At 35.6% G+C, this 72089-nt stretch overlaps 1 long non-coding RNA gene across 1 annotated transcript; it reads left to right on the top strand.

Moving 5' to 3' along the window:
• Positions 1 to 63074: 63074 nt before the first annotated feature.
• LOC129019055 (uncharacterized) lies at positions 63075 to 69447 on the top strand. The gene is made up of 4 exons (XR_008495493.2): positions 63075 to 63219; positions 66788 to 66821; positions 67164 to 67302; positions 69233 to 69447. It is a non-coding gene; the product is annotated as an uncharacterized LOC129019055 (long non-coding RNA).
• The last annotated feature ends 2642 nt before the right edge of the window (positions 69448 to 72089 follow it).

Here is a 72089-nt window from a genome sequence, read left to right as displayed (position 1 = left end):
TGGCCAGGCATGGAGGCTTACACCTGTAATCCCAGCACTTTGGGAGGCCAAGGTGGGCTGATCATCTGAGGTCAGGAGTTTGAGACCAGTCTGGCCAACATACCTAAACCCCATCTCTACTAAAAATACAAAAATTAGCCGGTTGTGGTGGTAGGTACCTGTAATCTCAGCTACTCAGGAGGCTGAGGCAGGGAGAATTACTTGAACCTGGGAGGCAGAGGTTGCAGTGAGCCAAGATTGCACCATAACACTCCAGCCTGGGCGACAGAGCAAGATTCTGTCTCAAAAAAAAAAAAAAAAAAAAAAAAAAAAAGATAAACTTACATCAACACATTATTATCACCAAAATCCATGGTTTCTTATATTGGGGTTTACACTTGGTACTGTACATTTTATGGGTTTGGGCAAAGGTATTACCATTCGAGTATTATTCAGAGTATTTACACAGCCCTAAAAATTTTCTGAGCTTACTTTATTGATACTGGTATTTGGGGCCTTGTTCTATGCTTTCCATTAGTTCTTTATACATGGTTTTCTTGAGCTCTTTGAACATATTTAAACTGCTAGTTTAAAATTTTTGTCTTTTAAGTCTAATGTTAAGGTTTGCTCTTGGACAATTTCTATTGATTTTTCCCCTTGGCTATAGGCCATATAATTTTTGTTTCTTTGCATTTCTTAATTTTTGTTGAAAACTTCACATTAAAATAACATTATATGACAATGCTGCAAATTCCCATGCTCAGGCAAAGCAGGTTTACTAATTACCAATCTCAAGAGATGAATCTTACTGTTTGGAGAATGGCAAAGGTCATTATTATGCCAACAAGCAGGAACAAGAATCCATGCACTTATGCCCAGTGTATTCTGGATTACTGTTTAGGTCCACCTTGCACTGCTTACCTATTTGTCTGAGTCCTGTGAGACAGAACACACACATAAAATGAAGCATGTTATGCAAAGCAAGTTTGATACTTACAGATAGGCAGCCAGGGACAGAAGAGGTCTCAGATCCATCATTGGCAGGTCCCTCGAGGCTTAGGCAAGCTGCCCAGGGTAGATGGAGTCTTGACTGCGCATGGCCCATTTTGCTCCATATCTGAGAGACTCCAACAAGGCATCCCATCCTGGGTTACGTATGTCAGGGGCCATGTGTCCCATTGAGCAAAGCTGTGAAGGACATTTGGCTTCTAGAGGAGAGAAGAACAAAGCAGTTCTTAACTCAAGATGTCACATTCCTTAGCAAAGAGAGGAACAAGCCCTGGGCTGTTTCAGGCAATTCTTCCCTATCTCAAGATGTTATATTATCAGCACATTCTATGGTTATACTTTAACTACAAGCAAGAAAGGAGAACTTGGCCTGTCTAAGGTCACCAAGTTAACTGTCCTGTAGCCTCTGCTTCTTTATTGTTGTTTCTGCTTGTCACAGTAGGTGCTGCTTGTTTGTTTAGTGGCTATTTATGACTAATTCTATATAATCTATATTCATTGTCATGTGTGTCCACTGAAGTCTCTGCTCAGTTAACTTCCTGGTCAGATAATAATTGAACAAAGTTTTCCTTAAACAAAGTCTTTCAGTGTTTGCTGAGGGGCTCTCTGTGTGTCTAGGGACACACCTTTGACACTGAGACACTGACACTGAGACAGGCAGGTTACAGCTCTGCTTCAGGCTTCATTTCAAAACCAGCTGGATGAGAATGTTTAGCACCTTTTCAGATTTTTCTTGAGGGTGTCTCCCATGGAGAAAAGTATCTCTATTTAATATTTTAAGGGTCTTTATGTGTATTTCATTGGAAACCCTTCTTCTGAAACTCTTTGATTAAGCTACTGTTTGCTCCAACATTTATTCATTGCTTCAGGCTGCAACCACATTAAACATGTGTCTGTACATGTTTTTGGCAAATACTCCCTAGGAAGAGAATTTTAGCACTGGCAGATCTCTGAGTCAGGTCAAATAAAGGCAAGCATTCAAGTGGGTCATCTAGCAAACCACCAAACAGATTAAATATTAACAATTTTTAAATAAATGAATCTTTGAAAGAGCAGCAGCTCCATTTTGCACTCTAGGTACCAGAAATGTGGGATGTTATTTTTCAAAACTGCAGCTGAACTGGGGATGGAAAGATTGGGCTAAGACAAATTAAAATGTGACAAAGTTCACTGCCCTTAAGAAGATCCAGCTCTTTTCTTGAATAAGTGCTTCTAGGTTAGTCAATACATAACTGCATAGCTTTAATTAATTTCCGGAGTTCTGAAAAGTTGACTCTGACAATCTTTGTCATTTTCTGTTTTATCTTTGAAGGGATAATTTTCAGAGTTTCTTACTCTGCCACATTCACTGACATCACCCAGTTTGCTTTTTTAAAGGTATTGAAGTAATATTTTAGTACCTCCTCTAATATTTTATTTTCACCATAAATTTTCAGTAAGACAGAATGTATTCCTATGTCTTTCTGCCATTGGTATTCTACACAGTGGTGTACAGTTAGCAAGTTACCATCCAATTTTGCTTATTAGCAAACGATTTTGGAGAGGGGAAATGTCATTGTCCATTTATTAAAGAGGTCATAGGTACATTAGAAAGACATGCAAATGTTGATCGTGTATCAATAGGCCTAACCACAGTTTCCACGAAATAAACTCTGGAAGACGATAGTAATTTTTTTATGTAAAGGAAAATCTGGAATTCTGTGAAAAAGAGCCAAATTAATGTGGTGTGTTGGGTTAAAAATTAAGGCATAGTTACTCTATTACTTTCCTTGTTACATTTATGTGTAATAATTGATGTATTTCTCAGTATTTGGACCACAGGGTAAACAATGGTATCTGGAATTTTGAAGAAAACTGGAGTATTTCACCAGAGAATATGCCTCTGTGATATAAATATTTCTGAGGCAAGTGTAGTTAAAAAGCAGTAGATACCAAAGGATCCATCTGAGCTACCCTTTCTCACATAGGGCAGGCCACAAAAATTCCTGTGGCAAGGAAGCAAGAAAACTGTCTGCTTCCCATCTGTGTGCCTGATTCACAAAAACAGGAAGTCCTCCTGCCCGCCTCCCCCACTTTTGGCCTACAGACAGAGATGTCAATCCTGCTTCCTTTTCATCTCAAAGGTGGCCCAGTGGGGCCAGGGGAACCTGGGAGCAGATTTTACCTCCTTCCCACAGTATCCCATGTCTGGGAACCTGAGACTGCCAACTCCTTTGTCTCCTCACCGTGGTGAGATTTATTGTTCTTTGCTAAAATACTATTTAAGCACAGCTCTTAAGCCACTGAGTTGAGAGAGTTACTTTTTTCCCCCATCATGGGCATAGCACATATTACTAAACCTGCATATTTTTCTCTTGATAGTCTGTCCTTTATTTCAGGAGAGGGTCTCCACTACAAGCTTAAGAGGGTTGAGGAAAGATTATATGTTTTCTCCCCTGCAATCGATTAGACAAATTCTAACTATAAAATGTTTTGTACTAATGCTAATGGAAGTGAAGAGATTCCATAATTTCAAAGCATGATATATTTATCGTGTTAAGAGAAAAGCAACTCTTCCCTTTAAATTTGTGCTTGTTTCCTTTTTTTATAATTATGGTTTTATTTAAAAATTTATATTTAAGTTATGCATCTTATAATAAACAATGTGTTTTGATTATTAAAAAAGTATATCTATATAACTTTGTAGCCTCAAATGATTGTTTTTAAAAAACACAGTAAGTAGCTCACATATATTATTTTCCTCTGGTCAGCATTCCCCTTTGGAAATACTTTAAAAGTTATACCAATAAATTATTAACGTATGTCAAGAAATAGATAAGTTCTATTTGCAAAGATGTGCTCTGCACAGAGTGGCATATCAGCTCACAATCAATAAACAAAGGAAACCTGAGTAAGTATCCTTAACATCTATAGATGGAGGATATTGATAGATACAGGGGATAAATTGCATAGGAAAATCTTGTGGAAATGGTGTCAGAAAAGAAAGTTCTCAGATTCCTTATTGAGTCATTTTGCAGATAGTTTACTTACTGGTGTGGCTTGATTCCAAATCATAATAAAATGGAATAGGATAAACAACTTTTTAAAAATCTCTCCTAGAGATTTACAGAGAACATGTTGTTCTTCTATAGAAAAGCTAAGGTACTTATTGGAAGTCCAGATCAACATTTAAATCTTTAATTTGACTAATGAGATGAGTGGAACATCTTTCTTTGCAGATGTTCCTGATATTTAAAAAGTATAAAATTAAATTAGACTTCAACACAAGACTGAATTTTGTCCATTTTGTATTTCAGTACTAAGTATTTGTTCACCAAAATAATGCAGCCTTTTAAAAATCTCCTTGAGTGTTTTCACCTTCAACCTGTCCTTATATCTTCCTCAAGAGCTCCCTATAATTCAGCCTGGTTTTTTAAAATTTTTTTTATTATACTTTAAGTTTTTGGGTACATGCAGGTTTGTTACATATGTATACATGTGCCATGTTGGTGTGCTGCACCCACTAACTCGTCATTTACATTAGGTATGTCTCCTAATGCTTTTCCTCCCCGCTCCCTCCACCCCACAACAGGCCCCGGTGTGTGATGTTCCCCTTCCTGTGTCCATGTGTTCTCATTGTTCAATTCCCACCTATGAATGAGAACATGCGGTGTTTGGTTTTTTGTCCTTGCGATAGTTTGCTGAGAATGATGGTTTCCAGCTTCATCCATGTCCCTACAAAGGACATGAACTCATCACTAATTCAGCCTGTTTTCTAAAGATGCAACATTCTGCCCTGGGCCATTCACTGCTTAAATTTTGTTGTTCCTCCGTCCTAAAATCAAATCCATTCTTCTATTAACACGTTATTCTTATCCGCTTCAGAAACTACTTTATTTCTCCTATCAGGCATTGTTCTTCTACTTATTTGAACTTCTACGCCTGCACATTATTTCCTAAGAGTCAGTAGAAATCTCCAGGTTCACACTGACGGACACAATACTGTATCCGTCGCCTCAAACATCAACTCCTCCCTTGCACTCCCACCTTTGCTGGGTTGTGAAATCTTTTACTTATCAAGACAATAGAGTCACTCATATAAGACATTTGATTATGTTAGTGACCTTGATTTCTTTTTTATTATTCAACTTTCATTTTAGATTCAGGGAGTTCATGTGCAGGTTTATTAACAAAGGTATATTGTGTGCTGTTGAGGTCTGGAGTACAGTCAAGTCTGTTATTCAGGTAATAAGCATAGCACCTGATAGGTACTTTTCCAACACCTTACCCACCTCTCCCGGGCTCCTCCACTAGTCTCTAGTGTCTATTGTTCTCATCTTTATGTCCACATGTACTCAGTTTAGCTCCCAGTTATACATGAGAACATGCAATATTTGGTTTTCTGTTTCTGCCTCCTTTGGAATCCATGTTGCAGCAGAGAACATGATTTCATTTTTTATGGCTGCATAGTATTCCATGGTATATATCTACCTGATTTTCTTTATCCAATCCACTGTTGATGGGCACATGGGTTGATTCCATGTCTTTGCTATTTTAATAGTGCTGTAATGAACATATGAGTACATGTCTTTTTGGTAGAACAATTTATTTCCTTTTAGGTATATACCCAGTAATGGCATTGCCAGGTTGAATGGTGTTTCCATTTTTAGTTCTTTGAGAAATTTCCAAATTGCTTTCCACGGTGGCTGAACTAATTTATATTCCCACCAACAGTGAATAAGCATCCCTTTTCTCTGCAGCCCAATCAACATCTCTTTTGAGGTTTTAAAAATAGCCATTCTGACTGGTGTGACATGGTATCTCATTGTGGTTTAAATGTACATTTCTCTGATAATTAGTAATGTTGAGCATTTTTTATATGTTTGTTGGCCATTTGTATGTCTTCTTTCAAGGAGTATCTCCATTTATTTTGTTTTTTTATTTTTTAGAGACAGAGTCTTGCTGTGTCACCCAGGCTGGAGTTCAGTGGCATGATCTTGGCTCACTGCAAGCTCCGCCTCCTGGGTTCACACCATTCTCCTGCCTCAGCCTCCCAAGTAGCTGGGACTACAGGCCCCTGCCACCATGCCCGGCTAATTTTTGTATTTTTAGTAGAGACGGGGTTTCACTGTGTTAGCCAGGATGGTCTGGATCTCCTGACCTTGTGATCCGCCTGCTTCGGCCTCCCAAAGTGCTGGGATTACAGGCGTGAGCCACCACGCCCGGCCAGGAGTAGCTCCATTTCTAACATAACTCTGTTATGTGAGGCCTTCTTTATTGGCCTCAGATGAGGTAATTCCATGCAGTACCAAATGAACCCACAATCTGGAATTTTAATACCCGGCCACTTACACAAAGTTTAGTTCAGCCTACCAACGCATTAAAGTTTTCAGGACTCCAAACAAACTCTCCTTAGACCCATCCTCCCATTATAAGAAATCTATTTCTCTTTTCTCTTTCATGCCCAAACCTCTTTAAAGTTTTATCTGTACTTACCAACTTCTGTTTGTATAAGTTTTTATCTGAGTCCAATATAATTCTCCCCCAGTCACACCCAAGACACTATTATAAGTCACAATCAACATTCTCATATCTATACCCAATTAATATAGCAAATCAAAATGTATTTACTTAGCAGTTAGTCAGTTATAGATTCAATGGTGAACAAATGAGAAATCCTCTCCTTATTACAACTTAAAGTTTAATAATGGAAGCAAATGTTAAGAATAACACGTGTATACGAGATTTAATTGTTTTTTTTTTTTTTTTTTTTTAGAAACAAGGTCTCACTCTGTCAGCCAGGCTGCGGTGCAGTAGCACAATCATAGCCCGCTACAGCCTCGAACTCCTGAGCTCAATTGATCCTTCTACCTCTGATTCGCAAGTAGCTGGGACTACAGACACGTGCTACCACACCTAGCTAAAATATGTAGGGTACTTTAAAATGAATTAACTGAGGATAATTGTATGGGGATATCCTAGCTTACTTCTCCATCTTAGTCTCTGGGCTCACAAAGATTATACTTGCATTAGCTACATTTTATCTTTCTACAATATATACACATAGATAAAAATATAACATTGTCCTCCATAAATTACACAGTTTTTATTTGTCAATTAAAAATAAAAAATAAACAACAGTGTTTTTTTTATTATTTTTATTTTTTTTGACGGAGTTTCACTCTTGTCACCCAGGCTGGAATGCAGTGGCATGATCTCAGCTCACTGCAACCTCCACTTCCTGGGTTCAAGCAATTCTCCTGTCTCGGCCTCCTGACAAGCTGGAATTACAGATGCCTGCCAGCTAATTTTTGTATTTTTAGTAGACACAGGGTTTCACAATGTTGGCCAGGCTGGTCTTGAACTCCTGACCTCAGGTGATCCACCTGCCTCGGCCTCCTGAAGTGCTGGAATTACAGGCGTGAGCCACCACACCTGGCCACAATTTTTTAAAAGAAGCTTATTTTTCCTGTCTGACTGAAATTTTATAGCCTTTTATCAACATCTCCCTTTACCCCATCAAACCCCTTCCTCCAGCCTCTGGTAACTACCATTGTACTCTCCACTCCTCTCCAAACCTCATGTGGAAATGTAATCCCAGTGTGGAAGGCGGGGCCTGGTGTGGGGTGTCTGGATCATGGTGGTGGATCCCTCATGAATGGCTTAGCGCCATCCTCTTGTTGATGAGTGAGTTCTTCCTCTGAGTTCCCAGGAGATCTGGTTTTTTAAATGTGTGTGACACCTTCCCTTCTTTCTCACTGCTGCTCTAACCAGGTGATACATCAGCTTCCACTTTGCCTTCCACCACTTTGTAAGCTTCCTGAAGTCCTCACCAGAAAGAATGTTGCCGCCATGCTTCCTACACAGCCTGTAGGACCATGAACCAATTAAACCTCTTTTCTTTATAAATTACCCAGTTTGGGTTATTTCTTTGTTACAGTGCAAACAAACACATCAACTTTTTAAGATTCCACATAGAAATGATATTATGAAGCATTTGTCATCCTGATCTGACTTGTTTCACTTAGCATAATGTCCTTCAGTTTATGTTGTCACATTGCTCAGAATGGTGACTATACTAAATGGTAACGCAGTGTAATATATTTAAATTGCTAAAAGACTAGATTTTACATTTTTTAAACAAAAAAATAATAAATTTGGAGGGAATGGATTTGTTAATTAGTCTGATTTAATAGTTTCACACTGTAAACACATATCACAATATCATACTGTATCCCATAGATATGTACAATTATTATTTGTCAGTCAAAAATAAAAAAAGAAGGCATACAAAAGGCCCAACAGATAAATGAGGAGATGTTCAACATGGCTAGTCGTTGGAATAATGCCACTGGAACCAGAGTGGGATGTCACCTCATGCCTGTTATAATGGTTGTTATCAAAAAGATAAAAGATAAAAAGTATTGACAAGAATTGGGGCTGGGTGCCTGTAATCCCTTGATTTTGGGAGGCCAAGATGGCAGGATCGCTTGAGGCCAGGAGTTTGATACCAGCTTGGTCAACATACTGATACCCTATCTCTCTCTCTCTCTGTCTCTCTCTCTGAATATATATATATGTATACACACACACACACATATATATATATACATATATACATATATACACATATATGCATATGTCTGTATATATGTATATATAAAAGATATATGCATATATGGATATATGCATATATGTATATATGATATATGTATGCGTATGTACAGATATATACATATATCTGTATATATGTATGTATATACACATATAACATATATACATATATAAGATATATGCATATATGCATATATATGATATACATTATATACATTTTATCTTTTTGATAACAACCATTATAACAGGCATGAGGTGACATCCCACTCTGGTTCCAGTGGCATTATTCCAATGACTAGCCGTATTCAACATCTCCTCATATATCTGTTTGTCCTTTTGTGTGACTTCTTTTTTTAATATAATACATATATATGTGTATATATATATATACGTATAAAGTATTGACAAGAATTTGAAAGGCAGTATGCCTTTGTACACTACTTGTGAGAATGTAGATTTGTATAACCGTTTTTAGTATAAAGGTTACAAAAAAAAAACGAAAAATAAAAACTAGAATTACTGTATGTTCCAGCAATACCACTTCTTGGTATATACCCAAAGTCATTGAAATAAGCATGTTGAAGAGCTGTCTGCATTCCTATGTTCATTGCAACATTGTTCACGATAGCTAAGATATGGAAATAATCTAAGTGTCCATCCATAGATGAATAGATTTCTTTAAAAGTGGTATATATACAAAATTAAATACTATTCAACCTTTAAAAAATACAAAATTCTGTACTCTCTGACAACAAGAATAAATCTAGAGGACATTATGCTAAGTGAAATAATCCAGGCCTAGAAGGATAAATATCATTTGTTGTTACTAATGCGAAATCTAAAAAAGTAGTCCCAGCTACTCCGGAGGCTGAGGCAGGAGAATGGCGTGAACCCAGGAGGCAGAGCTTGCAGTGAGCTGAGATCGCGCCACTGCACTCCAGCCTGGGTGATAGAGTGAGACTCCGTCTCAAAAAAAAAAAAAAAAAAAAGTGAACTTACATAAGCAGAGAGTAGCATGGTGGTTACCAGAGGCTGGGTAGGGGGAGGGTATGTGGAAAATGGAGAAATATTGGTCAAAGTGTACAAAGTTTCAGTTAGGCAGGGGGAAGAAGGGATAGTGCACAACAAGGTGGCTATACATAATAATCATGTATCGTATATTTCAAAACTGCTAAGAGTAGGTTTTAAATGTTCTCACAATGAAATAAGTTTTTAAGGTGATTAACTTGTTAATCTGATTTACTCATTCCATAATGTATACAGTACTAGTATAGAAGCATTATCTTGTACCACACAAATATATACAATTATTATTCATTAATTAGAAAATAATTTTTTAAAAAATGAAAAATACAGAAACAATTATTGTTTATTAATAATAGTTTAAAAGAACTTTTAACTTCACAATAGTATGAATGTCTTCCTACTCATGTCAAATTTATCTCTACTTTCAGAACATAGCATTCAAATGGTGCATGATATAATCCAAATTTACTTAACATAGGAAGAATCAAGAAAATATGACTGATATGTTTTGGCTCTTTATCCCCACCAAAATCTCACATTGAGTTTTAATTCCTGATGTTGGAGGAGGGACCTGGTGGGAGGTGATTGGATCATGGCTGTGTATTTCCCCCTTGCTGTTCTTGAGATAGTAAGTGAGTTCTCATGAGAGCTGGTTGTTTAAAGATGTGTGACACTTCTCTCTTCACTTTCTCTCTCTCCTGGAACCATGTGAATACATGCCTGCTTCCCCTTCACCTTCTGCCATGATTGTAAGTTTCCTGAGGTCTCCCAGCCATGCCTCCTGCACAGCTGTTGAACTGTGAGTCAATTAAACCCCTTTTCTTTATAAATTACTCAGCCTCAGGTAGTTCTTTATGGCAGTGTGAAAATGGGCTAATACAATGTCCCTTTCTGAAGAGAAGAAGAACAAATAAACATGAAAACCAGAAAGAAGTACAGAAGACAAAAGTTCTCATTTGTTTTCTACATTCAACATATGGAGATTTCAGTCCGCAGATTGGTTTGAGAACATTGCCCCAAATCCTAATATTTAAATTTAGAAACATGTGTGATCTAATCAATTTTCTTTGTAGTATTATTTACATTCAGGAATATAATATACAATGATTTGGTGGAAATAGTGATTTTCCTATGTTTTTTAATTGTTTACTTATTTGTTAATTGCTTTGAATTTGCATGTTTGCAAACAGCATTATACATACAACAAAGTTTGCTAGAAAAATGTCCTTTTTTGCACTATTTATTTATGTACTATGATAACTAGACTTATTTTACTTTTGGTTTATTATTAATTCAGATACCAAGCAAAATTTTTAAAACCTTAGGGCTTTATACCCACCCCCCACCCAGAAAAAAACAATTTCATCTCTTTCCTGCCATATTTGCTGTTAAATGTTAACCAAAAGGAAAATACACATTCATTTCACACATTTTCTACAGATCCTTTCCGGTTTTACACGTCTAAAGATTTTTGCTTGGTTTTGAATTTCAAAGTTCTCCCAAATTTCTTGTTGACGACTCAGAGAAATTGTTTGATGTTACTGCTTCAAAATGATTTCCATGACTGTCTTTAGTTTCTTTGAAAATAGTTGCAACCTCCGAAATATTTGAACACATATGCTTACATTTATTTATAATAAAAATATTAAGCACAAAGGCTGTAAACACTAAATGCCTTCAATAGCATCATAAGTAACATATTAAATTCATCTAAAAATGAGTTGCTAGCATTTGAAAACTTTATTATGTATTTTTAACCTCCTTTTTCTCATCTACATTGTAATCATGAGAATTTTGATTTTAAGATGTATTACTTTGGAAGAAGTACAAAATGAGAAATGCTAATTTATTTATTGAATAACCATTCATTCAGTGTCAGTAAAGTTATTCTAAAAGTACTTTTTTCTATCAACAAATACGGTAATGCTTTAAATATAATATTCTTAGGAAGATAATCTATAAACATCAGTAATTCAGACTATCCCTGGAAGACCCAGCATCATCTGTCTTCAAGGAACAAGATAGAATACTTCATTTAAAAAATGTATAGTCAGGCCAGGCACAGGCATGGTAGCTCATGCCTTTAGTCCCAACACTTTGGGAGGCTGAGGCAGGTGAGTCCAGAGGTTCGCGGCTGCAGTGAGCTATGATTGCACCATGGCACTCTAGCCAGGTGACAGACCAAGACCCTGTCTCTAAAGAAAACCCTATAATATAATAAAAATTAGAAAAATGTATAGACAAGAAACATTATTTGTCAAGCAAAAGAAGTGACCTTTCAGAGTCTAAAACTTGAAGGATTAAAAAAGTACACCTTCTATAACCAGTAACACAGGCTTTTGTAAGCTGAGAGAGGGATTTAGATATCTCACATCTTTCTCCACTCCTGCAAAAATATTTTGAAGTCCAATCTATATGAAAAAGTATTTTGCAAGCACAGCCCGGGGAAGTATTACTTCACGGTCACTATCATGATGATTATCATCATTAAATAATTATGAGATACTTATCGGGGTCCAGTAGCCTCCGGAACACTTTATATTTGTTAATTTACTTAATAATTTCAACAAAATTTGTAGGGGTTACTATATTATTATTTCAATCTTACTGAACACATAGGTGGATAAAATAATTTCCCGAAGTCACATGGTTAGAAAGTAGCAAATTCTGAAACTTGTAGAAGTTGTTGAACTTCTTGTTGAAGTTGTTGAACTTCTTGTTGAAGTTGTTGAACTTGTAGAAGCAGAGAGTAGAATGGTGGTTGCCCAGGGTTGGAGGCTGGGGAAAATGGGGACGTGTTGGTTAAAGGTCATAAATGTTCAGTTATAAGGTGAGTAAGTTCTAAGGATCTAATATAGGATGGTGACTGTAGTTAGTAATACTGTATTGTTTATTTGAAATTTGCTGAGACAGAATCGTGTCATCACCACACACACATGCACAAAATGATAACTATGTGTGGTAATACACGTGGTAATATTTTCTCATTGTGTACATATATCAAATTACCACGTTGTACCCCTTGAATATATACTTTTTTTGGTCAATTTTACTTCAATGAAGCTGACATAAATAAAATACATGCTTGCCAGGTGTTGAGCTCCTCCCTGAATCCAAAAGTATGTTGAAATCTTAACCGCGGAACCTGAGAATGTGAAATTATTTGGAAATAGGGTCACTGCAGATGTTTCTAGTTAAGGTGAGGTCATCCTGCAGGAGAGTAGGCCCTTAATCCAACAGGACTGTGTCCTTAAAGAAGAAGAGCTGAAACATAGGAAGACGTGCAGGGAGAACCCATTGGTGAGAAAGGCAGTGTTTAAAGGAAAGTGTCTACAAGCCAAAGTATTCCAAGGATTGCTGGCAACACAAGAAACTATGGGAAAGGTTTGGAAGGATTCTCCTCTAGAGGATTTGGAGGGAGCATGCCCCAGCTGACAAACTGATTTTATACATTTAGCCTCCAGAATTGTGAGAGAATAAATGTCTTTTGTTTCAGGCTAACTGGTTTGTAGGCCTTTATTACAGCAGCCGTAGGAAACTGATACAATGTTTTTAAGTGGCTTATTTGAATTAAAAATTAATAATGAATAATAGCCATTTTAAAATAAAGGCTAAAATAGCAGGTTCATTCTCAAATACCAGCCTTTAAAAATGATTACAATAATGCATACGTCCATTTATGCTGCTATAATAAAATGGATGAAACTGGGTAGTTTATAAATAATAGAAAATTATTTCTCACAGTTGTGGAGGCTGGAAAGTCCAAGGTCTGATGTCTGGTGTGGGCTGCTCCCTGCTTCGAAGATGGTGCCCTGTTGTTGCATCCTGCATAGTGGATAAATATTGTGTCCTTGCCTAGGAGAAAGGATGGAAGGGGAAAAGGAGAGGAACATTGTGTCCTTACGTGGTGGAAGAGCAAAGGAGAACAAATGCACTCCTTTAAAACTTTTTATTGGGGTTCTAATCCCATCCATGAGTGCCCAGCCCTTGTGACTTAATCACCTCCTAAAGGCCCTACTTCTTAAGGTGTTACATTGACCCCTTACATTTTAACTATAAATTTTAGAAAACACATTCAGCCCATAGCATTCCATTCCTGGCCTCAAAAATTCATGTCCTTCTCACATGGAAAATATATTTATTCCACCCCAATAGCCCCACAAATCTTAACTTGCTCCAGCATCTAAACACCTAAGAGTCTCATCTAAATTAGATCGGAATGAGACTAAAATTTCTCTCCAGCTGTGAGCCTCTGAAGTCACACGAGTTATGTGCTTCCAAAATATAATGAGGGAACAGGTGTAGCATAGATATCTTCATTCCAAAATGGGAGAAATAGGCAAGAAGAAAGAAGCAACAGGTCCCTAGCAATTCCAAAACCCAGCAAAGCAAACAGCATTAAATCTTGATGCTTGAGAATAATTTAATTTGACTCCTATCTTCGTGAAACAGTATCCTATCTTCTGGAAACACTGGGGTGGAGATTTTGACACACAGGCTCCAGGCAATCCTGCTCCTATGGCTTTGCCGGGTGTACCCACACTGCGGTCTTCACGGGGTGGGGTCCAGTTTCTGTGGCTTTCAGGCTGGAGTTGCACATCGGTGGCTCTACAGTTCTGGGGTCTCGGGAGTGACTCAGCGCTCATGACGCTGCCAGACATTGCACCACTGAAGACTCTCTGTGGTTAACCTGACCCCATTACTATACTAGGTATTGCCCCAGCGGGGGTTCTCTGTGGTATCTCCAACCCTCTGGCGGTTCTCTGCCTGGGCTTCGAGGCACTCTGAAGTATCCTTTATCGTGGAGGTGGAGGTAGCCATGTCTTTGCAGCTCCTGCACTCTGTTCCTCGAGTTAGCACCACTGGGAGCTGCCAAGGTTTACCACTCGTGCCCTCTAGAGCAGTGGCTCAAGCCACACCTGGGCCCACTTGAGCCACAACTGATATGGTCAAGGATTAGTGAATTAAAATGCAGGAAGCAGAGACTTGAGGTAGTCATGGGCGGTGAGACCCGAGGTCCAACAAGCACCTTGGGAGCCTCCCTTGAAACTCCCCTATACTCATGGCCCTGGCACCCTGGAACTCTGATGGGAGTGGGAGCCTCAGAGATCTCTGAAATGCTTTGGGGCTCATTTTTCCTTTGTCTTGATGAATAATATTTGGCTTCTTTATCTCCATACTAAGGTTATTTTCAAATCCAGATGTTAGCTTGGCCACACCCTTGGTATTCTCTTCGATACACACTTTTAGTTCTTCACAATGGTAAAGAATTATTCAAATCTTGAGTATTGCTTCTTTTTTATTATAAATTGCATCTTTAATTTGTTTCTCCTCTCACACTTTATTATAAGCAGTCAAGAGAAACTATGAAACACCCTAAATATTTTGCTTAGAGATTTCTTCCACCAAATATCCTGGTTTACCACTCTTAAATTCTGCCTTCCACAACGTACAGTCTCCAACTTAAGAAGGTTTGACTTACATGATTTTTTTGACTTTATAATGATAGAAAAGTGATATTCCTTCCATGGAAACTGAATTTCAAGTGCCCATAAAGGTTTCTGTTTTTCACTTTTAGTATATTATTCAATACATTACATTAGCTACTCAACACTTTATTATAAAACAGGATTTGTGTTAGATGATTTTGCCCAACTATTGGCAAATGTAAGTGTACTGATCATGTTTAAAGTAGGCGAGGCTAAGCTATGATGTTTGTTACTTTAGGTGTATTAAATGCATTTTTAACTTAATGATATATTTAACTTATAATTGGATATTTGAGACATAACCCCATTGCAAGTCAGGGAGTATCTGTACTCGGACATGGAAACAATTCAGCCAAGTTTTTTGGCACTTTGTAATGAGGATGGTCTTTCCTCTAGTTTCCAATATGATATTCCTCATTTTAGTCTGAGGTCACATCAGAATTACCTGTACCATCCATATTTCTGCCAGCATTCTGATCATGAGCATGTTAGATAATCTCTAGGAAGTCTGAGGCTCTCTCTATAGCTCTCCTATTCTGAGCCCTCACCACAGTCTCCCTTAATGATCCATTATGGCAATCTAGACTCTTCAAAATTGTTCCTGCCTCTACCCATTACCACATTCCAAAGCTGCTTACACATTTTTAGGTATCTGTTATAGCAACACCTGACTTCTTGGTACCAATGTTCTGTATTAGTCCATTTGTCCTGTTACAAAAACATACCTGAGACTGTGGAGTTTATAAGTAATAGAAAATTATTTTTCACAGGAAGTCCAAAATCAAGGTGCTGGCAGGTTCGGTGTCTGGAAGGGCGGCTCTCTGCTTCCAAGACGGTGCTATGTTTCAGCAGCCCCGGTGGAAGACACATGCTATGTCCTCACATGGTGAAAAAAATGGAAGGGCAAGGGTGAGGAATGCTGTGTCCTCACGTGACAGAAGAGCAGAAGACTTTATAAGGGTCCTAATCCCATTCATGCAGGTTTCACCCTCAGGACACTTAAAGACAGATCCCACCTCTTGATACTGTTAGACTGGCCCTAAGGCTTCACACCTGAATTTGGGGAGATGCCCTCAGTCCATAACAACGTGTAATTTGAATGCATGTATAAAATTCCTTTAATATCTAATGATAGTTTAACTTTGGCAGCAAATAATCACCACATAGTTTTTACAATTGCGCAACTACAGTGACAGACACCCAAGTAACACCCAGTGTTCCTAATATTTAATCTATGTCATGTATTATAACAAAAGTTTTGTATAGTTACACTAAAACAATAAAGGATTCCTAATGAAATTGTTATACAAATGAATCCTATTCACTAATTTTATTATGCATCATCTAAATTGTGGAGATAATTTTATTGCCCCAAAGCTTGACTACAATATTCTAAAATGTTTTGCTTTTTGAAATTACAGGGTTTAATAAAAGTTGATTAGCAAAATTAATAAACTAATTGACTTAATGTTTTGTATTCCTCAGAATAAATTTAAAACTAACAGCTTATTTAACAATGGAAATAATTTGAAACAACATCCTCTATGTATAGTAAATAGAGAAAAGGAAATGCACAGCTGTATGCAAATGCAACAAAAAATAGACTTCTTTGAATAAGCGGTTCAGTCAGTCAAAGTAAGGATAAATATTATACCAGGCCAAGGCAGTACACATGTATATTGTCACATTTATAGATAACAGTGAATACTGATGTGATGAAAGATATAACATAAATATAGAATACATTGCATTGTTTTTGTGATTATTATAGCAGGCACCATTATTTACTATTCTATTCCAAGCTTGACTTTGTATCATTTCTGCTGTTATTATTTCCCATCTTTCAGAAATAGTGTAACATACCAGTTAAGCCAATCTTGTTACTATTAAAATAACTTCAAAACTAATGGAAATGTAAAGGTGATTTGCATGTGATTACCACCTTTCACTTAGCCTATTGAATCCAATGTGTTTTAGAAGGTCTCTAAAAAGGTGATCATTTCTCTTTAACACTGTACTTAGAACAATAAATAATGCATAATGTGCTTTAAAAATAAAAATTGCTTAAACAAGAGAAAATAAATTGTTCTTTTCTCATTCATTTAGCAAACTGTGAATGAGTCCCTTACTCTTATTAAGCAATGCGAGTTTAAAAATATACATCTTTATCACTGGCAATTCAATTAGATTCAACTCAATACAAGTAAGTTCAGTCAAGTCAGCATTTATTAAGCAAGCAACCACATTTATCTATTTACTGTTAGAGAACAAATTATTCGTTGTTCTCTCAATTATTCCGTGCTTTATGTTGATGGTAAGCTGGACATACAAAAAACACTAGGGACACAAAATGAAGGGATGTATGTGATAGATTCTGTTTATAAATGTTACAAGATTGTAGTGGAGGAAAAATTATTGACATTGAACCAAGAAAAATCTAGGTAGAAATTTGAATTTTGAACTATAACTTTAAGAAACTGTATGGATTGAATTGAAATAAATATCTGTCATCTTGAGACAGATTATAATATATACTTTTAGGTTACCTAACAGTTTAGCCATTAATATGTCTATCTCTAATTCATCTATAGGCAATATAGCCATTTAAATGGGTAGACATGAGATATCACATAGTAAAACCAGGTATTAATTTCCTGATTAAAACTAGATAGATAATAGATAAATAGATAGGACGATAGATAGCTTACAGATAAAGCTAAAAGGAAAAAATCCTTTGACTCTTTAAGTTTATTAGAGTTTATTTGAGAAATTAAAAATGAAGCAAAAGCCAAAGAAAACAAAGCAGAAACAAAACAAAACTGATGTGCAAATCGGGCAGCTCTTAGAACCAAAACAAGTTCAGAGGACTTCAGCTAACAATGTAATCTGACCTCATTTATTGAAAACAGAAGCGAGGTATTAAGACAACTTAGTTGGTTACAGCTTAACTGGTTAACTGGTTACAGAGACTCCTACATTAACTAAACCCCAGCCACAGTGATTAAACTCTGTATTGATTTGGTCTGTTGGGCCCATGCAGGAGCCCAGTCCAAAATAATGGACTCCTAAAAATTGTATTTACTAGATAGATAGATGATAGATGATAGATAGATAGATAGATAGATAGATAGATGTAGAACCAATTTCCTCATTTTCCATTTAAAGCTTATGTGTAATATGAAAGTGATTTTAATGTGAGTATATTATTTTAAAAGTATGTAAATTCAGAAAGTGTTCTGAAGAGCTGTTGAAAAATTACTATGTAAAAAGTACCATGCTGGATCAAATGAGTCTAAATATGGTTCGTGCAAACATGCTCTACAAGAAAAGAAGTTTTCTGCTTTTTGTAATTTGACTATTTGCAGACCTGGTTTAACCCTTCCCCTGAAATCAATGCTGGCTAAAATGCCTTAAGTCTTCTTGAATATGTTCATAATCTGACAAAGAAAAAAAGAATACTCTGCCAAAAACAAAGTGACAAGAAATTGCAGAGAAATAAGTCAAGTGTTGAAACATGCCTTTCCTAGAGGGTGTTTCCAACACAGTGGAAATTGTAGCTTTGGATTTTAAGACATGGAGGGCCCTGAAATGAGGAGACAAACCTAGACCCATTCTAAGTGAGAAGCTTAATAGAGTCTCCTAAGTGTGAAAGTTCCGTGTAATAGTAGAAGAGAAGTAAATGCACCTACCCAGAGAGGTGGAGGAGGAGGAAGAAGGGAAAAAAGGAGAAGGACAAGGAGGAAGAGAAGGAAGGAAGAGGGAGGAGGAGGAAGGAGGGAGGAGGAGGAAGAGGAGGGAGGAGGAGGAAGAGGAGGGAGGGGGGAGAAGAAGAAGGAGGAGGAGGAGGAGGAGTAGGAGGAGATTCAGTGCAGTTGAGACACTTGAATCATATCTGAAAGCAATCCGACTCTCTTATGTGATTGACGAATGAATTAAGTGAATTTTAAACAGATCATTAATTTAAAATAAATCTGACTTTATAGTGAGCCAAGGACCCTGAAAAAATGAATTATATATCCTCTCTTTTAACTTAATAACTCCATTTAACTAACAAAATAATAGTTAAACTTCATTTTAACTAAATAATACTCACACTTCCAAGAAATGTCAGAGACTCATGGTTAAAAAACTTACAAAATATATAAAAAGGAAGCCACCATATGTAATTACCAATAAAAACAACAGAAAACAAAATCATATTTACTAAGCTTTTGTAGATGACAATCATCACAAGAGAAAATATTTTCCTACCACAGATTTATATGAGCTATATTATAATTGATTTGATAAAATAATAGTTTAAATGCTTATATAAATTATGCTCTCGAAAAATAAAATTAACTTAGATGTTTTCCAAGTTTATGTGACTTTAGTAATCTTTCATAAATAGACATAATAAGTGGTTTAATTAAAATAGAAAAGGCAGACATGTAACTTTTATGTTTGTTAGGTTTTTAAGATCATAAAAGTATGAGTTTGATCAAGGAACAATACAGTGTTTATTGCTTCATGTGTATCAGACACAACGGTAAAACAAAATACCCATGTATTTAACTTATTTGCCTAGTATACTGTGTTATAAAAATGGTTAAACAGGAAAGTAAACTTCTAAAAGCCATTCCTAAATTATTTCTCACCTCTACTGACTGGTCACTTAGCCAAACTTGCAGACAAAGAAAAGAAGAATTTGTGATTTCCAGGCCAACTTATAAGTTTGGTTTCTCTTGACATAGCAGCCAAGATAGTGTGGGGTGGGGGTGGGAGGGTTCTGGACTGATAGCGTTTTGATTACAGTAACTAAAATCAAGCATTTGCCGGTTTATGAGGATTAACTTCATCTAATCTCTCATGAAATCTTCCCAACATAATTGTTAAAAGTGAGTAAATTAAATGAGATAAAATGGGATAAAATCTATAAGTAAGTTTTTTAATAATAATGTTTTATAATATGTTTACTTAAAATTATTTCCAAATATCTTTGGTAATTACTTCATTAGAGTTTTGCTAAACCAAATTAAATAATGGATAGTCACTGCATATGTAGTTCATTTCCAAATAAAATATAATGCTAAATTTTAATTACTAACTTTAAACGTATGCCTTTTGGATTATTATTACAGAAAAGCAAAAAAAAAATTGAATTTGTTAGTAAATATGTCCTGTTCAACATTTTAAAAGATCTGTAGAAATCTATGTTTTTAGAAATTACAAAATATGTATTCATAAAATGTTTTGATACATAATTATAATGGATTATTTCCTAGCTTTTTTATGGGAAATTAGAATTACTAACAGTTAAACATATAATTAACCTATGTAATTAAAACTGCTAAAAATAAGGGACACAATTCTATATGCAATATGTACAAAAAAAGGTTGTATCTTGGTAAGGAAGGTTATATTTGGTTGGTGCAAAAGTATTGTGATTTTTGCCATTAAAAGCAATTGTAGTTTTTTGCACCAAGCTAATAATGGGAATATAAGAATGTGTTTTATTCTATTGAAAAAATAATTTTGTCCTATTCCAAGTGCAGTGCCTGTTGAAACATGGTTGTGTGAGCTCAAGGAATGTTTTGAAACAGCTTTTACAACAATACCATCCACAACATAGTGTCAGGCCCATTCCCAGGCTGGCAACTAAGATTACCAATCTCAAATCTGTAAACATTTTTCCCTAGATTATTTTCTATAAATTATGTAGTTAGGCATTTCATATTCATGTCTGTGATCCACTTTGAGTTAATTTTTGTGAGAATACTGATGCCGGTGTCTAGAACTTTGTGTGTGTGTGTGTGTGTGTGTGTGTGTGTGTGTGTATGTACTTTCTTCATTTAATATCTTTGCTTCTTAGGCAAAAAAATAAAAATAAAAAATAAAAAAAATTTAAAAAAACCTGTTCGCTGTATTTTTATGTCTGTTTTTTGGCTCTATATTCTGCTTTGTTAATCTATTTGCCTATTTTTTCACCAATACCATCCTGTCCTGATTATTGTAGCTTTATGGTGATTCTTGAAATTGGGCAGCATCAGCTTTCTGAATTTGTTCTTCTTCAGTACGTTACTGGCTACTCTGGATCTTACATATTTCCTTATAAGTTACAGTCTCAGTCCATTGATATTCAGAATGTAACTTGCTGTTTTTTGTTTGTTTGTTTTGAAACGGAGTCTTGATGTATTGCCCAGGCTGGAGTGCAGTGACACAATCTCAGCTCACTGCAGCCTCTGACTCCCAGGTTGAAACAATTACCCCTGCTTCAGCCTCCTGAGTAGCTGGGATTACAGGCACCTGCCACCACGCCCAGCTAAGTTTTGTATTTTTTAGTAGAGATAGGGTTTTGCTATGTTGGCCAGGTTGGTGTTGAACTCCTGACCTCAGGTGATCTGCCTGCCTCGGTCTCCCAAAGTGCTGGGATTACAGGTGCAAGCCACCATGCCCGGCCAACCTACTGAATTTTTAATTGGCAGAGTTGACTCTATAGACAAAGTTGGAAAGAATGAACATCTTAAAAATGTTGCTTCTTTATACAGAAAACCAATTGAAAAATACAGATGTAAGTTCTTTCCTATCAGTAATTGATTTAAATGAGAATGGATTAAACTTCTCAATAATTTAAATAGATTTGCAAAATGAGTATTACAACAAAGCAAACCAGGAACCAACTGTATGCTATTTATAAGTGAATTACTCTAGATATGAGGACACATATAAGTTGAAAGTGAAAGGATGGGAAAAGATATTTCATGCAAGTAGTAATAAAAAGAGAATGCACATTTAAATTGTATTTTTACAATTTAAATTTAAATTTTAAAGTGTGTAAAAATACACTTTAAATACATTTTTAAAGTGTGTTTATATTTTATTTATAATATGAATGAACCTCCTAGTAAGTTCATGATGCAAATAGTGACAGAATTTAAGGGATAATAGCTCTAAACTAATATCTGAAGACTTCAAAAACCCTACTTTCCATTAAGAATAAAGCAATCAGACATAAGATTAATAAATACATAGAAAATTTGCACAAAAACATATATCAATTGGACTTCAGACATATACAGAACCCTCAATGTATGGAGACACAACAGAAATCTTAATCAATTCTTAAGAAGTTTAAATTATACAAAGTATTGTTTCCAATCACAGTGGAATGAAATGGGTGCTACCATGGTGACTGGCTGGTTTTCCTGAGTAGTGCCATATTAGAATCTCAGTGTTCCTTCGTGCTTGTAGTGCATGGGGCACTCAGTAATGACTGATGCCTGGTCACCTCTGGTGAGTTAACATCCACGTTGTTGAACCCATGCACAACTTCTAACCGTGCCACATGGCCATATTTTTCATAAGGCAAGAATGGGCTGGTTAGGGAAGTAGGCTTAATAACATCCCCCAAACTAATCTACAATGTAATTATTAACTACAACTGAAATTACTACTGAATGAGCATTTTCACAAGTCATAGACCTATATTTACTCTATATTCATTCAGAGGTTAATACACAACACTCCTTCACCAGACCTTCTTATCACTAATTTTTCAATTGTATTTTTTCCAAATCTCTGACAACCCAGCAAAACAATTTTTCATTGGCCAAAATCAATATAGATCTATTTTCTATACATCTTGTTTTGCAGGAAAAAAAAAAAAAAAAAAAAAACAGGTCCACTGCTAGACGTGATGACCATTGAGATGATTTCCCTTCAGCACCATCATTCAGGGCTACTGTTACCTGAATTATAATGTTGAAGATGTCCACTTTGGGGTATATGATAATGGATAAATATTTCAAATCCAGATCTAAATATTTTCGTCTTTAATGAGCTGTTGATTGAAAACTTTCTTTGAGGCAAGATGTACGTGTGTATTATTAAAAAAAAGGACAATATGATTGAGATGCAACATCTTGTGATTTTGAACTACTTTTATGTGCAAATTACTTGTACCTTTAGAAACTGCTTTAGTCCAATATTGTATATACCATTTTACTTTAGCATAAAGAGCTATTCTGCACATCCAATTTTATGACTCAGTAGATCAGATTACATCAAATTCATGATATAAAACTCAGCTTAAATGACAACTTGAATACCATGCTCAATTAGCCAGTGTTAAAGATTTATGCATGTCAGCTCATTCTGATTATTGACTTGGGACTCATTCCCATTATGGTTACTACGACCACAATGTCTTTGGCAGATCAGATATATCCTGCCACTTGACCTCTACTACACATCCCAATATCCACATTAAACTCCAAAAGCTCTGTTTTTATGGCAGCATTTTAGTGTTACCTCTAGCCTTACAGTGAATTATCTGCATAGATCACTTTAAGGACATCAGCATTGTCTTCCTCAACATATCCCCCAAAGCCTTGATGAAAAGAATCTCTCCTGGACATTTCCAAAGTAGGTGGTGGGTGAGTGAGCAGATCTTATGTAATAAATTTACTTCTATATTCAATAACCTTAAAGTTTTCAATATCTTCCTCTACCAGTGAAGAATACTTATCATCTCAACTTCCTGCTAAGTAGAACACCTTAGAGTACATATTTATGTAAACCAGTTGAGGACAATGGTAAAGCAGCTTCCATCCTCTCAAGCTAAGACATTAAATCCTAACTCAATTGATACATATATGTGATCCAATATTATATCACTTCCATCCTTATATAACATCTGTAAGATCCAATTCCCTACATATTTCCAGGTCTCAATGAATACACATTGGCAAATTTTAATTGTTTTGCTGTGCTTTCTCCCTTCTCATCAGTTATATTTTGTACCAAGAAGTTGCAGAGAGTAATAGCTTGGTAAATGAGAGTTCATCGTGATATTGTGGAGAATCAGCAGCCACCTGCAAAATAAACACCTCAAGAGAAATCATTGCAGGTTTGTCAAGAAACAAGGGCAGTATATTTAACAGGGGAAGAAAGGCTATTGTTGAGGGCAAAGAGGTGTGTTAGATTGTTCAGGGTCTTAGCTTCATTGAAGTCTGCTCAGATGACCTGATCCCAGTTTTCAGATCGGTGTCATAACTTCACGTAAGAAATTATGTGCATTAAATACCCAATACTGTGCATTAAATTGGAATGTAATTCAGCAACCCACAGAATTAGACTGGGTTTTGTTTTTCAGAATGATTCTGTGACAACAGGATGTAATATTTATTTTGGAGCTATTTAAAAAGTTTCATAGTATCTTACCCAGACGTTCCTTTCAAATTTAAATTCCTGAGTTCATTATTTCCTTTTTACCAAGTTCTACATTACTCTTTGAAGCAACCAACAATCCAGAGAATTTTTATACTTTTTATTTCTACTAAAATGTACTGTGACAGCTAGGAAGTCACCCAAACCTTGCATTCTGTAAGCATGTGAGTGATTATTAAGGCCTACATTCAGAACTGGTTCAGCATTCATTTCTTCTGCATAGTATCAGTTAAATGAGTTACAGGACAACCACAATTGAGGTTGGGAAGAAACACACTCCAACTGTTGATAGAAGGAGCTGAAAAGTTACCTGGCAAAGAAGCTTGGCTATCAGGAGGGGATAAATAATGTCTTATTTTTTTTCAAATAACCTAACACAATAAGAAAATTAATTGACCTAACAGCGAATAGTTGTATTTGTCCCATTTATCATTCTATTGACTCTACTCACTGTAACTAGATATTAACATTCCTCAGGGTACATAATAGATCATATTTGTTTTTAGACACCTGACCTCTAGCATAGTTCTTAGGAGATGGCCATTAACAATTTCTTCAATGAGTAATTTATTGAATAATGATTTTTTTTTTCTATTCTTATTAGGAAAACTAAGTCTAACATGGAAAAAAAATCAGATATTTAGTCAAAGACACTCATAGCCCTTTTAAAATGACTAAATCAGATTTTTACTGTGTGCAACAAGTTATCTTATGTTAGAAAATAATTATTTAGTCCTGTTTTTAAAAAGCTGTGTCTGATAGTGACAGCTAGAAAGGCACAAACTTTGTCAAACAGTTCCTGCTTCAGTCTACCTACAGGTACAAAGCATGACCCCAGCTTTGAATACACACCTAAAATATAAAACATCTGCTTGTCTATTTTCATGATTTAAGAGCCCAACATTTTGAAAATCAGCTTATTCGATGCTTGGAGAGCCACAAATAAATATAGGCTTACTTAGTATAGAAAAGAATGTTCTTTCCTAAATTCTTCCACATGAAACATTCTATTCTAAAATAAGATCCTCAAGAAATTAAAAGTAGCAACTAAAACTTGAGGTTAATATTTTAATGATTAATTTTAAATAATTCCGAGGGAGGAGGCCAGCAGGACTTGTTTTCTGGTTATGTCTGCATGATTGAAGCAGGATCTGGCGGACATGGGATGCAGTGAAGAAGCCAAACCAGTAGGTGGTGACAAAAGCAACCTCAATTTGCCCTCACTGCTTGTTAGCATAAAGATACAGTGCCATGGCCACTTGCCTTATACTGCACACAAGTTATCTTGTATGGTTATGGAATTTTCTGCCCCTTTTCCAGAAAGTTCTGAATAACCCGCCTCTCAATGAGCATATAATTAAAAGCGGATATAAATACAGCTGCCAAAACCCATAGACTGCTGACTCTGGCCACACTGCCTGTGGGTTAGCCAGGCTCCTCAAGGAGCAGTACTGATTCAGTAGAAGTTGCTTTCTGTCACATCAGCTGGCCCTTGAATTCTTTCCTGGGTGAAGACAAGGACCTTCCTACCTGCATCAGTTCCAAGTTCTCACCTAAAACAGCAGCAAATAAACTGCTTAAGATGAAATTGGCCAGGCGCAGTGGCTCACACCTGTAATCCCAGAACTTTGGGAGGCCGAGGCGGGCAGATCACGAGGTCAGGAGATCGAGACCATCCTGGCTAACACAGTGAAACCCCAACTCTACTAAAAATACAAAAAATTAGCCAGGCGTGGTGGCGGGTGCCTGTAGTCTCAGCTACTTGGGAGGCTGAGGCAGGAGAATGGCGTGAACCCGGGAGGCAGAGCTTGCAGTGAGCCGAGATCGCGCTACTGCACTCCAGCCTGGGGGACAGAGTCAGACTCCTTCTCAAATAAAATAAAATAAAATAAAATAAGATGAAATTATTGTTACAATTACATATATGCACAAAAGCAAGTACATTGTGTATGTGTGTGTATGTGTGTTATCCATATTCATATAGGATATTTCATGAAAGAAAAAAATAAGCAATTTTTCTGAAACCAGATCTGAATGAGTTGGCACTTTATAATCTAGACTTCCAGCATTTTGAGTATTTAGTCCAAGTTACTTTTTACTTAGCAAACTGTAAATGCCAGTCTGTAAAGCTAAAACACAAAATACAAGTGGTTCCAACCTGAGAAAAGTATAATTTTAGAAATGTAGGTATATAATTTCAAGTCTAACTGAGTTCTTTGAAAAGCTGAGCTAATGCTGTCACCATGCCTCCTGTACAGGCTATAGAACCATGAGCTAATTAAACCTCTTTTCTTTATAAATTACGCAGTCTCAGGTATTTCTTTATAGCAATGCAAAGACGGACTAACAATTGTATACACTTTTATTTGAAAACTAAAAGGCAAAGATTAGTTGTTTAAAACCAATGGGAATGATAAAACACTATAAATAAACTTATTTTAACAAACGCCATATATAAGGGCCATTCAATTTTTTTATTGAAAAAATAAGTTTTACTTGGGAGGCTGAGGTGGGTGAATCACCTGAGGTCAGGAGTTTGAGACCAGCTTGGCCAACATGGCCAAACCTCGTTTCTACTAAAAATACAAAAATTGGCCAGGCATAGTGGTGCGTGCCTTTAGCCCCAGTTTTCAGGAAGCTGAGGCAGGAGAATCTCTTGAACCTAGTGGGGCAGAGGTTGCAGTGAGCTGACATCGCGCCAATGCACTGCAGCCTCGGGAACAAAGTGAGACTGTGTCCAAAAAAAAAAAAAAAAGAAGAAAAAAAAAGAAAAATCAGTAAACAGAAAACTTTGCTAAAGGACCTTCTCTGATACTGAATTCTCTATGAAGGTAATAGCGTTTATAATGTGAACTAAGTCTTCTGCAGTCACCTGTGACATCAACAATGATCCATGGAGACTTTGAGCAGATTCTCTACTATGTAAGCAGCTGGGAAAATGACAGAGGATAAGTTTCAAATGTAATATTTTACCTTTGTTTGCATTGAGAAAAATTCATTGAAACCCACCTGTATAGCATCTTCATGAATTCCTATATTTAAAATAAAACTGGAAGCAAAGGTAACATCAAGAAGCTTATTTTATTACTGGAATGTTGATGTTTATTACAATAATTGGCTTAGTCTTCTTAAAACCAGTTAACAATAGGCACAATGTTTCTGTTATATGAATATACATTTAATGTTTTGGCTTCATTTATTTTTCTAAATTTTCCATATTTATTATAAGCACAATATCTCTACTATACTCATGTATAAAATGGCAAATAATTAAAAACAGATTCTTAAATATAGTTATATAAAATGTTTTATATTTAAGACAGTCATTCCTAATTTAATTTCTATGTGTGAACTATTGGAAGGTAACTGAGAAATTAATAAGCATTAACAAAATTGAGTCAAATGTTTCCTGTTAATAGTAACTTGATTTAAAACAAACATGTTTAGTTTTCATATTTTTGAAATATTCAAATATTAGTACCATAGTGGGTGATAACAAAATTGCTCCTCTGAAGATGTGAAGGAATCATAAATATTATGATTTGTGTAAATGCTAGAATGGAGATGTCAGAGAAAATTGCCAGTAACTCAATATTGAGATGAATACATGAAGTCCGAATAAGTTATCAATAGCCATATACAGGGAGAAATATCATGTGTTTAACAGATTATATTTGAAAGCTAGATTGAGCCCAGTATACTCAGTTAAGTCTCTTAAACTGCTTTATCTTCAAACAGGATAATATCTACTCTGCAGGACTGGGTAGATTTAAAAAATACTGAGCGAAGTCACTAAGTGCTACGATGTGGGCTTCCATCCAATGATTTTGGTATTTGTGTAGTATGTGTTCCGTGGAATGTGTCTGCATTAACGCTTGTCATCCTTTGTAATTCTTACAGTTCTTCCCCCAAATTACAAGGAATGGAGGCTGGGAAACTACATTTCTGAGACTCCTTCATCATCAGGATGCCAGATAATATTTTAAGTAAGGAAAATAAAATTAACTTTTCTGGGGTGAGAAGACAGACAAATGTGCAAAGGCTTTCCTGTTTTCAAGAAGCAGTTTCTTACACTATGCTTTTTATTCACGTTAAATGAAATTATATTAGAATAAGAATTGTATCATGAGTTTTTAAACAAAATATTTAATGATTTTTCACATCTCTCCATCTGACTGTTAGAGGGTCAGAATAGAGAATATCGTTCTGCTTGTGTAAGAAAGGACTGGACGCATTTCTATCACATGTTAAGTTCTCAGTAAATGTTAATTGGCTTACAATAAGTTACAACAGCATTGTGGAAACTAAATAAAATCATATCGCCTTTTCTTGAAGTAAATTCTGTCTATGAAATGTAAGTGCTCCATATGCACAAATCTTGGATTAAAATACTTTAAGAATATGCAATTCTTCTTTAAGTTCTGCATTGCTATAAAATCTGCCTAGAAATTACAGTAAGAATGGCTTTCATTACCACAATGACATTGAAGGGTTAAATCTTTATTTCTCTCTGTGCATGATTAAAATATAATATTGATTTAATAAGGAAATAAACTTATTTGATTAAAGTATAAAAATGGATTATGAATAATCTTATTTTAATTACATATGATGAACAAAATCCCTCAGAAAAATATTTCCCTAAATATTACCCTGGGTATTATTGCTTAATTTAATTAATTCTTTTATATAGTATGGCGATAATTTTATTATCACATACATTTATTATGATTTATATTAAATTTATATGCTCTCTTTAGTAAGGGATGTTATGAAATTCCAGATATATTTCCCATTAAACACTGATTGTAATATTTGGTTTAAGAATGCCACAGAGATTAATATCAAGTATTGTTTCTCTTCTTCTTGGAAGGGGTCTTTCATTGTAATTATAACACAAGTCTCCTTAAATGAATTGATTTAGCTTCGGCATACACAAGAAAAACTTTATTTTGATTTTGTTTTTGAAATACAGATATTTCTAATTTGAGGGTTTTGTTGTTGCTGTTACTTAAACTACCGCTGTTTGGCAGTGCCTTAAAGATGATAATCTACTGTCTTTCAGGTTGAATTGTTTCAAATAGAAAATGCTCTCTTTCTTATTTTTGTATATAATGTTTTCTCTCTGGACACTTTAATCTTGCTCTATCATAGTTTTCATGCAATTTGATTATGATATGTGTTTTGGAGTAGTTTTACTCATATTGTGGGTATGTTTCATTGAGCTGTTTTGTTCTGAGAGTTCATATTACCCATTGAATTTGAAAAATTTTCAGCTATTTTTTTCGGTATTTTCTTTACTGTATTCCCTTCTTTCTGCTCTTGTATGGGCTCTAATTTCACATATATTTGGCCACTTAAAATTGTCTCATTCTGTAATCATGCTCTGTTACTCTTCTGTTGTGATTGTTATCGTAATCTTTCTGTCTTTGTTTCTTGTTGGTTTTTTTCATCTTTTTAAAATATTTATTTATATTACTCTCTCTTCAAGGTCACTACTTTCTTCTGCAGTGCTGGATTTGCTGATAATCTCGTATGGTGCATTTTTTGTCTCAGCCTTTGTAGTGTTTGTCTCTAGAAGTTATATTTTGTCTTCTTCATATATTTTATCTGTCTTTTTAAACAATGAGTGATGAATTTATAATAGTTTCTGCATCTGGTTTACTAATTGTATCATCCGTGTCATTTAAGTTGTGTCTCTGTTTACTATTTGTGTCCTTACTGTGGATTGTATTCTCCTGCTTCTTAAAATGTCTGGTAATCCATAATATCCTTCTTAGTATTCTTGGTACTCATAATCCTGTGTATTACATTTTCTAGTCTTGTTATGGTGATACAAGCTATCCCTGGCCCTTTGCATACTTTAGGGATTGTTACTGCTCATCCTTTTCAGTAGTTATTTTCTGACCCTTCACATGCACAGGCATTGATTTTTTTTCAGCTGAAGACTCAAAAGCTGGCACACGTGTTCTCTCCTCCCTCACCATCCTCCTCTCTTTGTGCACAGTTCTCTCCTATTTGGTACTCTTTTCTGCAAACTGTAGCCATCATGGCTTCCCTAGACCAACAGCTTCGTCTCCTCGGCTAGGAGAGACCAGACTTCTTCCCTAGGTAATGCCCTGGAAACTGCTCAGGGCAGTTAGTAGGGCAATGGTAGAAGTCACCATTTTTGAAACTGTTTCTCAGGAATTGCTCTCCTACACTGCTTGACATCCAAAGTCTGGACCACATTTTTTAATATATATATACTTTTGTTAGTTATTATTATTATTTTAGTAGTTTAAGTAGAAGGGTAACTCTGCTATATGTTAATGGATCCTGTCAGAAATCAAACATTTTATTCTTTTTGTATTTGTCTTTTAAAATAATTTGGGGGAACATTGCAGAGTATCAATTAATAGGATGAGAAAATTTTGACAGAAAAACAAATATGAGGTTACATATAAGAGTAATAACTAGAGAGAACACGCTGTACATGCTGGAATCATTTTGCCTTATTGAGACGGTAGAACAAAGAATTTAATGATATCATTGGTTCTCCCCTTTCGCTTGCCTTATTCTTTTTATTCTCTCTGGTTTACCTTAAATTTAACTCTTTAATAAGATAATCAGACATAGACCTTTGTCGCAGGTTTTATTTCTGGGAAACTAAAACTAAGATATTTAGTGACACATTGTTGCTTACTGTATTAGTCAGGGTTCTCTCAAGAAACAGAACTAATAGGATAGATGCATATGAAAGGGAGTTTATTAAGGAGTATTCACTCGCACGATCACAAGTCCCACGATAGGCTGTCTGCAAGGTGAGGAGCAAGAAGCCAATCTGAATCTCAAAATCTCAAAAGCAGAGAAGCAAAGGGTGCAGGCTTCAGTCTGTGGCTGAAGGCCCGAGAGCACCTGGAAAATTACTAGTTTAAGTCCAAGAGTCTAAAAGCTAAAGAACTTGGAGTCTGATGTTCCAGGGCAGGACGCATCCAGCACAGGAGGAAGGTGAAGGCCAGAAGACTCAGCCAGTCTAGTACTTCCAACTTCTTCTGCAAGCTTAATTCTAGCTGCGCTGGCAGGTGATTAGTTGGTGCCCACCCACATTAAAGGTGGGTCTGCCTCTCCCAGTCCACTGACTCAACTGTTACTATTCTTTGGCAACACCCTCACAGACACACCTAACAATGATAATTTGCATTCTTCAATCAAATCGAGTTGATATTCAATATTAACAATCACAAGTCCACCCCTTGTCAACTTGAACCCATACACATCTCCTGAGATCATACATAATCTTCAAATAAAGACAAAAGTAAGGTAATAATTGTACCCAATATAATACAGCTATCATTTGTACAACCAGAAAAGCACCAATCCCCAACCCAAATGCTATTACATAAAGTTAACAATACTTAAATGCTGACATGAAGTCAATAAATCTATGTCATATGATAAAGGAAAACGGAAATAAAATGAAGATATTTTCTTAGTACAAGGGTATACATGCACAAACATGTTTTTAAAAAAAGAAGGAGGAAATATTCATGACAATTACAGTCCCATTTCTGCAACTAGGCACATGGTTGTAGCTGGTATTGATGACTACCTTCTTCTACTACCCACTCTGTATTGCCTTTGGCTTCAGCAAGCACCTCAGCAGGTCGTGCTTTTTTTTTTCCCCCTGGTGGATTAACCCAAACCTTCATTCTTGAAAGGTCTGGACCATTTTTAGTCCTTCCTGGATTGGGTTGTTGTCGTTTCCCATTGACCTTAATCACAGGGCATGGTAATAATAAGAGATGCCCTAAGAGATCTCCTGTATTCCATATGCACTCTCCCTTATCTCTGTTGCGGAGTAGTAAACTGACTTCATCTTGATAGTCCAGGTCAATCGCCCCAGCCAGCACTGTAACGCCCTTCTTAGCCTGTTGACTTAGAGGTACGAGGAGCCCAAAGTGGCCAGGTGGTTTAATGGAATCTTTGTTGTGTCTCATGGTGGCAGCATTCTTCCCTCTGGAACTAAGGCCTCTAGGCCAGCAGAAGGTAATGCTGCAGGAACAGGAAGCAAAAATTTTGCTAGTGGATCATTGGGGTGATGGTGAGGGGTGCCACTTCCACTTCCACCCCTTGATTCCTGGACCCATGAGTCCTGGCTGTCAGAGAAACAGTACCTGAAAATTTGAGACAAGTCTAAGTTAATTTAGAAATTTTATTTGGCCAAGGTTGAGGATGCACCCATGACACAGTCTCAGGAAGTCCTGAGGACATGTGCCCGAGGTGGGTGGGGCACAACTTAGTTTTATACGCTTTTGGGAGACATGAGACATCAATCAATGTAAGTAAGAAGTACATTGGTTCTGTCTGGAAAGGCAGGACAACTTGAAGCAAAAGCAGGAAGGCTCAGGGAGGGAGCTTCCAGGTCACGTTTAGGTGATACATAAATGGTTACATTTTTTTTTTTTTAGTTTCTGATTAGCCTTTCCAAGGGAGGCAAATCAGATATGCACCCATCTCAGTGAGCAGAGGGGTGACTGAGAATGGGAGGCAGTGTTGGCCTAAACAGTTTCAGCTTGAGTTTTCCTTAGTGACATTGGGGGCCCAAGATAATTTCCTTTCACATATTGAATGTTGATTCAGAGCATACACAGCCTCCTGGAGAACTGTGCCCTAGCCCTGAAAAAGCAGTGCTGTCTGGAATACCGTGGCGGTGGATAAGGCATGCTGTGAGTGATAAGGCATCCCTTATGTGATGACATTAGTCTTGGAAGAAGCATTGAGTGCAGGATAGGGAAACCCACATCCGGAGGAAGTGTCTGCTCCAGTGAGGACAAACCATTGCCCTTTCCATGATGGAAGAGGCCCAATATAATCAACCCGCCACCAAGTAGCTGGCTTGTCACCCTGAGGAATGGTGTCAAATGACGGCTCATTGTTGATCTCTGCTACTGGCAACTCGAGCATGCAGTGGTGGCGATAGCCAGGTCATCCTTGGTGCATGGAAGTCCATGCTGCTAAGACCATGTGTAATCTCCATCCTGACACCATGGCCACTTTGTTCATGGGCCTATTGGGTGATGACAAGAGTGACTGGGAAACAAAGCTGAGTGGTGTCCACAGAAAGAGTAATCTTATCTACTTTATTGTTAAAATCCTCTTCTGCTGAAGTCACCCTTTGGTGAGCATTCACATGAAATACAAATATCTTCAGTTTTTGACCACTCAGAGAGGTCTCTCCACATACCTTTTCTCCAAATTTCTTTGTCACCAATTTTCCAATCATGCTCCTTCCAAGACCCTGACCATCCAGCCATACCATTGGCTACAGCCAATGAATCGGTATATAATCGCACATCTGACCATTTCTCCTTCAATGCAAAGTGCATGACCGGGTGCACTGCTCAATGTTCTGCTCACTGAGAAGATTTCCCTTCACTCTTGTCCTTCAGGGATGTCCTAGAAAGGGGCTGTAGTGGTGCAGTTGTCCATTTTCGAGTGGTGCCTGCATATCGTGTGGAACCATCTGTGAACCAGACCCTTGTCTTCCCTTCCTCTGTCAACTAATCATAGGGAACTCCCCATGAAGCCCTCAGTGCAGGCTGGGGGAGAGAAGGCAGGGTGGCAGGAGTGGAGACCACGGGCATTTGAGTCACTTCCTCATGTAACTCACTTATACCTTCAAGACCTGCTTGAGCCCGATCATGTATATACCACTTCTATTTGACCATGAAATGCTGCTGTGCATGCTCAACTTTATAGCTAGGTGGGTCAGAAAGCACCTGGTTCATGATAGGCAGTTCAGGTTGCATGGTGACTTGATGACTCATAGTCAAACGTTCAGTTTCTACAAAAGCCCAGTAACGAACCAAGAGCTGTCTCTCAAAAGTAGAGTAGTTATCTGCAGAAGATGACAGCGTCTTGCTCCAAAATCCTAGAGGCCTCAGCTGTGATTCACCTATGGGCAGCTGCCAAAGGCTCCAAACAGTATCCCTATCTGCTGCTAACATCTCAAGCACCATTGGATCTGCTAGGTCATATGGCCCAAGTGGCAGAGCAGCTTGCACAGCAGTCTGGACCTATTGCAGAGCTTTCTCCTGTTCTGGACCCTACTCAAAACTGGCAGCCTTTCCGGTCACTCAGTACATGGGCTGGAGCATCCTCCCTTATTTTTTTTTTTTTTCACGATGGCTTTATTGGCAGAGTAAAAAATAATTAATTCTGTATTTCTATTTTCTAAATCTTCAGTCAGTTGCAGCAACCTATGGGGAAGGGATAGTGAGACAGCAAAAACCATAATAAAATAAAGCCATAAAAGTATGTCAAATAAAACTATGGAGGAATAACATATGAAAGTAACAATAATGAATATCCAAGTATAGTAAACAGCACTTAGTTCATTTATTAAAAGTAGAGGTGATATGGTTTGGCTGTGTCCCCACCCAAATCTCATCTTGAATTTTAGCTCCCATAATGCCCATCTGTTGTGGGAGGGACCCAGTATGAGACAACTGAATCAGGGGGATATTTCCCCAATAATCTTCTCATGGTAAAGAATACATCTTATGAGATCAGATCATTTTGTAAGGGAAAACCTCCTTCACTTGGTTCTCATTCTTTCTTTGCCAGCTGCCATGTAAAATGTGCCTTTGCTCTTCCTTCATCTCCTGCCATGATTGTGAGGCCTCCCCAGCCAAATGAAACTGTGAGTCTATTAAAAATATTTCCTTTATAAATTACCCAGTCTCAGGTATGTTTATCAGCAATGTGAAAATGAACTAATACAAGACGGCTACAGGAAAGAGAAGTAATTATGCCTCAGTCATTCCATTGAAGATTAGCTCAGCATTTGTAAAAGCATAAGTTTTTTTAAAAAATAGTATTAAAATTTGATTTGAAATTGTAAAATATTTATATGTAAATATTGAATCAAGTCTTTGAAAATTACTCAGTTACCCTAAATTAAATTAATATAGTTCTTCATTTCTTTTTCAATTTACAAAGTAACATACCATATTGAAATACGCAATGTCAGAGTAAATATTTATTTTATTCAACGAAGTTATAATAGAAATAAAGAAGTTAACCAGTATAGATTTTGAATAGAAAAAGAGGGAATCCTCCCTAACTCATTTTATGAGGCCAGCATCATCCTGAAACCAAAGCCTGACAGAGACACAACAAAAAAAGAGAATTTTAGACCAATATGCTTGAAGAACATTGATGCAAAAATCCTCAATAAAATACTGGCAAACCGAATCCAGCAACACATCAAAAAGCTTATCCACCATGATCAAGTGGGCTTCATATCTGGGATGCAAGGCTGGTTCAACATATGAAAATCAATAAACGTAATCCAGCATATAAAGAGAACCAAAGACAAAAACCACATGATTATCTCAATAGATGCAGAAAAGGCCTTTGACAAAATTCAACAACCCTTCATGCTAAAAACTCTCAATAAATTAGGTATTGATGGGACGTATCTCAAAATAATAAGAGCTATCTATGACAAACCCACAGCCAATATCATACTGAATGGACAAAAACTGGAAGCATTCCCTTTGAAAACTGGCATAAGACAGGGATGCCCTCTCTCACCACTCCTATTCAACGTAGTGTTGGAAGTTCTGGCCAGGGCAATCAGACAGGAGAAGGGAATAAAGGGCATTCAATTAGGAAAAGAGGAAGTCAAATTGTCCCTGTTTGCAGATGACACGATTGTATATCTAGAAAACCCCATCATTTCAGCCCAAAATCTCCTTAAGCTGATAAGCAACTTCAGCAAAGTCTCAGGATACAAAATCAATGTGCAAAAATCACAAGCATTATTTTTGTTTTGTTTTGTTTTTGTTATTTTTTTGAGACAGAGTCTCGCTCTGTCTCTCAGGCTGGAGTGCAGTGGTGCAATCCTGGCTCACTGCAAGCTCCGCCTCCTGGGTTCACGCCATTCTCCTGCCTCAGCCTCCTGAGTAGCCAGGACTACAGGTGCCCACCACCATGCCCAGCTAATTTTTTGTATTTTTAGTAGAGACGGGGTTTCACTGTGTTAGCCAGGATGGTTTCGATCTCCTGACCTCATGATCCACCCCTCTCGGCCTCCCAAAGTGCTGGGATTACAGGTGTGAGCCACCACGCCCAGCCACAAGCATTCTTATACACCGATAACAGACAAACAGAGAGCCAAATTATGAGTGAACTCCCATTCACAATTGCTTTAAAGAGAATAAAATACCTAGGAATCCAACTTACAAGAGATGTGAAGGACCTCTTCAAGGAGAACTACAAACCACTGCTCAATGAAATAAAAGAGGATACAAACAAATGGAAGAACATTCCATGCTCATGAGTAGGAAGAATCAATATCATGAAAATGGCCTTACTACCTAAGGTAATTTATAGATTCAATGCCATCCCCATCAAGCTACCAATGACTTTCTTCACAGAATTGGAAAAAACTACTTTAAAGTTCATATGGTACCAAAAAAGAGCCTGCATTGCCGAGTCAATCCTAAGCCAAAAGAACAAAGCTGGAGGCATCATGCTACCTGACTTCAAACTATAGTACAAGGCTACAGTAACCAAAACAGCATGGTACTGGTACCAAAACAGAGATATAGATCAATGGAACAGAACAGAGCCCTCAGAAATAATGCCGCGTATCTACAACTATCTGATCTTTGACAAACTGACAAAAACAAGAAATGGGGAAAGGATTCCCTATCTAATAAATCGTGCTGGGAAAACTGGCTAGCCATGTAGAAAGCTGAAACTGGATCCCTTCCTTACACCTTATACAAAAATTAATTCAAGATGGATTAAAGATTTACATGTTAGACCTAAAACCATAAAAACCCTAGAAGAAAACCTAGGCATTACCATTCAGGACATAGGCATGGGCAAGGACTTCATGTCTAAAACACCAAAAGCAATGGCAACAAAAGCCAAAATTGACAAATGGGATCTAATTAAACTAAAGAGCTTCTGCACAGCAAAAGAAACTACCATCAGAGTGAACAGGCAACCTACAGAATGGGAGAAAATTTTTGCAACCTACTCATCTGACAAAGGGCTAACATCCAGAATCTACAATGAACTCAAACAAATTTACAAGAAAAAAACAAACAACCCCATCAAAAAGTGGGCAAAGGATATGAACAGACACTTCCAAAAGAAGACATTTATGCAGCCAAAAGACACATGAAAAAAATGCTCATCATCACTGGCCATCAGAGAAATGCAAATCAAAACCACAATGAGATACCATCTCACACCAGTTAGAATGGCGATCATTAAAAAGTCAGGAAACAACAGGTGCTGGAGAGGATGTGGAGAAATAGGAACACTTTTTCACTGTTGGTGGGACTCTGAGCTAGGTCAACCATTGTGAAAGTCAGTGTGGCGATTCCTCAGGGATCTAGAACTAGAAATACCATTTGACCCAGCCATCCCATTGCTGGGTATATACCCAAAGGATTATAAATCATGCTGCTATAAAGACACGTGCACACACATGTTTATTGTGGCACTATTCACAATAGCAAAGATTTGGAACCAAGCCAAATGTCTAACAATGATAGACTGGATTAAGAAAATGTGGCACATATACACCATGGAATACTATGCAGCCATAAAAAATGATGAGTTCATGTCCTTTGTAGGGACATGGATGAAGCTGGAAACCATCATTCTTAGCAAACTATCTCAAGGACGAAAAACCAAACACCACATGTTCTCACTCATAGGTGGGAATTGAACAATGAGAACACATGGACACAGGAAGGGGAACATCACACACCGGGGCCTGTTGTGGGGTGGAGGGAGTGGGGAGGGATAGCATTAGGAGATATACCTAATGCTAAATGACGAGTTAATCAGTGCAGCACACCAACATGGCACATGTATACATATGTAACAAATCTGCACGTTGTGCACATGTACCCTAAAACTTAAAGTATAATAATAATAAAAAAAGAATTTTAATCTGTTTTGAAAATGCTATCTATATGTTTTACCAGTTTGCTCTTTTCAAAATGACATTGTGAACCTAAGTAAGAAAACATAATAATTTCTGGATAGGTGATAACTAATTTTAGGAATCCAATAAAACTGGTGTGAGAAGAAAGACCTAGGGCTGAGTAATAAGAGATCAAACAAGTTTGGTGAAAGAAATGTTACAGATAAGACTCAACCGAAATTTATTTCACAGGACATCATTCTTCTGAAAGAATTTCAAAGAAAACTGAGTTTGAGAAATCAGGTACACTGTTTTTGGATATTCATATTTAACATTTTATACATGTTTATAGCAGCACAATTCACAATTGCAAAAATGTGGACCCAACACAAATGCCCATCAATCAACCAGTGGATAAACAAATTGTGGTATATGTATACAATGGAATACTACTCAGCCATAGAAAGGAATGAATTAATGGCATTTGCGGCAACCTGGATGATATTGGAGGCTATTATTCTAAGTGAAGTAACTCAGGAATGGAAAACCAAACACTGTATGTCCTTACTCATAAGTGGAAGCTAAGCTATGGGATGTAAAGGCATAAGAATGACACAATGGACTATGGGGACTCAGGAGGAAAGGGTGGGAAGGGGGCAAGGGATAAAAGACTGCGAATTGAGTGCAGTGTATACTGCTCAGGTGATGGGTGCACCATAAGCTCACAAGTCACCACTAAAGAATTTACTAAGGTAACCAAACACCACCTGTTCCCCAATAACCTATGGAAATAAAAAAAATAAAAAAAAAAACAGAATAAACCGTCAGACTTTTGAGGAGAAAGACAACTGTATATGTTTGTTTAAACCAATGTTGTCTAAACAATGGCAACTGTTTATGGCTAAAGAATATGTACTACAAAATTGTGGCATTTGGATTCCAGTCAAAGAGAATCCTGTAACATGTCATGTGTCATTCTCTCTTCTTGGTCTTGAGCCAGTAAACATAGTCTATTAATTTTTTCTAGATATTGTTCCATAGAGCTTGGGTTCTGACTGTTTGGCTTTAACTGATTCACCAGCATTTAGTATAGTACCTCATATATCATAGGTGCTTGGTAAAGATCTGCTACATAGTATTTTCAAATGTTAACATTCGCTAGTTTCTGTTTTCCTGTTTGTTCTTACGTTCTCCTGCATACAAAGATAGGAGATTAAATGATCGAAAAACAATAGCAAAAGTACCAACTTATTCCAATGTATTTTTGGTTGACTTTTTTTTTCTCCCAAAAAGTATACAGTTTAGCCTTTAATAACACAGGTTGGAACTGTGTGGACACAATTATAGGATTTTTTTCAATAAATGAATTGGAATATTTTGTGGGGATTTGGAATAATTTGAAAAACTTACAGATAAACTATGTAGCCAAGAAATATTGAGAAAATTATGAAAAATTTAGATATGTCGTGAATGCATAAAATATATGTAAAGTCTATTATTGAATTTATTGCCAAAAACTATAAACAAATCTATTGTAAATAGTTAAAATTTATCAAAATTTATGCACACACAGGCTGTACATAGTACCTTTAACAGTCAAGAGAAAGGTAAATAAATGTAAAGACACAGCATTAATTATAACTGCATGAAATTAACTGTAGTAAACACAGTACTACTAAAATAATTTTGTAGCCATCTCCTGCTGCGATTGTGGTGAGCTCAAGTGTTGTATCTGCTTAAAACGCCTTTCATGCTAATCATCTCCGTGTGAGCACTTGTCTCTCCAGTAAATTGCACATCACAGTAAAAAGTGCTCTCTTGAGGTTCTTGTGTATTTTTCACCATGTTTAGTGCAATACTATAAACCTTGAATAACACCTTGGGACCCAAACAAAGCACTGTTCGTGCTGAAAGTGCTCCCATGAAGCAGAGAAAAGTCATGACATTACAAAAAAAGTCGAATTGCTTAATATGTACTATAGATTGAGATCTGTAGCTGTAATTGCTTACCATTTCAGACAGATGAATCTTCTTGTAAACAGAGGATATAAATTTACAGTATCAATGAATGCAGTACAGTAAATGTATTTTTTCTTCCTTTTGGTTTTGTTAATAACATTTTATTTTCTGTAGCTTAATTTATTGTAAGAATACACTATATAACATATTTTTCAATGAATATAATACTGGAGTAGGAATGTGGTTTTAAAATCTAGGTCAATAAATGTCTGGGTAGGAATTTTTAGGTAAGTTACATAAATAATGAATTTCAACTTTGCCTTATATTAAATGGAAACATAATACCTGTGCTAACATTTCAAAGACAGTTTTAAAAGTTTTTTTTATTAGAAATGCTTTAAAAATATCAAATGTTACATGAAAAATATGCTAAGCACCTTGAAAGCTGCTAATTTGTAGGCTTAAGTATATTCAGGTATTAGGTAAAAGCATCAAGAAAATTATGATGTCTACTTAATTACAAAATAGGAATACTAGCTTAAGTTATCTGGTTAATTATGAAAATCGTTGTTTCTTGAGCTCTTGGCTGTTTTACCTAAATGGAGGTAAAAATAAGAAAGCAATAGGTAAATTGCAATTATCTCTATAAAATAATGATTTATTATCAGCATGAGCTTTAGAAATCAGATTCATTAGCATGTCCTATCTGGAACTGAGCTGATTTCTATTTCAGTTACCATAAGCCCCACTACGAAAACTGGATTTACTTCCACTCATTACTCTTCCGACTTCACATAATATCAACTCTGCCTAAAGCACTCATGAATACTGCAGCTGCTGTTTCTTGTCTTCTGGATTCAGGAAAATCATGAAAGAATAACTCAGAGAAATTAATTTTTCTTAGCCCTACTTTTTTGGAACTGATAAACTAAAGAACACATAGTTATAGAAAACAATAACCATTTTATATTTAGAGAGCAGGAACCCTCTAGCAGGCTTCTCCATCCCTTTGGTAATTGGAGTGGCATAATGTACTGTCTATTTAAATTTACCTCTTGTGTATTATACTTTTTTTTAAGGACTGAGTTTATTTGCTGAGAGGGACATGAGATGTGAACAAGTGTGTTGCTTTACGCTCTTTAGTGCGGCAAACCCAAATTGTCTTCACTTATAATATCAATGTATTTTTTACTGTCAGAAATACAATGTTGAAAATAAAAGAAACATTTGTTGACCATCTACTATGTTTCCAACAGTGTTTATTTTTCTACGTAAAATCTCATTTAGTGCTCTCACTGACCGCCCTTATGAGTTAAAAAAATATGATTTTATTATTCGTATGAGAAATTAAGAGATTCAGAAAGGCTATATAATTTGTTTCAGATCACAGAAAGTAAATTTATTCAAAAGAGTATGCATTGTCAATTGGGAATTTAAATCTAATTGTTTAAAATTATGAAACTCATGCTATTTCTGATAAAGCATTCCTGCATTTGATTACCTTTATTAGGTAAAATTAAAATGGTACTATTATTTTAAATTTTCATAAAAGTGATCAAAATAATAGGCTTATGATTTAATTCATCTCAATCATTTGGTTTTAAAAAGCTAAAATCAGAATGTTGAGCACTCATTTTTCAGATATTTGCACTTAATAGAAAAAGAAGCATTTTAAATTTTAAATTATTTAAATTCAGATAATTAAAATATTTAAGATGTTTTAGTGTCTAATTGCGGAATAAAGCAGTCAGCTTCCGTAAATAGGGAAACAATATAAAGAGGGTATGTCACAAAATAAATCAAGAAAATTTCAAGTCTGGAGGTGATGGCTCATGCCTGTAATCCAACCACTTCGGGATGCCAAGGTTGAAGGATCGCTTGAGTCCAGGAGTTCAAGACCAGCATGGGCAACATAGTGAAACCCCATCTCTACAAAAAAAATATTTTTTAAAAAATAGCCAGGTATATTGACTTGTGCTTATAGTCCCAGCTAATCAGGAGGCTGAGGTGTGAGAATCACTTGAGCCCAGGACTTTGAGGCTGCAGTGAGCTATGATTATGCACTGCACTACAGCCTGGGCAACAGAGTGAGAACCTGTCTTTAAAAATAAGAAAGACAGAAAATTTCAATTATGGCCCAAAGATTTTTTTCTTAAAAGTACTTTGCCTCTAGAGGACAAAATAACTGAATGAACTCACATCTTAAGGAGCTTGGGCTAAAATACTGGGGTAAAAAGGGGTTAAAACCACAGTTTACTAAAACGTTCTACCTAAAGTGAGACAGCCTAAAGATAGAGGCCTGCATTTTTCAGAGACAGTGGAGATAAATGGATATGTCTACTTTTTCGTATTGGAACCTGAGACCATATTTTGGACTTAAGAATTTTAATTTTAAGAATTTATATTGAGTTAACACTTAGTAGACAGGTGGATGAGTATGTTCAATGCAACACTGAAATGAAATGTTAATCTTAATCCCAGGTCCCCACTACAATTCACAGTATCTGGTACCAAGTTTGTACTTTTTAATTCCATGAGTTCAATTGCTTTGATTTTTAGATCCCACAAATAAGTGAGGACATGCAATGCTTGTCTTTCTGTGCCTGGCTTATTTCACTTAACATAGTGACATCTAGTTCCATCCATGTTGCTGAAAATGACTGGATCCATTCTTTTATATGGCTGAATGGTACTCCATTGTGTGTATGTACCACATTTTCTTTATCCAATCATCTGTCCATGGACCCTTATGTAGTTTCCAACTTCTAGCTATTGTAAACACTGCTGCAACAAACACAGGAGTCAGATAGCTCTTTGATATACTGATTTCCTTTCTTTTGGGTGTATATCCAGGAATGGGATTGCTGGATCATATAGTAGCTCAATTCTTAGTTTTTGAGGACACTCCAAACTGTTCTCCATAGTGGTTGTGCTAATTTACATTCCCACCAACAGTATACGAGGGTTCCCTTTTCTTCACATCCTCACCAGCATTTGTTATTGCCCATATTTTGAATATAAGCCATTTTAACTGGGTTGAGATAATATCTCACTGTAGTTTTTACATTTCTCTGATGATCAGTGATGTTGAGCACCATTTTATATGCCTGTTTGCCATTTGTATATCTTCTTTTGAGAAATGTCTATTCAAACCTGTTGCCCATTTTAAAAATCAGATTATTGACTTTTTCCTATAGAGTTGTTTGAGCTCCTTATTTATCCTGATTATTAATCCCTTGTCAGGTGAGTAGTTTGCAAATATTTGCTCCCATTCTGTAGGTTGTATCTTCACTTTGTTGATTGCATCCTTTGCTGTGCAGAAGCTTTTTGACTTGATATTATCCCGTTTGTTCATTTTTGCTTTGGTTGCCTGTGCTTGTGGCATATTCCTCAAGAAATCTCTGCCCAGACCAATGTCCTGAATATTTTCCCCAATGATTTGTTGTAGCAGTTTCATAGTTTTAAGTCATAGATTTAAGTCTTTAATCCATTTTTATTTTATTTTTGTATATGGTGATAGATTGGGGTTACTTTCATTTTTCTGCATATGAATATCCAGTTAATTTATAAGTACCACTAATTAAATAGACTTCTTTTCTTCTTTAGTGTATGTTCTTAGCATCTGTCAAAAATTAGTTCACTGTAGGTGTATGTATTTGCTTCTATGTTTTCTATTCTGTTCCATTAGTCTATGTGCCTTTTTTTATGCCAGTGCCATGCTGTTCGGTTACTATACATCTAAAGTATAATTTGAAGTCACGCAATATAATTCCTCCAGTTTTGGTCTTTTTGCCTAGGATAATATTGGCAATTCTGGGTCTTTTGTCGTTTCATAAAAATTTTAGGATTTTTTTCTCTATTTTTGTGAAGAACGTCATTAGCATCTTGATAGGAATTGCATGGAATGTGTAGATTGCTTTGTGTAGTATGAGCATTTTAACAATATTGATTTTCCCAATCCATGAACATGGAATATTTTTGCATGTTTGTTGTCCTTTCAATTATTTTCATCAGTGTTTTATGGTTTTCATTATAGAAATCTGTCACTTCTTTGGTTAAGTTAATTTCTCGGTACTTAGTTTTGTGTGGCTATTGTCAACGGGATTACTTTTTTATTTCTTTTTCACAGCATTCATGTTGACATATAGAAATACTACTGATTTTTGTATTTCGATTTTGTATTCTGCAACTTTACTTAATTTCCTTATCAGTCCTAATCGTTTTCCATTGGTCTTTAGGTTTTTCCAAATATAAAATTATATCATCTGCAAACAAGGATAATTTAACTTTTCCATTTCCAATTTGGATGCCCTTTATATGTTTCTCTTTTCTAAGTGCTCTAGCTAGGACTTCCAGTTTTATGTTGAAGAACAGTGATGGCAGTGGGCATTCTTGTCGTATTCCACATCTAAGAGAAAAGGCTTTCTGTTTTCACCCTTTCTATATGATACTAACTGTAGTTCTGTCATACATGGCTTTTATAATGTTGAGTTATGTTTCATCTTTTCCGCGTTTTTTGAAGATTTTTATGATAAAGAGATGTTGAATTTTATTAGATGCTTTTCAGCATCAATTCAAATGATCATATTGGTTTTATCCTTCATTTTATTGATATGATGTATCAAATTGATTGATTTGCGTATGTTGAACTTTCCTTGCATCACAGGGATAAATTATACTTGGTCATGATGAATGATCTTTCTAATGTATTGTTGAAATTGGTTTGTTAGTAGTTTGTTGAGGATTTTTGCATAAATATTCATCAGAGATACTGGCCTATAATTTTCTTTTCTTGTTTTTTTTTATGTTTCTTTGTCTGGTTTTGGTATCAGAGTAATAATAGCCTTATAGAATGACTTTGAAGGTATTTCTTCCTCTTCTATTTTTTGGAATAGTTTCAGTAGGATTGGTATTAACTCTTCTTTAACTGTTTGGTAAAATTCAGCAGTCCAGCCATCAGGTCCTGAGAGAGGTTTTATTACGGCTTCAACCTCATTACTTGTTATTGGTCTGTTCAGCTTTTGGATTTCTTCCTGGTTCAATCTTGGTAGATTTTATGTATCTAGGAATCTGTCCATTTCCTCTAGGTTTTCCAATTTATTGGCATATAGTTGCTCACAGTAGCCACTGATAATCCTTTGAATTTCTGCAGTATCAGTTGTAATGTCTCCTTTCTCATTTCTTATTTTATTTATTTGGATTTTTCTCTTTTTCACTTAGTTATTTAAGCTAAAGATTTGACAATTTTTTAACTTTTTAAAAAAACAGCTTTTTATTTCATTATTTGTTATTTTTTATTTCAATTACATTTATTTCTACTCTTATCTTTTTTATTTATTTTCTTCTACTAATTTTGGGTTTGGTTTGCTCTTGTTTTTCTAGTTTTTAAAGGTGGAATGTTAGATCATTTATTTTAAGTTCTTCTCCTTTTTTTTTTCAGATGGAGTCTCACTCTGTCACCCAAGTTGGAGTGCAGTGGTGTGATCTTGGCTCACTGCAACCTCTGCCTAGCGGGTTCAAGCAGTTCTCCTGCCTCAGCCTCCCAGTAGCTGGAATTACAGGTTCCCACCACCATGGCTGGCTAATTTTTTGTATCTGTTAGTAGAGACAGGGTTTCATTATGTTGGCCAGGCTGGTCACAAACTCTTGACCTCAGGTGATCCACCTGCCTCTGATTGGTGGAGACTTCTTTTCTGCTGTCTTGCTCCACCTTCCTTTCTAACTTTTTGTTGTAAGCATGTAGCACTATATGCTTTCCTCTGAAGACTGCTGCTCTGGGCATTGAAGATTCTGATATGCTACTTCTCTGTTTTCACTAGTTTCAAATAATATTTTGATATCTAATTTATTTTTTTTCCCTAACGTCATTTAGGAGCAGGTTATTTAACTTCCATGTAATTGTATGGTTTTGATAGATCTTCTTGGTATTAATTTCTATGTTTGTTATGCTGTAGACTGAGAGTGTGGTTGGTATGATTTTGATTTTTCGAATGTGTTGACACTTGCTTTATGGCCAAACGTGTGGTCTCGCTTAGAGTGTGTGCCATATGTAGATGAGAAAAATGTCTATGCTGTTGTTTCAGGTTGGAGTGTTCTGTAAATGTCTATGAAAACCTGAGAGCTTGGATATGACTTTGTCTTATCAGCAACTATGCAGTCATGTAAACATTGACAACTGCATTACATGTAAAGACTCTGTGCTGAAATCTCTGATACCACTTGGTTCCAGGGGCACTTGGCCATGGAGAGAGGCCTTGCCGGTAGCAGCTACTGTATTCCTTCATTTGAATTTTCTTTTTCACTGAAGAAGGCATGAGAATTGAGAAAACAACTAGTGTATGTTCATTTGTTTCTTTTTAACTTATCCCAAGTTAGTAGCATTGGGCTTTTCACAAATATTTCAACTTTCCAGTTTTCAGACACATAGTAGAATTTCATTGTCCTACATCCTTCAAATTAGATAAAGTCATGACTGACTTTGACTAAATAGTATGAGCAGACATAACAAGTATCTCATTTAGAGGTCATTAAGAATGATCACTGTTTCATCATATACACATTTCTTACCTTCATAGATATGAAAACACACATCAAGACAAAAATTCATAGCTTATTTCTCTGAGAGTCTGAAAGGAAAAAAAGTGCGCATTTTTGTATTAAGCTACTGAGACTTTGGCACTGTTTGTTTTTGTAGGATAAACTAGCCTGTCCTGATTAATACAGTAATAACCTCAATACGTAAGAACACAAAAATAACATTAAAAAAAAGTTAACATGAGGCCTTGCATTATTTTTGGAACATGAGAAAATAAATATAACGAGAATTTTCCATGTTTTTAAAAACTTCTATAGTTTTCTCATATATTATATATATACATAATATATAACATTATATATTTGTATGTAATATATTATATAACATTATATATTTATACATAATGTATTACATGTTTACAATTAAAAAGTATCTTTATCTGGTTCCCCTAAAAACTTTTAATTTCTTATTAGTGGCATAAGATAAGTTAAAGATGCATTTTTCCATGTGGCAATATGTACTATTAACATGAGTACCCACTCAAAATAATAGAGATGAGTAAGTTTGGAGTTTTAATTTTATATATGACACTTTCTAGACATTTAAGAGACTGTATTTTGTTCAATGAGTCTATGAAATGAAAAAAATGTTTTTGGAAATGTTTCCAGTAAGGTATCACCCTAAAAAAATCTGCAATTTAATCAAATCACCTATGTGTTGGTTATCCACCATGCAGAATCCACAATTTTGCTATTGCCTTTAATTGCTTTTCAGCATCCAAATATTAGTTTAAATTTCTGTTTTCAACATTACAAAATAGTTGTGAATGTTTGCTTTTTAAATTATTTATTTCCCAAGGAAAGTTACTGTGTGAAAATTCGATTATTGTTTCAATCAGGCATTTACCATGATATTTTGTTGTACAGCAGCAACTCAGAAACCATGAGAGGATTTTTTCAGCAGCACAAATCTACCAACACGTCTATTACCTACTAAATGAAGCATAAAATGAACAGATACTCTTGAGTCAGTTATCCGTATCATTGTTGCTAATACAGAAGGCATAATAATGAACAGTACATGAGTGAGCTTCATATATATTAGGCAATAAAAAAGGAAAAAAAAGAAATGTTGCTGCCAATGATTTATTCATTTAGGCAAAACCCTTGGGAGGATAAATAAGAATGTCACATATGCTACAGGAGCACAGACAAGGCACAAAACAATACCACTGTTGATCACTTTAATTTAGCAAAGAACTGATATAGATGTGAATGCAAAGAGAAGAAAGAAAAATGGGAGAGCAAAGGAGGTTTATTCATCAACCAATAAATTGAACTGTTATGGGTGTAGAATTTCCCTACTGACAGTTAACTTTTCTGTTATAAAAGGGATGATGCATAAATATTTTGGCTCATGCAATCATGAGAAGAATAACGTACCTGAAGAATAGATTAATTCATCGAATCAGACCTTTTGGGAATATGTCGGGGGACTTAGTCATGAGTCCTATGGCATTAGGTATTAGACAAACGTCAAAGTAGGCGATCAGCTTTACATAAGAAATGTTGGCAATAGCTGGTAGGGATGTCACCCACAACAAAGGGAGTTCAGAGGTAAAAACTTAATTCCTAAAGGAAGGTTCAGAAAGATCAAGCAGCGTCTCAGGCAGGTCCAAGCAAGTAGAATTTATGGAACTGCACCAAAGGATATAACTGTCCAAACATAAAGACCAAATACTAAAGTAAGAGCAGGGTCAGAAGTGAGACTTATTTGATACTTAGTTTGTAAAGGCTGTGGAGCCTGTAGGTGGACATAAGTGTATGAAGCAATTTGCATTGAAAACCGTTATGCTGCACAAAGGCATAACACTTTCTAGCACACATTAAACCAAGATGACACTTACATTTCCTGGTGCATCCTTTTTTCTTGGTTTTCAGATGACTGCTTTCTCACTAGGGCCTGAAACAGTCTTTCCTTGGTGCACGCACATGGAGACCAGAGAGAGTGTGTGAGAGTTCTCTCTCTCGTCTTCTTCTTAAAAGGCTACCAATTTTATCAGGTTAAGACCTCATCTTTATGATCTCATTTAACCTTAATAACCTCCTAAAATCCCTATCTCAAAATACATTCCTATGAATTTTGGGTGTGCACAGCTGGGCTATAAAAGCATGAAATCAAATTGTAAGCATATCAGTCAAATAAATAGTTTATTTTTCTATTTCTTTATCCCTGTTTGTGGTACTCATTCCAAAAATAGGGACAACAGATAAATTATCTGCAAATGTCTGGGTGCGGTGGCTCACGCCTGTAATTCCAGCACTTTGGAAGGCCGAGGCGGGCGGATCACGAGGTCAGGAGATCGAAACCATCCCGGCTAACATGGTGAAACCCCGTCTCTACTAAAAATACAAAAAATTAGCCGGGCGTGGTGGCGGGTGCCTGTAGTCCCAGCTACTCAGGAGGCTGAGGCAGGAGAATGGCATGAACCCGGGAGATGGAGCTTGCAGTGAGCCGAGATCGCACCACTGCACTCCAGCCTGGGCGACAGAGAGAGACTCTGTCTTAAAAAAAAAAAAAAAAAAAAAAAAAATTTGCAAATAAAAATAGAGAATGACCATTTAAATGTAAACTGTAGATTAAAAATGATATTTTTGGCTCGGCACAGTGGCTCACACCTGTAATCCCAGCACTTTGGGAGGCCGAGGAGAGTATATCACTTGAGGTCAGTAGTTTGAGACCAACCTGGCCAACATGACGAAACCCCCATCTCCACAAAAAATACAAAAATTAGCCAGCTGCGGTGGCACACACCTGGAATCCCACCTACTCAGGAGGCTGAGGCAGGAGAATCACTTGAGTCTAGGGGGCAGAGGTTGCAGTGAGCTGAGATCCTGCCACTGCATTCCAGCCTGAGTGACAGAGTGAGACTTTGAAAAAAAGAAAATAAAAAGATTTTTTTTATTATGAGTATATCTTGTACGTTGCATAGGACATACTAATACTAAAGAAATTTTCTCTTAAATTAGAAGTGAACTGGACATCCTGCATTTAATCTGACTACCGTACACCAAAGGGTCAGAAAACTCAGTTTTCATTATGGCAAGGAAGAACAGAAAGGAAAGCTGATTTACATGGAAAATAATCAAATTTAGATTTGATTATAATGTGGACAATTTTAATTACTGAAATGACATGGTTTATAAATTCAATTAACTGGAGCTTTTTTGTTACTTAACAGTGATCATAAAGTTCATTCAGGCTACTAAAACTTTTTTCCAGTTGCAGGGCAATAAATATCCCCTAGGGCAAGTATCAAGAGAGTGTTGGAAACAAAAATAAAATTGATTTTAGGATTATCATTTAGTCTTGCCTGTTCAATGAAACCTATACACATCCACTTTTAATAAGACTTAGAGATACAAAATACATAAATAATTATCTTAACAATGTTTGTTACAGTGTTAATTGTAATCCAGCCCTGGAAAAAACTTGAATACCCACCAAAGGGTAGAAAGTTAACCTATTATGGTAACTCATAAGACAAAATGTGATATAGTTATCATACATATCCGTATGATTACCAAAGAAAGATGCCCATAATAATGTAAAATAATAAAGCCATGTCCTCAATAATATGTAACATATATCCTGAATTTATAAAATATATAGAAAAAAAGACACAAAATTGTAACAAGGTAATTTCTTTTTGAGTATATAAGAAACATGATTAAAAAATCAGGGAGAGATAAATAACTTTCAATTTACTTCTTAGCATATAATTATACATATTTGCTTTGTAATAAAAATGTTTGCCATTATGATTTAGAAAGAAGTTTATTTGGGAATAGCATCCTAGGAATATCACTCGAAGGTCATATGGTTACCTGTAAAAAAAAGAAAATCTTGAACCGTTAAAGAGGGAATGAAGAATAAAAGTGTGGATTGGGAAACTGATAAAGTCAGATGTTTTCATGAAGACTTATACTGAGATCAAGGATAGGTTTAATAACACAGCAATTAAGAGAGAAATTTTAAAGTTTAAGTTCTGTGTCCCTTTTCCCTGGGGGGAATAAAGTATATACTTGGATAAACTATCTAGCCCTTGAATATCTGATATAGATGATTTAACCTCTGCTCTGTGTTTGCGGATTTGCCAGTTTAAGTAGAATAAGTTGTCAGGCTATATGATTGTAGAAATTTTAAAAATGCAAAACACGTCACAAAATAATTATTTATTTTGGGGTACATAAAGCCAGGGATCTAGATTTAATTTCAAACATAAATTTTAGCCAAAGGGGCATTTATTTTAGATAAAGTTTACTAAATGATCCTTGATTTCACAATACAGGTACATACGTTTATTTTTCAGTAAATATTTTTCTAAAGCTTTTTGGAAATGAAAACAGGACATATTTATTAGAGTATTTCAAGTGAACATTTTTTTCCAGGAAAATATAGGGTATCAATTTGATTCTGAATCAATAGAGCAAGGGTGAATTATGTTTGAAGATGTTGCTTCACTGCACAGAACAATTTATTTGAGGTACAAAGAATCATTTAAATAGATGAGTTTTAAAATGGCATTTGAATAACTGTAATTTTAATAGTTTTTAAGTGACAAAAAAATCATTCAGGGACTTACACTTCTCATAATCTTTGTTAAACCCCTCAAGTAATAAAACAAGATGGAGAACAGTGAATGCAAGACACATTTTCCTTTGTTGCCACATACACTAACCTCAAACATTTTGTTTATTTCAAAAACAGTACACAAAAATTCCTCAATAGAATATACGTTAACACTGATCCATCCTTATGAAATTGACTTTTTAAAGCCAATCAAAAATTAATAAATGTTTGAAATATAATCTCTTTAAAAATAAGATATATATTTATTAATATAAACATGTTTAAAGCATTCCAATCATTTTCAAAAACCATATTGCTATTTTTCACTGTAAATGGAGTTTGCATATTCTTTGAGTGGAAACAGGAAGAATATGCAGTTTTATGTAATACACTGTCTTAAAATCAGAATATTTACATCATTTTATTTAGTGTTTCATAAGCTTCATATATATATATATATATATATATATATATAAAACATGAGATTTAACTGTGAAAAAATGTTTTCTAAATGGTTTTCCACTGCTTTTGGACTCTTACCAGATGCTCATAAAAGGACCAAAATGGGCAAAGAATTGGAGACAGAGATTTTATATGTGTGTTAGGGTGTAAGTCATGTGCCTGATTAAAGAGGAAAAAAATAACAAGAAGCAATTATGTCCAAAGACCGCCTCAGAAAAGCAAACAGGGCACCTCCATGTGGTCCCTTCCCATGGTCAGGAAAATGCAAACCCAGGAGCCACCAGCAAACTTGATGAGTATCACAGCTCGACATTTAGAACATTTATTCCCTAAACTGATCATTCTCATGCAGCCTTAGAGAGCTTTGTCATATAAATGTGCCAAAACAATACCATCTCCACATGATATCAGCTGCTTTATGGTATCATCGTTAATATCTTCTGAAAGGAAAAAGTGATTTTCTTTTTACAAATAAAGCATTTAAAAGTACTTGTTTTTCAGACAGATAGAAACAGAAACCCTAAAATTTGAGTCTGTGCCCACTCTAGGTCTATGTATATAATATATTCTTATTTTTGAATAAAACTATTGTGAATTGTCCCCCAATATGCTTTTCATATATCAGAACTCCATAGGAGGACAGAGTATAACATGCAATGAGGAAAGGCGATTGGATTCTTATCAGTTTGCCTAATGTTATTCATATTGGGGACAATTAGAAGAGAAAATATCAAAGTCTATGATATCTTTAATGAGTACATTTTAAAATAACTATTAAAGTATTTGAATTAGGGAAAATAAAGAGTTATATTTGGGACTAAAAAATTTGACTTAACCAGTATAACATATAGAACACGTTTGCCTTAAATACCCCTGCTGGGAAACTCCAATACTCACAATATTGTAACTACAATAATATTGCAATTATAATATTCCATAATTTTGCATCACGATTATTATGGAATATTCTGCAACATTGCAATTATAATATTCCCTAATATTATACAATAATTGCAGTATTCCCTGATATTGCATAATACTTGCAATATTACGAGTAATTGGAATATTGCAATATTCTAACCATTATTTCAACCATTTTCTAAACCTTTTATTTAAATAATCGCTAAAACCACTTTGTCTGCTTTGGCATTGCCCCTTTTGACATTCTTGCTTTCATTTCCATTGTGGACATAAATAAAGACCACACAAACGAGAACAAGCAGAAATTTTATTCTGAGTTTGGTAAACTAAGGGCGTCACCATCTTGTGTTTGACACAGACTTAAAGGCGGCAGGGGAGTGGAAAGCTTCACAGTGAATAAAAAGGGAAACCTTCAGGTTTGTCCTGATTACAGCAATTGACATACAGAAGTAGCACTCTCCAACTCATTCTACCAGATTAAATTTACTAATATAGATGGTGTAGTGCTAAGGATGCATTTTATTTTCAGCAACATTTTCAATAACACTAAAAGCAATAGAATAATTTGTGATCATGGCTATCAAGGGGATTATTGGTGTAAGCATTTCTACCAACTGTTTTCATTCAACTTGCCATATTATATCCAAAAAATTCAGACATCTCATTTATCAAACACAGCTAATGTTTTCTTTTTCTCAATATGTTGTTGATTGATCTTCTATATTTTTTGGTCTTTGCATATTCTGTATTTATTAAATTAGTATATGCATGCATTTAATACCCCTCAACAACAGTAATTACAAACAAATTATTTTTTGTGATTGCATTTTAAAACAAGTTATCCAACGCCTATTCTAGCATATAAATTTGTACAGACACTCGTTGAAGCATTCGTTATATATGATACATACATCTGCCTTATATTTTAACTATATTGTAATATCTTCAAGAATAAAGAAATAATCTTGTTCACATTTCTATTCTCCAAAATGCAAAAATAGTACTAACTCATATGTACTCAATAAACGTTTCTTAATTGAATAAATGAAACTTTCATAAGAAATTGTATTTTCTCTTTTATTGTTGGTTTGTTTGTGTTTTATTTTTTGACTTTTCAATAATAGTCTTTCTTATTGGCATGAGATGGTGTCTCATTGTGGTTTTGTTTTCATTTCGCCAATGATTAGTCATGTTGAGCGTTTTTTTTCCTTTTTTTGGCTGCTTGTATATCTTCTATTGAGATGTATCTATTCATGTTTTTCTTGATATTTTAACGGGGTTATTTGTTTTTTGCTTGTTAAGTTCTTTATAGTTTCTCAATATTAGAACTTTCTCAACTGCATAGTTTGTGAATATATTCTCCTATCCTGTAGGTTATCTGTTTATTCTGTTGACAGTTTATTCTGCTGTTCAAATGCTCTTTAGTTTAACAGGCCTCACTTGTGAATTTTTGTTTTGGTTGCAATTGCTTATGAAGACATAGACATACATTATTTTCCAAGGCCAATGGCCAGAATAGTGTGTCCTAGGATTTCCACTAGGATTATTACAGTTTGAGGTGTTATATTTAAATCTCTAGTCTATCTTGAGTTACATTTTTTATATGGTGAAATGTAGGAGTCGTTTCACTCTTTGCATATAGCTAGTCAACTATCCCAGCACCATTAATTAAGGACTTCTTTCCTGATTGCTTATTTTTGTCAACTGTATTGAAAATCAGCACCTGTAGGTGTGTGGCTTTATTTCTGGGTTTTCTACTTTGTTCCATTGGTTTATGTTTCTGGCTTTTTTTTATTTGTTTGTTTTTTTAACCAGTGTTATGTTGTTTTGACTACTATAGCCGAATAGTATAGTTTGAAGTCAGGTAATGTGATGCTTCTTGTTTTGTTCTTTTTGCTGAAGACTGCTTTGACAATTTGGGCTCCTTTTTGCTTCCATATAAATGTTTGCATAGCTTTTTGTAGTTCTGTGAAGAAAATGACATTGTTGCATGATAGGAAGAGCATTGAATCTATAGCTTGCTTTGGACAGTATTGCCATTTTAATGATATTGATTCTTCCAATTCATGAGCACGGAATGTTTTTCCATTTGTTTGTTCCAATCTATGATATCTTTTATCAGTGTTTTGTAGTTCTCCTTGTAAAGATATCTCATCATCTTAGTTAGATGTATTCCTAGGTGTTTCATTTTCCTTGTGGTTATTGTAAGCGGAAATATGTTCTTGACTTGGGTCTCGGCTTGAATGTTTCTGGTGTGTAGAAATGCTACTGATTTTTGTACATTGATTTTGTATTGGAATAGTTTCAGTAGAGTTGATACCAACTCTGTGTGTCTGCTATAATTTGGCTGTGAATCCATCTGGGGCCTGGGATTTTTTTTTTTTTTTCGGTTGGTTGGTTGGTTGGTAGGTTTTTTTTATTACCGATTCAATTTCAGAACTCAATATTGGTCTGTCAGGGTTTCAGTTTCTTCCTGATTCAGGCTTGGAAGGTTGTGCATTTCTGGGAATTATCCATTTCTTCTGGATTTTCTAGTTTGTTAATGTAGAGGTAATCATAGTAGTCTCTGAGGATCCTTTGCATTTCTGAAGGACTGGTTGTAATGTCACCTTTGTTGTTTCTGATGGTGTTTATTGGATTTTTCTCTCTCTTTCTTTGTTAATCTAGCTAGTGTTTTATAGACCTTGTTTCTCCTTTCCATAACCCACTTTTGGGTTAGTTGATTCTTTGTGTGGATTTCTGAGTCTCAATTTCATTCAGTTCTGCTCTGATTTTAGATACTTCTTTTCTTCTGCTAGGCTTGGGGTTAGTGTGTCCTTGTCTTTCTAGTTCCTCTAGGTGTGATGTCAGATCATTAATTTGAGATCTTTCTAAATTTTCGAGTAGGCATTTAGCACTATAAACTTTTCTCTTAGCATTGCTTCTGCTGTATCCTAGAAATTTTGGAATGTCTGTTTCAAATTATTTTAAAGAATTTTTTTATTTCTGCTTGAATTTTGTTATTTATCCAAAAATCATTCAGGATCAAGTGGTTTAACTTTCATCTAATTGTATGGTTTGGGACGATTTTTTTGGGGGGGTATTGATATCTATTTTTATTCCACTCTAGTACAAGATTATGGTTGGTATGATTTTGGTGTTTTTGAATTTATTGACACTTGCCTTATGGCTGATCATGAGATTGATCTTGGAATATGTTCTATGTGCGGATGAGAAGAATGTACATTTTGTGGATGATGAGTAGAGTATTCTGAGTCTATTAGGTCCTACTGGTTGTCAATTTCATGTTCAGAATTTCTTGTTAATTTTCTGCTTCAATGTTCTGCCTAATGCTGTCAGTGGGGTGTTGAAGTCCCCCACTATTATTGTAGGGTGGTCTAAGTCCTTTTGTGAGTCTAGAAGTAGTTGTTTTATGAATCTGGTTGCTTCCATCTTGCATGCATATATATTTAGGACAGTTAATTCTTCTTGTTGATTTGAACACTTTGCCATTATGTAATGCCCATCTCCACGTCTTTTTATGTTCTTTGTTTAGTCTTTTTTATCTGATACAAGAGTAGTAATATCTTACCATTCTTACTTGCTCTTTTTTGTTTTCCATTTGCATGGTGGATTTTTATTCAACGCTATACTTTGAGCCTATTGGGCATCTTTACATTTGAAATAGGTCTCTTGAAGACAGCAGACAGATGGCTTTTATTTTTTATCCAACTTGCCATTCTGTCCCTTGTAAGTAGGGCATTTAGTTAATATTGAGATTTGAAGTTTTGATCTTATTGTGAGGTTATTAGGCTGGTGGCTTTATTGGGTCTGAGGGCTATGTACTTAAGCATGTTTTTGTGGTAGGAGGTGGTGTTCTTTTGTTTACATGTTTAACTCCCTTAGGGATCTATTGTAAAGCTTGTCTTATGGTAACCGATTCTGTTCGTACTTGCTTGTCTGGAAAACGTTTTATTTCTCCTTCACTTAGGAAGCTTAGTTTTGCAGGATATGAAATTCTTGTTTGGAATTTCTTTTCTTTTTTTTATTTATTTTTATTTTATTACTGTTATACTTTAAATTTTAGGGTACATGTGCACAATGTGCAGGTTAGTTACATATGTATACATGTACCATGCTGGTGTGCTGCACCCATTAACTCCTCATTTAGCATTAGGTATATCTCCTAAAGCTATCCCTCCCCCCTCCCCCCACCCTACAATAGTCCCCAGAGTGTGATGTTCCCCTTCCTGTGTCCATGTGTTCTCATTGTTCAATTCCCACCTATGAGTGAGAATATGCGGTGTCTGGTTTTTTGTTCTTGCGATAGTTTATTGAGAATGATGGTTTCCAGCTTCATCCACGTCCCTACAAAGGACATGAACTCATCATTTTTTATGGCGCATAGTATTCCATGGTGTATATGTGCCACATTTTCTTAATCCAGTCTATCATTGTTGGACATTTGGGTTGGTTCCAAGTCTTTGCTATTGTGAATAATGCCGCAATAAACATATGTGTGCATGTGTCTTTATAGCAACATGATTTATAGTCCTTTGGGTATATACTCAGTAACGGGATGGCTGGATCAAATGTTATTTCTAGTTCTAGATCCCTGAGGAATCGCCACACTGACTTCCACAATGGTTGAACTAGTTTACAGTCCCACCAATAGTGTAAAAGTGTTCCTATTTCTCCACATCCTCTCCAGCACCTGTTGTTTCCTGACTTTTTAATGATTGCCATTCTAACTGGTGTGAGATGGTATCTCATTGTGGTTTTGATTTGCATTTCTCTGATAGCCAGTGATGGTGAGCATTTTTTCATGTGTTTTTTGGCTGCATAAATGACCAATGACTTTCTTCACAGAATTGGAAAAAACTACTTTAGAGTTCATATGGAACCAAAAAAGAGCCCGCATCGCCAAGTCAATCCTAAGCCAAAAGAACAAAGCTGGAGGCATCACGCTACCTAACTTCAAACTATACTACAAGGAGGCTACAGTAACCAAAACAGCATGGTACTGGTACCAAAACAGAGATATAGATCAATGGAACAGAACAGAGCCCTCAGAAATAATGCCACATATCTACAACTATCTGATCTTTGACAAACCTGAGAAAAACAAGAAATGGGGAAAGGATTCTCTATTTAATAAATGGTGCTGGGAAAACTGGCTAGCCATATGTAGAAAGCTGAAACTGGATCCCTTCCTTACACCTTATACAAAAATTAATTCAAGATGGATTAAAGACTTAAATGTTAGACCTAAACCCATAAAAACCCTAGAAGAAAACCTAGGTATTACCATTCAGGACATAGGCATGGGCGAGGACTTCATGTCTAAAACACCAAAAGCAATGGCAACAAAAGCCAAAATTGACAAATGGGATCTAATTAAACTAAAGAGCTTCTGCACAGCAAAAGAAACTACCATCAGAGTGAACAGGCAACCTACAAAATGGGAGAAAATTTTTGCAACCTACTCATCTGACAAAGGGCTAATATCCAGAATCTACAATGAACTCCAACAAATTTACAAGAAAAAAACAAACAACCCCATCAAAAAGTGGGCAAAGGACATGAACAGACACTTCTCAAAGGAATTTCTTTTCTTTAAAAATGGTTAAAATAGACTCCCAATCTTTTCTAGCTTGTAAGGTTTCAGCTGAAAAGTCTGCTGTTAGCCTGATGGGGTTTCCTTTGTATTTGATCTGACCATTTTCTCTAGCTGCCTTTAAGGTTTTCTAACTTAGTGTTGACCTTGGACAGTCTGGTAATTATATACATTGGTCATGTTTGTTTTGTATAATATCTCATTGGTGTTCTCTGTATTTATTCTATCTGGATGTCAACCTCTAGTAACATGAAGGATACTTTCATTAATTGTTCCATCAAGTATATTTTCCAGGTTTTAACTTTTTCTTTCTCTCTCAGGAATACCAACACCTTGTAGGTTTAGTCATGTTATATAATCCCATATTTCTAAAAGACTGTTTTTTTACATTCTTTTTTCTTTATTTTTGTCTGAGTAAGTTAGTTTGAAAGACATTTAAGCTCTGAAATTCTTTCTTTTGCTTGGCTCAGTCTATTGATAAAGCTTTCAATTGTATTATAAAAACTCCTTAAATGAGTTTTTTAACTCCAGAAGTTCAGAATACTTTTTTTTTTTTTTTTTTTTTTTACTGTTTATCTCTTCCTTCATTTCTTGGATTGCTTTCTAAGTTTATTTACGCTGATTTTCAACTTTGTCTTGGATCTCATTGAGCTTACTGCTGTCAATGCTTTAAATTCTTTATCTGTCATTTTTGAGTTTCTATTTTGGTTAGGGACCATTGCTAGAGAGCTAGTGCAGTCTTTTGGTGGTTTCACTGTATTTAGATTTTTCATGGTGCCAGAATTCTTGTGCTGGTTTCTTTGCACATAGAGAAACTAGCACTTCTAATTTTTGTATTTAAAAAATGGTATCATCTTGACTTGTAGTATCAGCTAAGAAAACAGAAAAGTGGGAGTAGAAGTTGGTAAAATTAATGAATACCAGAACTATAATACATACTAATGTGATTGGTTGCATCTGAGTGTTGGGAGGGCAAAATTTGGGTCAGGTCAAATCTATATAATGTGAAAGATTTTAGATGTGGGTTATAATGTCAGATAAACTTTCTTTGTTGTCTATCAACTATTTAATATGAGAGTTTGAAAGGCTTTGCCTTGATTTGGCAAAATTTTTTTAAATGTCAAATGTTGTTAAAGAGTTAATTTCTACTGAGATAAACATAAATTTGAAAGATTAGTCAAGGAAAGAACCCATTATCAGTGACAAAGTTATATTTGTGTGATTTCTAGACCTCTTCCAAACATTGATTTTATTGAAATGTTCTTTCTTGTTGCAACCTTAGCATTTAACTTTGTTTTGCTTAAAATATAAATGTGCATAACTCCAACATTGGACTACTACTGAGTATTAAAGGGTTATTTTCGGCACTCTTATATCATTGTTGAATGTTGACAGTGTTTCTACTCTTTTGAATAGAAAAGGTGAACAACAAACTAATTGGTATTTAGCTATTTTTACGTGTTTGTTTCATATTATGGATGATTTATTTATTTTTGGCCAACTGCAGTGGTTCAGGCCTGTGCTCCCAGACTTTGGGAGGCCAAGGGAAGAGAATTGCTTGAGGCCAGGAGTTCAAGACTAGCCTGCGAAACATAGCAAGACCCCATCTCTATGAAAATAAAAATTAAAAATTAGCCAGGTGTGGTGGTGCACACCTGTGGTTCCAGCTGCTTGGGAGGCTAAAGCAGGAGGATTGCATGAGCCCAGGAGTATGAGGCTGCAGTAAATTATAATCATGCCACACCACTCCAGCCTGGTTGACAGAGTGAATGTCTCAAAAATTAAAAATAAAAGTAAAATTATTTTAGGGCTTTGTGTTGAATTGTTTGCTATTAGTCTATGCACATTTTAAAAGTAAGTGTAAGGATTAATTTTGCAAGTGAAATATGTCTGTTTAATTATATACTTTTTAAAATCTTCTTTTCTATTTTTATGTTGTGCTTTAATTCAGATAAAAATTTACCCAGCATCATGATCGTGTAATATGCTTATATCATTGGGTACTTCATGTGGACTTGTATTTTATTTCATTTTATTTTTATAAGGAAAGGATTTAGCTATCTCTAACTTATTTGCTGTGAGTATAAATTAGAAAAATCATTACTTTATGTCTCATGATTGTATTTTTCTCAAATTGTTCTTTATTATAATTAGATTTGACCTTTCAGAAAACCTTAGAATAAAGCTTATAAGTATAAATGCTTCTTATGATTCATGAATAATTCTGAAAGTCTAAATAGAATTTCAGAAAACATGAATTACTTTGAGAATAATTATATTATTTTTAAATTAACATAATAAATAACAATTTATTTTAGAAAATTTAGAAAATGTCTAAAACAAAATAGAATGAAAAGTAATCTCATATCAAAGTGCTTTAAATTTAAATATGGCTCATGTGTAAATTTTGACTATCATTCAAATGTATAAATTTTAAATGCCTGGCAATATTAATGTCAGGTCAATTACTGAAGGTCAGGCTTGTGACTAAGATTGCTTTTTATTAATTGACTTAGTTTTTTATTTAATACATTTACATTGCTATCATATTAATATTTTAGATTTTTAAAATTTGTACTTATACATTTTCTATGTCGGTCATATTTATTTACTTATTGTCTCTTCCAACATATGACAGTTTTCAGTGATTTGTATGTGTGTGTGTTTGTGTGTCTATGATTGGAAAGTTCTGATGACTACTGATGACTCACTTTATAAAGGTCCTTTATTTTGAATATCCAGTCTTTTATCATGGTTAGGCTGGAATTTAAGGCATTAATACTATGGATTTGAAGTGCTCTTCTGATTAAATCGTATTACGGGATACCTAATATCATCATGACTTATTATTACTTGGCTATGGTGTCTCTCCCAGGTTTCTCTACTATAAATTTACTATTTTTTCTTCTCAGTATTTTGCTTTAGTTACTAAGGTTGGCTGAGGAATATCAAAGACATATGTTAAGGCCGTTACATTAATAAATATTTTGGACATTTTACTTAGAGGCTATATAAATAACCTGTTTCTTCAGGATTCAACCACCAGTTTTAGAAGTCATAGTTAGATTTTCACTTGAAGCAATTGTCACTGACGTTTAAAAAAGTGATGTTCTATTTTACTCATAAATTCTATAGGCATTATTTAGAATTCACTTTTAAGGAATATGAGTCCTTTCTCCCCCATTTCTTTCTTTATTTAAGTATTTATTAATATCAGTGTGGGCTTAGGAATATCTATTGTATCTTTATGTTTAAGATGCAATATTACTGCAGTTATATTTTGCTCACATTGTTCCAGCTTTTAGTCAATGGGAGCACGTTCATGTTGCCTCCTGTTTCAATACACCACTTTAAATAGTGAAATATTAAAATCGTTACCAGTAATATCAGGAAGAAGAATACTCACCAACAAAAAGGATAAATATTTTAAAAACATAAAAACAAATAAACAAAGTATTTAGTTCTATTCTCACTGTAATTATCTCAATCTCTCACAGTTCGTTTCTATTATGACAAGAATAGTTTTGAAAAAATAAAATAATTTTCTGGGAATATATAAATATTCTATCACAATTACAGCTGGAAACCAAAGATATTTCATTTCATATCCCTAAACATCATAATTTGACATAATATTTTAAAATAGGAACTGGCTGACTTCAAAATCTATATAGGAGAGTAAATATATGTGATTTGCTAATTATATTAAATAGAAGAATTTAAGGGACTATATTAAATAGGTTTAAACTATACCATAAAAATATTCTATAAAAACATATCGTATGAGTTCAGAAAAAGACAAATAGACCAGTAAATAAGAATAAAATATTCTGAAGACAGATCCAAGTGGGAACTTAATATGTCATAAAAATGACATCCAGTTTAGAGGGAGGAAATAGTAGTTCATTCAAATAAAAAATAATATTGTAAAAATCACATATGTATTAGAGTTCTCCAGAGAAACAGCACACACACACACATACACACACACACACACACACACACACAGAGTTCTTATAAGGAATTGGCTCACATGATTATGGAAGTTGAAAAGTCCCAAGCTCTACAGAGGGAGGTGACAAGCTGAAGACCCAAGAGAGGCAATGGCATAGCCTTAGACCAGGAGGGCTGATGGTCTGGTTCCTGTCCTGATATTTGAGTCTGAATCCTCTCTTGCTTAAGGGAGGGTCAGCTTTTATGTTCCAGTCAGGCATTCAACTGACTGGATGAAGCTTGCCTCCATTAGGGAATGCATTCTGATTTTTCTCAGTTTATCAACTTAAAAGTCAACCTTACTCAAAAACACCTTCACAGAAACACCCAGAATAATGTTTGAACAAATATCTGGGCACCCTGAAGCCCATTCAGGACACATATGACTAATCATCATAATTTATTAATAAATCACATGTGTTTCAATATTTTAAATATAAGAAAAATAAAGTGATAAAATATTAGAAGAAAATACAGAACATTTGTTACATTGTTAATAAGGATAAAATTTTAAAACAAATTGTAAAAGCCAGAAGTCTAAAGGAAACTATGGAATAACTTAACATAAAAATAAATTATTTCTAGAAAGAAAAAAAAAACATGAACATGTTCTTGGACAACATTGTGAAATGTATGTATGTGCTCATTTGTTTTTTTAAGATTAATGTTCAATAGACTTTTTAATGTAAAAGTTAACCATACACACTTTACAGATCTCTGAATTCAATATTTTATTTTTAATATGTTAGAAGCTGACTCCACCAGAGACCCAATTCTTGAACTTTCAATGCACATTTGGAAATCCATTGTGTTTAGTTGGCTTAGATTATAAACTTCAGGAGAACAAGAAGTGTATCAATTATGTTCCGGTTTCTGGGATGTAGTAAGTATGAATAAATATTTGAATTACTGGATCAATGTTCTCAGGTATAGAAAGTGCTTACTCCCTAGACAAACGTGGCACTTTTCTTTTTTCATGGTTAATAAATATGCTGTTTATTGTTTGCAACTTATTTTCTGCTGAAAAATTCTATTTAATATTGTATAGGTAAATGAAAATGTGTGTAAAATTCGATTGAATGAATCCCACAAGAACGCGCCTTATGTATTTGAAATAAGTTAAAGGGGAAAAGAAAAACTTATGAATAGGGTTGACTTTTTTTTTTTACTATTTTTGTGTGTGTGTGTGTGAGCAATTCAAAGGGAATAGATCGGAAACTTACAGGAAGCCATATGCTCATCTTTGTTGACTGTAGACAGACCCTTTTCTTTTGCTAGTCATGCATAAGAAAAACAAAAATGATGCTTCTAATATATTATTTTCAAAAACCTGCCAGTTTTATTATTCTACTAACTGCTACCATTTAGTAAAATAATTTATTACGGTGAAAAGCTAAACATAAAATAATACAATTCTGTTTTCTTCAACATCTTAATAAAAATTGCATTTTCATGCTTTACATTTGACTAACCTAGTTTGAAATTGTATTGTTTAAGGAATCCTGTAAGACTTTCTCATATACCAAATACTATCACCATTAACCTAAGATTGCATGTTATTTTATTATGAAAAAGATTTGAATAATAATTTCTAGCATAAGAAAACTAAACCAAAAATTTACCTTTTATACAACTCCTACTGCAAAACTTATTCAGAAGAGAAGGTTCACTTTATTTGAGTTTTGTAATCAGGCTACAAATAAAGGGACCTCATCTCCAGTGATGTGTGTGTGTGTGTGTGTGTGTGTGTGTGTGTGTGTGTGTGTATGTAGGTGTTTGTGGTATCAGTTTCCCTATGTCTGCAATTTCCCTGTTAACTTCAAGTTTATTTCATGTATACAATACTTAGATGAGTATAGAAATATGATACTATGTGAAGGAAAGGACATTTAATAAAATATCATCTTAATTTTAAATTTCAAGAATATCATTTGTTTCAAAATATTGCATAGAAAATAGGAAGGTGTGATGGGATCCTTGGGGTGTCATTTTGCCAGCCAGAAGCCTCTGTGGCTGGCGGTGCCTTTGCCAGAGTTTTGCTCAGACCAGCTGGGCTTGTTCTGCCCACTTGGCCCTGTCAATCTGCTCTCAGCTTGTGCTACCATGCTGGATCCCACCCCTGCCAAGGGCGACCCAGGCAAGGAGCAGCAAGGGGTGCGTGAGTGAGTGAGCATGGGGTCTGGCTGTTGTTCACAGCCAGGCACACCAGCTGCAGTGGGGTAAGCAGCTCCAGGTGACAGCATAGGCACCAGCTCCTTGTGAGGCTGCCACTGAACCAGGCCTACTGCAAGCAGCTTCCACTGGACACCTGGGAATGCAGTGGTGCCTGGAAGCTTAGAGACTCCAGGAACTGCAGAACCCCCAAGAGGGTGTCATAGCCCTGGCCTGGGGAGCTCCTAGGTCTGGGATCCCTGAAAGGCTGCACCTCTTCTCTCCCTCTCTCTTGTCCTTGCTTGCAAGAGGTGAGTGGTGGGTGGGTGGTACAGAGGGCATGTTTCAGCAGTTTGTGTTACAGCTCTTTCAGGCCCACCATTCAACAGGTCCCCAGTTCCTAGGAAGAATGAAATATGCAGACAACTGGAGGGTGAATAAGGCAAAGAGGTGCTTTATTGAGTGATAGTACAGCTCTCAGGAGACCCGAAGTGGATACCTCCTATCCACGGGCAGGCCATCCCATTGTCTCTGTAGCCCTCAATGGGAAGGAGACCTGGAGTGGGTAGCTCCTATCCACAGGCAGGTCTTCTCATCCATCATCTGCCTGAGTACAGCTGAGTCCAGGGTTTTTATGAGCTTCAGAGGAGAGGAAGTGTGTGCTGATTGGTCCATGGACGCCCATAGGTGGGCCCAGAAAAAGCACCATAAGTGCTCATTCTGGTCTGCAGAACTGGCAGTGCAGCCCTCATGCTTCAGGCCCTCCCTGGCTTGAAGGTGGGGCATCACCGGGGACCTGCCTTTTTCTGCCCAGGAGCCTATCTACTTCCTGTCGCCATCTATATGTCATCTATGGAGCCCAGGCTATTTGTATGGAAGGGTGCCTGCAGGCCTGAGCCGAGGTGCCCTCAGCCTCCCTTTGGCCTCTCTCCTGTGCTTGTCAGTGCCCAAAGCCCAGAGGGGACTGAGGCGGCAGGGGACTGGCTTGTCAGAGCCTCCCTGAGCATGTGCACACCCAGCTGGGTCATGACAGCACCCGGGCTTGGCCTCAAATTTGCTCTGAAATCACAGCAGGCACTGGGAACAGGGAGAGTACAGGCAGCAGAATGAGGCACTCTCAAGCCTGTTGGGGCAGGGGGGATTCCTGGGCCCCCAAGAGCACAGGAATGCCCATGTCTGCAGCTGGGGTTAGGAGGCTGCAGCTGTGCCTGGAAGTGTGGGGCTCCCACCCCTCCAACCTGGAAGTAGGCAGGGCTCTGGCCTGTTCCCTGCTCCAGCTGGTTGGAGCATGCAGCCCCTGTTGTGCCTCCCCAGCGAAGCCAGCCTCTTGGCAGCAGCTGCTCCAGACAGGCTGTGGCTGCCATCAAAGGGAGCTACAAATTGGAGGTGTGGATAAGACAACTGAGTGTTTTGATTTTCTGGTTTTCTTCATGGGTAGGATCCCACCCTGACTGCTGAGTGCTAGAAACCGTTAGCCAAATACAGAAGCAAAGAACAGACAGAAGGCTTCGCTTTGAGCAATGAAGTTATGTAGGAAATTAACAATGCCTCTTGCAAACTGTGTTCAAAATTTTTAAAGAGCTTGACTGGTATACATTCAATGTATAAGATCACAGTATTTGTAGTGGAAGAGAATGGGGCTGGAAGTCAGTCCACCTGAAGAGGGTCTTTGTAAGTTTTAATGAATTATTCAAACTTTTGTGGTGTGTCTCAACTGCTCATCTGGTAAATGAAAATTTTCACACATGGCTTGGATATATCACATTATATATTTACAAATTTTTATTTAAAAATTTTTGTAGGATTTTATTTATAATATTAGGTATGCATATATTCTCTTTATATATACAATTATAATTGATGTAATTTCTTATTCTGAGGAAAAACTTGCCTGTAGAAGAAAAATTAAAATAAAGGAATTTATAACAGAACTGGGGTAGGTATTGTCGGAATGGATTTTTAACTGATTTGTCAATACCTTAGAACAGTTTACACTCATCTTTTTATTACAGCACACACATAACAAAGATACAAAATATCAGTTTTCAAAAATTTGCTGTAACACCTTGTTCCTTTTTGCTTCTAAAATATCAACTTCATTCAACATGAGCACTTTGTCAATGTATTACCACTTTTGCTTCATTGCACAATCACAAAGTCAAAAATGGGTACAGGTTCAATCAAAGATTTTAAAGTAGATACCCAGAAAATTGTTTATGTATTTTCAAACATTGTTTTCTTCTCTTTTTGTTAACTTTGTTTCCTTCCCTTTTGTTATGTCTTTCTCACGTTCTTCTCAGCTCTTCTAGTGAATCCACAAGCAAAAGGGAAGAGGTATATGGAGTATAAATAAGAGCTCGCTGGAGTTATTCCAGAAAAAAATCATATAAAGTTGTCATCAAATTTAGCTCTCTGACTCATTTAACATTGTTAGGAGTATACTTTATCAAGAGAAATAACTCAATTTATCTGTACTGTCTTGAATAAATTACCTTCTTAGAAAATCCCTTTCTTTATTTTTTTCTTTGTCTAATTACTCCCAGGAAGAAATATCTTATTAAGACAACTGTTTGGAGTTTGGATTTTGTCTTCCCTTACTACCCAGAGTTTAACTGAAATTTGATTGTTGTTTTTGATATGCATGTGTTTGTTATTTTTCTGTGTATATTTTTCTAGGGGAGTGTGAAGGCAGAGAAAATAAAGCACAACCTATAAAATTATAGCTTTCAGTTTTGCCAGAATGATGCTCTGTTAATGCTCAGGGCCTCTTAACTTCTCACTTAAAACCCAATGGGGAAAAATCACCAACTCATAGGTTTTTATTATATTAATTACAGTGTATCATGGGCATTTACCAAAACAAGAATTTTTACTCCCAGAAAATGGCATCTTAAACAGTCCAGTTTTCTTAAAAACTTAATAATTCTTCATAATGGATGCTCTTTTTTGATTTCTTTTTATTACTAAACCACATGTTTCTATATTATCTTGTTTCTATGTTCCCTTTTCATCCCTTATTTCTGGCATCATGATGCTAAATTGGATGAAGACTTGATGAAACAGTTTCTATTGTCTTTTAATATCAGGGCTTATGTTTTGTTCTGGAATCACTCTTAGCCTTGCGTGTTTTATATTAGCTCTGTAACTCCCCAACCTCACAAGGAAACCAAGACTTCTTTCACATTTCAACACAATAACCTGCAGTCCCTTCTGGTCCAGGATTCCACGCATCTGTGTGTCCCTTCCCTCAAGATGGAATTGTCTCTGGTCTCCACATTTGTCTCAGTTGGAAGTCACATTCAAATATTTTTTGTTGTTGAACTTCCAAACTCTGTTTGTTGTTGTTGGAACTTCCAAACTCTGTGTCCTCAATAGCCTCCATGCCTAGAGTTTTATAATCCTTTCTCTCCTAAAGGATTATAGCTGTTGTTGGAACTTCCAAACTCTGTGTCCTCAATAGCCTCCATGCCTAGAGTTTTATAATCTTTTCTTTCCTAAAACTTTTTCTCTCAATTTTGAATTTCCTAGAACTTCAACCACAAGAATAATCCCTCACTCCCATCTGTATTCCAGGAGCACTGTCCCCACATCTGCTTCCTCTGATGTTCCCTTTCCTTCCCAGTATTCTTTAACGTAGACACTGCTGAATTTTGAAAACCTTGAACTGCTCCCTAAATGCTTTCCTTTTCTTCTCTACCACATGCAGGGAAACGCTGTCATCTTTTCTTTCTTTGGTTTCTCATATACCCTTCCAAATGGAGCTCAATGAAACTCCTTAGCAAACTGTATGGGATCCGTATTTCTGATTCTGACAAATTATTTTTCCAAATAAATGCTGCCCTTATTAAGAATATTTTGAATATTTTTTAGATTTTAATATTTTATTAAATATTTTCTATGTATTTAATTTTCTTAACCTATGTATTTAACCTTACCTACTGCTCTGTCACAGCATCCCAGCTTTCTTGTACATGCCTCTGTGGTTTTCCAAGCAATTCTCCAATTCCCTGACACCATTTGGTTGTCTTACAATTCAGTTAAATTCTGACACTTAACTCCCTGGAGTTAGTACAGATCCCCAAAATTAACAGCTCAGTCACACAAAACTGATCCACTTCAGACGCTAACCACAAATGTGTGCCCAGGCTAAGTAATCTGCTGAGTACAAATTCAGAGGTTCTCATGACCTTGTCTCAGGTTTGGTAATTTGCTACAATGACTCACAGAACACAGGAAAATGCTATCCTTACTGTTACAGGTCATCGGAAAAGATCAAAGTACAGCTAGATGAAGAGGTACATAGGGCAAGGTGTGGACAGGTCATTCAATCTCCATGGAGGTGGGGTGTGCCACCTTCCTAGCACTTAGATGTATTTGCCAACTTGGAAGCCTTCTTTGCCTCATTGTTTCAGAGTTTTTATTGAAATTTTATTTAGCAGGCATAATTAATTAAATCTTTAGCCAATCTAGACTTGTGCCAACCACCAAATGTCAGCCAAAGGTGGCCAGTTCTTCAAATCGTGTTCAAATATGGCAAACACAGCTGTAACCAACACAGCTGTTTCTGTGCCTCACTTTTGTTTTATGTACCTCACTTTCCTTTCCCTGTCCATAAATCTCTGACCACCAAGCAGGCTGAAATTTCCCTGAACCTATTCGGGTTTGGGGCTGCCCATTTTACAAATCATTCTTTGCTCAATTAAACTCTGTTAAATTTAATTTGTTTACTGTTTTTCTTTTCACAGATGCTTATTCCGTATACTTACTAGAATATATGAGTTTTACAAATTGGAGTGACAGGCATTGATATTGACACATCTGGAGAAGTGGCCCTGGAGCTCTCCCCATGAAAAGATTAAATTTTTAAAAAGATGCTTCTCACCTAAAACTTATCAATAAAGTCAACTAGTTTCAAATTGGTAAATCGTTGTATGGAAAAACATTAAAAATATGAAATAAAATTAATATGTATTCTAATGCCTTTCAGCTTGAATAAAATTGCAGTCAATAATTTGGTGCCAGAAATGTCGTCATTGTAAAAAACACTTATGGAGAAAAATACTGTAACAAGACACATTTTCACTGAACTCCAAATATCAAAATGTGTTTATTCGTTTCCTGTTTTTAAGCCTAACTGGTTTACCTCTGCAAGTAGGCTGACTTAAAAGGTAAGTCAAGAACAGTAGCACTTTTCTAAATGGTAATCATATTCTCTTTGATATGGTTGTCCATATACTAGCTGTTCTTTCTCAGGTATTCCCTTCCTTCCACTCTACTGCATTATTCAGTGTTATTTCTGAAGGCCATGAAGTCCTAAAGTTTGTTGCTATTTTGCTGTTGGTTTTATGTCCGTGTGCACTTGTTGTAATGAGAGGCATGGTATCTTCCATTTTTATTTTTTATTTTATTTTACTTTTATGAGACAGAGTCTCACTCTGTCACCCAGACTGGAGTGCTGGCTGGCATGACCTCTGCTCACTGCAACATCCACTACCCGGGTTGAAGCGATTCTCCTGCCTCAGCCTCTCGAGTAGCTGGGATTACAGGCGCCCGCCACCACCCCCAGCTAATTTTTGTATTTTTAGTAGAAACGATTTTCACCATGTTGGCCATGCTGGTCTTGAACTCCTCACCTCAGGTGATCCACCTGCCTCGGCCTCCCAAAGTGCTGAGATTACAGATGTGAGCCACTGTGCCCAGCGGTATGTTCCATTTTTAAAATGGCACTGGATTCCATTTATACTGTTGGTTTTGCCAACTGCCAATTGACTTAATTGGAAAACTCCTCAGTGAATAAAATCTCAATGGCCTAAGCAGGGTATGACTCCTCTTTAAATACTAAGTTGTAGGCATAAATCATTCCCAAAAGAACATTTACATTAAAGTGCTGATTATTAGTAATTATTTATTGCAAATATTATATAATTAATTACTATATATATTTATATACCACTGATATAGTAATTATTTTATATAATAGATAATATATGCTATTATATAATTATCATCTAATAATTACATATTATATTAATACATATTAATTAATTAATATGTATTAATATAATCATTTTTCATTATTAGCTGTTATGTCCTTAGTTGTATCTTCCATTTATACCGTTTATACCATTTTAACCATAGGATGTGGTAAATGTTGTTGAATAAACCAACAGATGAGTAAATGCATAGATTTCAAATTTGAGACTGTCCTACTATAATATATTGTTTATCTTTCAAAGAAGGAAGTAACTGGAAGCTCAATAGATTGGGAAAAGTTCAGCTTTCAAACTTACTTTCAGAAGAGAAGATGATGTTTAGTTAAAGTCAAGGAAAATAAAATGCTTATAAAAAATGTGTTAGCAAAGGTAAAGACTGTTACTGGAAGAAAAAAGAAGTTTTTTGCTAGTTTAAGTTTTTTGTTACCTGGGTGAATATCCTTTTAACCAATGAAGAACCTCAAGAATGAATAATGTATTTTTGTAACCCAAATTATGATGTTACAGATAGAAGTTATGAACCTCTATCTTTACTCATAAATATATATAAATAAAATTCCAATTAGCACTTCAGTGAGAGGATCACTAAAAATTACAGCATATCACAAATTACTTGGAACTGCAAAGCATGCTAATTCATATTTTGGAATAAATTCTAGGTTTGTCAGAATGAACTTAAATCAATTTTCATATTTCCCTCTTTAGAGTGACTTTCAAATCATGAGATATTATCAGAATAATTTCCATCAAAGACAAAATTAATCTTAATTTCTCAGTTTAATGTATTGCCAGTAGATAAGTTGTTTCCCTTTAGATTAACCGCTAATTATTTCACAAATAAAATTCAAGTTGTTACTGTCTGTGGACATACCAACTAAATTAAATTACTCACTGCTTTTGAAAAACCTAAGTTATTAATGTGCACATATCAGAGTACTTGTTTATTTCTCTTCATTATAAATGATTTATGCAATTCATTAGATTGTGGTAATTATCATGTAAGACTCATAAAGCTCTTGTTTATGCAAGCTTTGCTGGTGTTGAAGTGCATACTGATTTACAAGATAGGTTTGGTAAGTTGTATATACAGGATAATGAAGCCATTCAAATTATCTTTAAAAGATAACTAGATGCAATGTGTTTTATTTCTGATAAGACTATAACTGGAAATGACTTACAAAATAATTATTATGTACTGGGTGTACTGGGGAGTTAGAGAGAAAAAAAAAAGACTGGGTCAATTTTGGCTTATTATCTCCAGATTAAACATAATGCTGGAATAGGTGACTAGGGCTTTCCAAACACACAATCTAAGTTAACTGAAATTAACTCTGAGTGCTGCATTTTTCAAATGCTGCAGTTACCATAATGAATGCCTATTTTATCCATAAGACAAAAAAGTCACGAAGTTACAAAACACAGATTTTTAAAAATATCCTAACACATTAATGTTGTATGCTTTCAATTTCAACATTTAAAATGTTTACTTCTTTGCTTTCAAATACACTCCTTGATCCGCTAACTTAAAGATTACATTCACTTTTCTATTATTGGTTAAATGTGGCAATGTGTAAGGGTTAAGACAAAATTTTCATAATTGTGACAGAAA

Source organism: Pongo pygmaeus, chromosome 17 (assembly GCF_028885625.2).
Source record: "Pongo pygmaeus isolate AG05252 chromosome 17, NHGRI_mPonPyg2-v2.0_pri, whole genome shotgun sequence".
In the NCBI taxonomy this organism is placed as follows: Eukaryota; Metazoa; Chordata; class Mammalia; order Primates; family Hominidae; genus Pongo; species Pongo pygmaeus.
This window is presented reverse-complemented; position numbering and strand designations above follow the sequence as displayed.